This window comes from Lactuca sativa, chromosome 2 (assembly GCF_002870075.4).
Source record: "Lactuca sativa cultivar Salinas chromosome 2, Lsat_Salinas_v11, whole genome shotgun sequence".
In the NCBI taxonomy this organism is placed as follows: Eukaryota; Viridiplantae; Streptophyta; class Magnoliopsida; order Asterales; family Asteraceae; genus Lactuca; species Lactuca sativa.
The window spans coordinates 173,068,497-173,140,585 of record NC_056624.2 but is presented as its reverse complement, the minus strand read 5'-3'; the positions used below and the strand labels follow the sequence as shown (position 1 = coordinate 173,140,585).

The 72,089-nt window shown below is 38.3% G+C and overlaps 1 protein-coding gene across 1 annotated transcript; it reads left to right on the top strand.

The window, feature by feature from the left end:
- Window positions 1-33,858: 33,858 nt before the first annotated feature.
- LOC111900308 (1-aminocyclopropane-1-carboxylate synthase 3) lies at window positions 33,859-35,864 on the top strand. Its single transcript, XM_023896191.3, has 3 exons — window positions 33,859-34,190; window positions 34,309-34,469; window positions 34,561-35,864. The coding sequence occupies exons 1-3, from the start codon at window positions 33,918-33,920 to the stop codon at window positions 35,546-35,548; spliced, it is 1,422 nt and encodes a 473-aa protein (XP_023751959.1). The 5' UTR covers window positions 33,859-33,917; the 3' UTR covers window positions 35,549-35,864.
- Window positions 35,865-72,089: the final 36,225 nt, after the last annotated feature.

Sequence of the window (72,089 nt, the reverse complement as noted above, 5' to 3'; positions counted from 1 at the left end):
CCCGGTAACTCCTCGGGGAAAACATCCGGGAACTCGCACACTATCGGTACCTCATCAACTGACCTCAGTCTGTCTGAATAAACTCTCGTATCCATCACGTAAGCCACAAACCCACTACAGCCTCGTCGTAGAGTTTGCCTCGCTCTAGCAGCCGAACAAAACGTTGAACCAGTACGGGTACCCTCGCCGTACACCGTAAGAACTCCCCCACTAGGGTCTCGTATGGTCACCAGCTGTCGCTCGCAGTCAATAACCACCCCGAATCTGCTCAACCAATCCATACCCACGATAACACAGACACAATCGAGACCAAATCAATAGGAAACGCAACGCCGAAGATCTCGAGTACACATCCTCGAATAACCTCAGTAGCATACACTTCTCTCTCGTTAGCTATGGAAACTCTCAGAGGTCAACTCAACGCCTCTCGACTAATACTGATGTGCTGACTAAAGGCTAAAGATACAAAAGACCGACTCGCACCCGAGTCAAATAACACCAAAGCAGGCACATAACATACAAGAAATGTACCTACGTATATCATAATATAAGCATATCATCATAAACTTAAAATAAATATGAGAAAGAATACATACCAGCCACAACATCGGGCGCAACGCGGACCTCCTCCACGGTCAACTGGAAGGCTCTCCCCCGTGCCTTCGGTGCCTCAACCATCACCGACTGGCTCTTTGTAGCTCTGATAGCAGTAGGGGTAGATCCCTAAGATGCTCCCTGCGCCGACCCTCGCAACTGCGAACACTCTGCCTTCCGGTGTCCGGTTTGGTTGCAGTGGAAACAGATTGCAAACCCCTTGGGGCAATCCTTGGCCATATGCCCCTCCTTGCCACATTTGTAGCAAGTCCCTGCTCTGCACACCCCGTCATGACTCTTGTCGCACTTGCCACAAGTGCGACCCTTCTAATTCCCTGTCCTCGAATCGGTGGACTTGGCCCGCTTGGCTGCCGGCTGGGACTGTGCCGGTCGCCTGTCCCTCCCCTGAGACTCCACCTCCTCCCTAGCCTGAGTCTCTAGCTCTATCTCCCTCTTCCGAGCATTTTCCTGAAGCTCGGCAAATGTACGGTACGAGGAGTTCGCCACTAACTCCTATATATTCCTCCTCAAAATACTCAGATACTAACTCATACGTGCCAGTTCGGAAGACACGTGCTCAGGGCAGAACATCGCCCTCTCGTGGAACATCCTGGTGATCACTGTAACAGACTCAGTACCCTGCTTGAGGGTCAGAAACTCCTTTGCCAAACGCTCCCTCTCCACTGGGGGAACGTACTCATCACGGAACATAGTGGTGAACCTCTCCCAGGTCACCGCGGCAAGCTCAATAAGCGAATAGTGCGCCGTCACAAACTTCCACCAGTCCTTCGCTCCCAAGCGAAGCTGGTTCAGCGCAAACCGAACCCTCAAATCCTCTGGACATGAGCATGTGAAGAAACACCCCTCAATGTCCGAAATCCACCTCATCGCCGTGATCGGATCCTGCGTCCCATCAAACTCTAGTGGTTTTGTGTTGCTGAACTCCCGAAGCAGCAACGCATCACCACCCTGCGGTCTTGCCGCAGCTACAGCTGTAGTGGCTGCAACAACAGCAGCCTCAGAAAGAGCAGCATATCTCTCATCAAAAGTCTCTATCAACATGGTCTTGATAGACCCAAACATCTTTGGTATCTCTGCCCTGATGGCCGCAGCCACCTCCTCGTGAATGATCCTACGAATCTCCTCATCACTAGCACCACTGCTCTCTGGAGTAAGGCGTGTCCTGACCATGATGTCTCTGAAATACAACATAAGAAAATATCAGGGACTCGTTCGAGTATACTCGCACTCGATAATTCTACCTTACTTGATCTCCGATGCTCCATGGATTCTTACTTGGACTGTGCACCGCTCTAGTGTCTTCAGTAGTACGGGCCCAATACTACTGTCCACACTGCATCAGTTTACACCTCAAGTCCTCCTCCAAGGAACCTCGATTCCAAGTACTCTATTCTCACTAAGCATGGTCTACTCTCCAGCAGATCTCTCATAAGCCTCTCGCTGCTATCTACCTCCTCTCAAGCATCTCCTAGCAGCAACGCCTAGGCTAAGGCATCACAAATCAGGCCACTCTAGTACTAATAGAATACCTAGCCTGCTCTAGCATGCAAAACATATCATATTGTCTCATAACATATAACATAAGGGTATTTTGGGAAATCACCGTTCGGGCGCTGGCTGAACATACACACGGCTCTGCTATGCTCTTTTTCAAATTCTTTTACTCTTTTAGAAAACTTTGTTTCACTTTTTTGAAAAATATCTCTCAAATCCTCAGTTTGAGTTCAGATACGCCCGAAGGTGTACCCGAATCCCTCAAACCAAGGCTCTGATACCAACTTGTAACGCCGTAAAATTCAAACAAAATTTCACATTTTAAAAACAATTTAATTCACAATATTGTAAAACACATTGTTCTTATATTCCACATAAGTCAAAATCCCAAGATCATAACATATCAATAAAATCTCCGCGCATGTGTGTGTACTGATCATGCTGGCGCCTTCCCGCGATCCTCACTAGTACCTGAAACACATAACACCAAACACTGTAAGCACGAAGCTTAGTGAGTTCCCCAAAATACCACACATAACACATACTAGCCACTCGAGGCTATAACTTTGCGGGCCCTTGGGCCCTAACTCTGTGGACCCTCTGGTCCTAGCTCTCTGAACCTTCCGGTTCTAACTCAGATATACTCTAATATACACACGGCATAGATCACATAGAAATAATGAAATGCAACACATCACATAAATAGCATACAATAACTCTGTCACATACTCCAAGTACCACTCATGGTAAAGTATAGTGATAAGACTCACCTAGGATGTCTCGGTAATATCTTGCTCGCGTAACACTAATCTAGCCTCTGCCTAAACACATAAACGGTCATCTTAATTAATAACGGCTCTCCAGGCTAGACTAAATCCTTACATGTCCTCTAAGAAGGATAAAAGACCATTTTACCCTTCCAACAGTCCACAAGTCCAATTGTTGACCAAACACTAAAAGTCAACAAAAGTCAACGGTCAACCCTTTGACCAGACTCACCGAGTGCACAATTGTGACTCGGCGAGTTCAATCATGAACTCAAGTCCTTAAGATCCCCAATGGTTCACCGAGTCACTTCCCCAACTCAGCGAGTCACCAACTGAGTGATTCTGAGGGAAAAACTATCCTACTCGCTGAGTTTGTTCTTGGACTCGGCGAGTTCATGCCATGCTCAAACTCAAATAACCTCCTGAGGTCAGATCCGTTCCTCTAACCCATAGATTTGGCCTCCTTAAGCAATAAAAACACATAAAGTCTGGATCTTGATGCCCATGCAAAGACCTAATGGCTCTATTTGAAGAAATGGCCTCAAAATGCCACCCCAAGCTCATAACTCCCAATGACACCCATAAAGATCAAGGAGTTAAGGTCTCTGGACCTCTTTGGATCCAGATCCAAAGTCTCAACACAAGAAGGGACCAATTGCTCCACAATCCATACTCTAAAGGGGCTAGAAACCCTAACTCTCAAAGACTAACATCAAAACTGAAGAAGGATCGAATATATACCTTAATATGAAGTCCCTAGACTCTGAAATCCACATAATAGCACCCTCTTCAGTTCCCTCTTGCCTTGGCCCCCTTCTTCTTGAAAAAACACCCACACAAGGATAAAAAATGGCCTCTTCTTCCTCACAAACGCTCTATATCTCTTAGGGTTTCACTCAGGGGTCTGGTAGCCGCAAATGGTGGCTATAAGCCCCTTTAGATAGGTCCCAAACCCCGGGAATTAGGGTTTCATTAAACAGCATGGACTCGCCGAGTCCATGAATGGACTCGCCGAGTCCGCCATTAAATCAGCCCGACCATGCACGATCCTACTCGACGAGTCTGAGCGCCTACTCGCCGAGTCCCTCTCCAAAACTTAATATAAATGCATAAAATAAGATACCTGGGAATCCCGATGTTACATTTGTACTTGATTTTGAACAAACAATGTTTGTAAACAATGTAAACTTGTAATCTCAATGTATGATGTTTTGGGTTGCTATGATTCATTTATACTCAATTGTTATGATACTGTACAATGACGTCATCCGCCCCTGGACGTTACCGTCGCTCCGGTTCGTGGGTGTGATAGCGGATATACCAATCCCCAACTCACCCCAGCTTTGATGAAAATATATATGTATGCTTAGCGTACATGGGCGAATGTGATCGTAGACTTGAACCACGTACGTGGGGCGCACGAGCTTGTACGTGGGGCATACATGGCCATAAGCAAAACCCTAATTTTAGGGCATGAGCCCCATTTAAGCTCACTTATGACTCTTGGACCCTCATCCTTATTAGCCTCCACTTCTTGTTATCGTCCCTCAAACCCTAGTTTGCTAGTGAGTGTGATTTTTAAGCTTGAAAATGACTTTGGTGGCCTTTTTAGTGTGTTTACAATAAGAAGAACTTGGTGTGCAAGCCTTGGACGTGGTTGGGCTTCAACCTGCATCTACTTCATCTTAGGAAGCTTTTGAAGGTATAAAGTTCATACATTGCCTATGTTTTGCTTAGATATACTTCTTTAGCTTGTTATGGTCCTTTTGGTCCTTTTTTATTGGTCTTGAAGAGTTAAGACCATTTGAGATGCTAAATCTTGTAGATCTGAATGTTTGATGGGTCTCTTAAGCTTAAAGGTGAAAATTTTTTGGTGTTTGTGACCCCCATGCAAGTATTAAGTCATTCATTAAGCTCTTTTGATCTCTAGGACCTCATTAAGCCATGCATGCACATAAAGTTGGTAACTTTACATGATAAACCACTTCAAGGAGGCCAAATCTGAGTTTTGGGCTAATGTCTTAGTCAATTAAGAGCGAAGAAGTGATGTTGGCCAATCAGGGGGAGTACGTTGGGCGTACAAGCTCGTACACACCACGCAGGGGGTCACGCATCCCTGGATTGCTCTCGCCCGGGCACGCTTAACTGCAGAGTTCTTATGGGATCTGTCGCCCTCACGGATTTTAAACACGTTGTGATAGAGAAGGTATCCACCCCCTTATAAGGAATGCTTAGTTCTCCTTCCCAGCTGAGGTGGGATCAGGTGCAACCCACCTTCACCCCCATTATAGGGTTCGACGTCCCCGTCGAACACATCGACCCGTGCCCCAGCTCTAATACCATTTGTAACATTCCCATCTAGCACGTATCACAATATTGGCCGCTTTGGGCTCCCGACGCAAAAACTTCCCAGGGGGTCATCCATCCCTAGATTGCTCTCGCTCGGGCATGCTTAACTGCAAAGTTCTTATGGGATCTGCTGCCCTTATGACTTTAAAACGCATTGTGATAGGGAGGGTATCCACATCCCTTATAAGGAATGCTTAGTCCTCTTTCCCAGCCGATGTGGGATCAGGTGCAACCCACCTTGATTGGTATCAGAGCTAAACAACTATAGCGAATAGTACTTTCATTAGGAGAGAACAACTATAGTCTAAGGGCTTAATCTTGTAGGTCTAGTCATTCTTAAATCTAAAATCCTTAGGTTTATCCCCATAGATCTATAACACTTAATAGTTAGGTTCTTAATGATAAAGACCCTATGCTTAGATTTATTCCAATAAATCTATGAATAATAAGTATTATTAATTATACCTCCCGAAGTAAACAAATGACAATTTATAATACACACACAAATACAAGATATAGAGTTGTATAAAAACTCAATTCCTCGATGAGAAAACACTAATCCAAGATAAGATAAATACAAGGAATTAAAAATCAAATATTCAACTAGGTTCCTTAGTACATGCTTCGTACCACAACTAAACCTAGTTGCACGCCTAAGTTTTATTATGGTAAGATTTATGCACTGCCTAACCTAAGAGAAATAGTTGATTTGTTAAAAATCTTGTAAAAATCTCGGTTAAAACTTTCCTTAAAAACAAATACTATCAAACCTTAAATCCCAATAACCCCAGTAACTAAAAACCAAATGAATGATGCTCCACCACCTCCACCTCTGACGACAGGACTTCCCCAAACAACATCTGAATTGGAGCAATTAATCTCAGACCGCCTTATAGCTCTAACAAATGCTAGGAGCACAAACCATGAAACCCCCATCATAGAAATCGATGGAACAGGAACAAGACCAGAGAGTAGTACAAACATAAAATACAATGAAAACCGAAGGACTTGTTTGTACAAGGATTTCATGAACTGTAAGCCTAAGAGCTTCTACGGAAACGCAGGAGACATTGGTTTAATGAGGTGGTTCAATAAAATGGAATATGTATTCCAAAGCAATTATTGTGCTGAGGATAGCAAGGTACGATTTGCTACTTGCACTCTCCTCAACTCAGCCCTGTCATGGTGGAACGAGCAGGTGAAAACAATGGGCATCATTCCTGCCAACTCCTTATCTTGGGGAGATCTGAAGGCAATGATGGTAGAAGAATACTGCCCTAGGGATGAGATCCAGAACCTGTAAAATGAACTCTGGAACCTAAGAATGAAAGGTTAGGACATTAAAGCTTAAACTACGAGGTTTAATGACCTATTCCTACTATGCTCGACACTTGTAACGCCAGAGCAAAAAATGATTGAACGCTATATTTGGGGGTTGGCACCTAAAATCAAGGGAATGGTCATCTCATCAAGGGTTACAAGCTACGAAAGTGTTAAGAACCTAACTAAACGTTTGACCAACAATGAAGTTAGTCGAGGGTCCCTAGAGGAAAAGGTTGAAACTCCTAGGGTTGAACCCAACAAACGAAAAGCGGGCGGAGGAGATTCACGCACGAAAAAGAGAAAGAAGGTCTACGTTGCAACAACAACAACTCCAGCTCCAACACCCATACCCCCCCCCCCCCCCGAAAAACTATGCAGGAAAACACCCCTTGCGTGTCACCTGCAACCGACACCACATCGGGGAATGTTTTCAATGCACCAACTGCAAACGAAAGGGACATACCGTCCCTTTCTGTAAAATCCCGACAAGAGCAGTGGGAAGTCAGAACATTGGCATTATGGTAGGAGGAGGAGGAGAAAGGACATGTTATGAGTGTGGTGAAAAGGGACACTTCAAACGAGATTGCCCAAAGCTGAAGGGCAAGAGAGGAAATGCCCGTGGAAGATCAGTCCTGATCGGAAACAAAGATGCCATCCAAGACCCATCGGTGGTCACTGGTACGTTTCTCGTCAATAACTTTTATGTTATAACTTGACGCCATCCAAGACCCATCGGTGGTCACTGGTCTGACGAATGCCCCCGCAGTGTTCATGGACCTCATGAACCGTGTTTGTAAGCCTTATTTAGATAAGTTCGTGATTGTATTCATTGATGACATCCTAATATACTTACAAACAAAAGAAGAACACGGCCAACATCTACGATTAATATTGGAACTGCTAAGAAAAGAGAAATTGTACACAAAATTCTCCAAGTGTGAATTTTGGATCAGATAAGTACACTTCTTAGGGCACGTCGTAAGCAACAAAGGGATACATGTAGATCCCACAAAAATCGAAGCAATCAAGAACTGGGAAGCACCAAGATCACCGACTGAAGTGCGCCAATTTTTAGGCCTTGCTAGCTACTACCGGAGATTTATTGAGAACTTCTCTAAGATGGCCAAACCTCTAACTGCAATGTCACAGAAGGATGTAAAATTTACCTGGGAAGAAAAGCAAGAGACTGCTTTCCAGAAATTAAAACAAATGTTGTGTAGCGCACCAATCCTATCACTTCTAGAAGGAACTGAAGACTTCGTCGTCTACTGCGACGCGTCTCATCAAGGATTAGGTTGCGTATTAATGCAAAGAGATAGAGTGATTTCTTACACCTCCAGACAACTCAAAGTGCATGAGGTCAATTACACAACTCATGAACTTGAATTAGGAGCCGTGATTTTTGCACTCACAATATTTACTGACCACAAGAGTCTCCAACATATCTTCGATCAAAAGGAACTAAATATGAGGCAACGAAGATGGGTCGAACTACTAAATGATTACGACTGTGAAATTCGCTATCATCCCGGGAAAGCAAACATTGTGGCAAATGCACTGAGTCGTAAGGAACACGTCAAACCCAGACGCGTACGAGCCCTAACCATGACTATCCTTTCCAACCTCAGTGCACAGTTAAGAGAAGCTCATCTCGAAGCTATAAAGGAAGAAAATATAACAGACGAAGCTTCACGAGGAATGTTCAAGCAATTCGATCTTAGAAACGATGGAACACGATACTTCTTGAACAAAATCTGTACGCCCAAATTTGGAAACGTCAGGAGTTTAATCATGGACGAAGCTCATAAGATGAGATATTCCGTTCACCCAGGCTCCGATAAGATGTATCACGACTTAAAGATGTTGTACTGGTGGTCAAACATGAAAGATGAGATTGCTACTTACTTAAGCAGGTGTCTAACATGTTCTAAAGTTAAGGAAGAACATCAAAAGCCTTCGGGTTTGCTACAACAACCAGAGATACCCGAATGGAAGTCGGAACTAATCACTATGGACTTCATTACCAAGTTACCCAGAACACCATGTGGTTACGACACAATCTGGGTGGTAGTGGATAGGTTAACAAAGTCCGCCCATTTCCTTCCAATTAAGGAGACCGACAAGATGGAAAAGTTGACCAGAACATACCTAAAATAGATTATTAGACTACACGGAGTGCCAATCTCTATTATCTCTGACCGAGACAGTAGATTCACTTCTCGATGTTCGCAGTCGTTGCAAAAGTCCTTAGGTACCCGTCTAGACATGAGCACGACTTACCATCCTCAGACAGATGGTCGGAGTGAACGAACCATCCAAATCCTAGAAGATATGCTCCGCGCCTGTGTGATAGACTTCAGGAATTCATAGGATACTCACTTGCCTTTGATTGAGTTTTCTTACAACAACAGCTATCACACCAACATAAAGGCCACACCATTTGAAGCATTGTATGGAAGGAAATGTTGGTCACCACGATGTTGGGAAGAGGTTGGTGACACCCAATTGGCCAAGGTACATTCAGGGGATACTCTACGAACTGGACCCGAGATAATTCACGTGACAACTGAAAAGGTAGTACAAATCAGGGACAGACTGAAGACCGCACGTGATCTTCAGAAGGGCTATGCTGACGTAAGGCGTAGACCCTTAGAATTTCAAGTAGGGGACAGAGTCATGTTAAGGGTATCACCTTGGAAGGGCGTGATCAGGTTTGGAAAGAGAGGTAAACTGAACCCGCGATATATAGGGCCATTTAAAATCCTGGAAAGGATTGGTCATGTTACGTATCGACTTGAACTACCTCAACGGTTAGAAAGGTACATAATGTTTTCCATGTATCAAACTTGAAAAAGTGTCTATCTGACGACACACTCAAAATCCCTCTTGAAGAAATCCAATTAAACACAAAACTCCATTTCATTGGAGAGCCCGTAGAGATAATGGACCGAGAAATAAAACGATTGAGACAAAGCCGCATACCTATATTGAAAGTACGCTGAAACTCTCAGAGAGGACCAGAGTTCACTTGGGAACTGGAAGATCAGATGATGCAGAAATATCCCCAATTGTTCAAGGATGTCCCGACCACAAGTTAAATTTCGGGACGAAATTCTTTTAACGGGTTGAGAATGTAGCAATTGGTAATTTTAGGTCCATATGCGTCGACCAAACCACCGCAATAAAATTATTATATTATGAACCAATGAATAAAATGATGGAATGATAAAATATATGTGAGACATTTTAAATTTATAACCACTTTACAAATATCTCAACTTGTTAAAAAGCTTTCCTAACAATGCAAAATTTTGGAATTTTTTTACTATTATATATATATATATATATATATATATATATATATATATATATATATATATATATATATATATATATATATATATATATATATATATATATATATATATATATATATACACACGGTTTGAGAAGACTAATGTGTGATAAATTAAACATCACAAATACAATGCCAAGTAATTTAATGTTAAAGTAAACCATTAATAGTGTCTAAAAATAAATAAACATCATTTGTTTAAAAAGAGGAGACATTTTTATTTTATTGCAAATTATATAAATTTACGCCAGCTTAAATAAGCCATCTCACTACATATATACTAGTTATGGATTAAAAGACCCATGCTCACCTACTTTATAAAAAGTAAATCCTACGATATACCAATTCTATATAATTGGAGAAAAGCAATCATCAAATAAATTTTGGCTGCATATAAATTCCTAGAATCTCTCTATGGAGTCCTTTCCTACCTTTAAAGCAATCACATGGAACCCATAAGTCCAGTACTAGTATATTTGAGATAATAATATTTTTATGACAATTCAAATAGTGTTGGTAGAGTCTTGTCTCCAGATAATCAACAATGTTGGGAATAGCCTAAATTATGACATTACTATTTGAATCATTGCAAAAAAATAATAATAATAATAAGAGGAGTTATTCTCTAATATGGTAGCCACTATGAGTAATAGTTGAATGTGTGTTCTTTTACTATTCGTTGTACATTTCATTCATTACCTCTGTACACTCCCTCCTACAACACACAATGGAACCACTTGGGGGATCAAAAAGTTTATAAATACCAAGCTTGTTCCCGATTTAAGACACCCACAAAACCCACGTAAAACCCCCTCACTCATTGCATAACTTTTATTTCAAACTCAACCCAAGAATACCGCTCTTGGAGGTGTGGAACTTACAATTTCCAGCAAACAAAGAAGAGACAAGAGCCTCGGTTTCCTTTTTTGTTATCGGTTTGTGGTATGTCACGAGAAGCTTTCCAATAACAAACTAAATCTCGAGCTTAGATCACGCAACAAAAGTGAGTCTTTATGGCCCCATTTTCTTTAAGTTTTATAAACATTTGGGGGGAGATACATGCATGTCTTGCATGCTAAATATGAAATTTTATTATCATTATATGATACATACTTAACATTATTTATAATGGGTTAGCACACGACAATTTAGTTATATTGAACTACCATGTAAATGAATATATGAAATTGTTACATGCATTATAAACTAATTTTCATATTATATTATGAAGTAATAAAACATTCGTATAAAATTATTATTCGTAGATATAAATATATGTTCTTGGGTATTATCCTTGTGCCATAAGTCTATACATGGGATATTTAAAGCTAAACATTAGTCTTAGAATGGTCTCTAGTAGGATAATACAAGAAAAATATGGAATTAAGACCTAATTTGTTAATATAATTACAAGGTAAAAAATGTAAATATAATAAGACATAACTAGATTTACATATATATATAAGGTTTTAACTAGATTAATGTTATGTATATATGAAAATAATGAATTGTATATGATTATTTTTATAAAAAAATGATATTTTTATATAAAAAGGAGTTTATAAAAAGGTCTTGTAACATTTTATAAAAATAAGTAGTTTTTTATAAAACATGATTATTTTTATATAAAATTGCTATTTTATATAAAAATGGAGTTTATAAAAAGATCTCGTAACATCTTATAAAATAAATAGTTTTTATAAAATATGATTATTTTTATATAAAATTATTATTTTATATAAAAATGGAGTTTTATAAAAAGACCTTGTAACATCTTATAAAATAAGTAGTTTTTATAAAATATGATTATTTTTATTTAAAATTGTTATTTTATATAAAAATGGAGTTTATAAAAAGGTCTTGTAACATCTTATAAAATAAGTAGTTTTTATAAAATATGATTATTTGTAACACCCCTAAAAATCAAGCCAATTTACAACTTTTAAAAACATTTCAAATCCATTAACTATTACAAACTTGTTTTTAAAAATGTATCATATCAGAGTATCCTAGAAACAAAGTCATAAAAAGTGGGGAGCTTTACGATCACGTCTTTGCCTTGCCACCATCCCCTGATGTACCTGAAACAATAAACTGAAACTGTAAGCCCGAAAGCTTAGTGAGTTACCCCCAAAATACCGATACACATACAGTCCACATAACCATGGCAGCAATATCATAATATAACCAACTGAAATAGCATGTAATGGGCCCACAACTTTACAGATTGGATTACCCCTGGGCCCACAGTGTGAGTCTGAATTGCCTACCAGGCCCACAACTCACATCTGGATTGCCACCGAACCCACAATACGAGTCTGGATTGCCTAGCGGGCACACATCTCGTATCTGGAATGTTCCCGAGCCAACAGTACGAGTCTGGATTACCTACTGCGCGCACAGCTCGTATCTGGAATGCTCTTAGGGTTTGTTGGCTACTGTACGGAATAGTAAAACCTCAGCCCATCCCACATAACATGTCGACATGTAACAGATAAATGCACATACCAATAACCAATAATATTACAGGTAGTCCTACAAGCCTACCAAACTCGCATATCTAACTAGCATGCACATCTAACACCTACTTACCATAACAACTACTAGGATACCAATCCAATGGGCCGGCCCTGGTGCCTTAGACCCCTTAGTATTGTGAGGATAACTTACCTGGCACTGCTGAAGCCCCGCCGATAAAACTCTCGCTACTGGTTGACAGGTCCCGAACTGTCAACATCAAACAATACCCAATTAATAATTGGGTTCCAGGCCTAACGTCCAACTCACGCTACAAAGGCCCAAAAGTCAAGTAATGAGCCAAACCTCTACATGATCTTTCCTTAAGGCCCATCCAATTAATCCAATCCAATTCCCATGGCCTAATATCACATAATCATAAAGGCCCAATTATGGCCCATCTATGGCCCGATTTTCCATTTTGGGCCAAAGTCCTCACATGGGCCTTATCCTAAAGCCCATCTAATTACTTTGGTCCATTAACTTGTTCTTGGATGGCCGGCCAATAGTCCAATCACCAAAGCCCACTAAGAAGGCCCGATTCATGGCCCGAGTGAGGTTAGCGCTTTCACATGAAATGATGATTAGGGTTAAGTGTTTCTTACTTAACCTCTTAAGGACTTAGTCCATTAAGGACTTAATCTATTAAGCCCATTATTGCCTGAAGTTAGTTTGCCAATGATTATTAATTATTCTTTTAAGTTTAATAATTAATTCTCGTGTGTGTCCCAAACAATTCCCGTATTTAGGGTTTTATGCTCTTAGGGTTTTCCAAACCCTAATAAGGGTTTTCCAACCTAATACTAGCCCATTAGTCCATTGTTTAGGCTTTTAGGTCACATTGGGCCTTATTAGCCCCATAGGGTTCCATTGGGCCCACTAGAGTTTCTTTGGGCCCATTAGGGTTTCTTTGGTCCCATATTGTCCAAACATCCCCCAAACAAGGTCCATACGCAAACAAAGCACACCACCACCCGACACGGTGGTCGGAGGCGGCAACCACAACCCTACGGTGGTGGTTTGAGCTTTTCTTTTCATTATTCCTACTCTATTACAACTTACATAAATACTCAACACACACACTCACATAAAACCATGGTTGCAGAAATCGGGATTAATCGGCGATTAATCGTGGATTAATCGTTTGGCGTTCTCCAACTGTCGAGGATTAGGGCATTAATCGGAAATTTACGATTAATCGTGTTTGGCGGGATTAATCGGCCTTGGCGGGATTAATTGGTCAACAAAAATCAAAAAAAGTAAGAAAAAGTCAAAAAAAGGTCAAAAATTTTTTAAATTTTTTAAAAAAAATTCAAAAAACCAACTTTCTTTTTTTACTCCAAAATTTTCAAATTTTCAAAATTTCAAATATTATACGAAAATGTTCATATTTTCGTATTTCTAAATTTCCAAATTATAATTTTTCTTATTTTCTGATTTTGAAGCACTTGTTTTTCTTAAGATATATTAATATTTAATTAATTTTAATATTTTATTAATAATTTATGGTCCCCGATTAATCCTCGATTAATATTCGCCAAGACAGATTGATCCCTTAACACCAGTCCACCGTTGAGCTACCGTCAAACGATTTTTACAACCTTGCATAAAACTAACACACACAATCGCACCGTGGCGGCAGGTGGTGGTAGAGGGTGGCAGCCACCATAGCTGGCGGCCATGGTGGGTTTCTCCTCCGTTTTCCAGCTATCAAACAACACCCACGACACACTAGTTTATACAAAGGATTCTAGCCAGCTACCTAGTGGTGGCAGGAAAGCAGGCAGCAGCGCTAGCGGCACCCATGACGGTTAATGGTGAGAAAAGAAGGAAGAAGGTGCCAACGATCCAGTCACGTCGTCGGTCTTTAGTACCTTGGCTTCGTCAACAGTAATCTCGGCGGAAGTAGCAGCTTCTTGATGGAATGGCAATGGGGCCGTCGGGAAACGTCGGCGACTACCGTGTGCGTCAACTGATGGCATCGAAAGAGCATATGTGTTGGAAAAACGATGGCGACAGCTACCCATGGTCTTCATGGTCCTAGAAGCTCCTCCCTAACGGTGTTAGCACATGTCCGATCGTAGATTAACAGCGGTGGTTGGTTACGTTGTTGACGGTGGCGCTTCAGCGTTCTCCGGCCATTCACGACGTCACAGCTGGCATGGCTGTGGTGGTGGTGCTCAACAACTCCAACGACGATGGTTTCGACTCAACGGAAAGAGGAGTAGCGCTGTCGGAAATTGGGGAAATATGGGGGTAGCGGTGGCGGGAGGGAGGTTGGAGACGGAGGGTGAAAGAGATGGCGGCTGCACGTTGCTAGGGTTAGGGTCTATGGGCATTGGAATAGTTATATACCCTCTCCATACAAACTATGGTCCATATTGACGGAAATAGTCCCTCCTCCTCCATTTTCTTTCAAAACAAATCCTCAATTTACCTTTTAGACCCTTGCTCCTATAATTCTTTTCAATATAAGTCCCATAGTTACAAAACAACCCCTCCTCTACAAGTTATTCTCAATTAAGATCCATAAATTATCATTTAACCCCTGTTTCTGGAAATCCTTACAATTCAAGTCCAAAATGTTATCAATCAGCCCTTGACTTATGAAAATCTTTACAAATTAAGTCCCACAATCACACTTTAACCCCTAGAGATTCAAATCTTGTCATTTGGCTCCCCGAAACCAACACCCCACTAATTATTATTTAATTTTGAGCTCTAATAATATAAAATAATCATAATAATTACTTCCCGAGGTTCCTGATTTATTATTTAATTACTCTTCTTAAAACGGGATGTTACATTATTTTTATATAAAATTAATATTTTATATAAAAGTGGATTTTATAAAAGGATCTTGTAACATTTTATAAAAATAAGTAGTTTTTATAAAATATGATAATTTTTGTATAAAAATGATATTTTATATAAAAATGGAGCTTATAAGGAGATCTTGTAATATTTTATAAAAATAAGTAGTTTTATAGAATATGATTGTTTATATAAAATAAGATATTTTATATAAAAGAAAACTTATAAAAAGGCTATTAACACTTTAAGGAAACACAGAGTAGAAGTAATATTTTTATGCCTTCAATGATATATGCATACATATTTACATATTCTTAAAAGTATATGTATAATAGTGTATTGACAAGTACATATATTGGAATGTGGCGAAAGAAATGCAAATATTGTTAAGGCTTGGAATACAAATGACGAAAAAATCCTAGACTTAACAATTTATGGATATTCTGTATGAGAAACACTTCATCGCTAAGAAGTCAAAAACTTAGTACAAAGCCCTCTGTGCTATAACCTTTAATCCGAATGGAACGTGGAACATTGGTATAGATCTATACGGGTTGACAGCCCCGCCTGCGGTTGCTAGCTACAACCATCGTCTGACGAGTCAGAATGGGCGTAATCATTTAGTCACTTATATATTTCACGACGTCGATGAAGTGTCATGATGGTCACAGTACATCTGCTCACCGTACTGCTTTACAGAAGCTTGCGCGTCCATAGTTCGGTTATAGGCTCATATTAGAACCCATAAATTTTAATCTAGAAGTTTTATCGTTAAAAAGGAACTTTTGAACAAAATGGATAAGCGTTGAAAACTTTATTATATAAACTCCGTTTTTATAACATTTTCAACACGACACTCACGAATTATGATTTCTTGGTTATAGACAATGAACCAAACAATTTTACTTGTATGCGATTACAAGCACGGACTAAGTACATATTTATAATCTTAAAAGGTTACAAATGTATTTTCGATTATAAACTATTGGAGTCTAAACCTATAAAGTTCACCAACATTTTTGTTGACGTATTTTTAAAACGTATGTATCTTCAGAATCTTACAAGTTGGAGGAATGCCTACAGGGTAAGGAGGATATTTCTCCTTAAATAAACTATTGACCGAGTAACCGGTCCTCTTATAGAAATCAGATTATGTATTAGTCGTCATTTGGGATTTACTAAACAATATATTTCTTTTTTTTTTTTTCATAATTTGGAAGAATGTAATGTTATTTGAATCTTGTAATATTCAATGTATGTTGTTAACTATGAACCAACGTTTCATGTTGCAACCCCGGTGATTCCGCCATCGGTCGGGGTGTGACATTGTAGCACATTCCTAATCAGGGTAATTTGTTATATTCAGTGTGGGATTTCCCAGATCAGCAGCCGAGTAGTTAGTGTTTATCAGCAGACCGAGGTGATTCTCTTCCCTGTATCCATGGGTCAAAGTCATAAGGTCGGACCACTATCTGGTTATGTAGTATGCTAGTTGTTGTGTGATATATGTTATGTTTGCATGATCGGGTTGAAATATACCCCAGGACGGGGTCCAATATGGCATGACGGGTTGAAATATACCCCAGGGCGAGGGCCATTATGATATGTTCGATTTGAAATATACCCTAGGGAGGGGCCCATTATGATATGTTCGAGTTGAAATATACCCCAGGGGGTCCCATACATTCTTTTTGGGTTAGAATATAACCCATGGCTTGACCCAGTTGTATGTTTGATATGTGGTATTTTTGGGAAAACTCACTAAGTTTTTTCTTACAGTTTTTAATGTGGTTTCAGGTACTTCCGATACTAAGGGGAAATGTCTGGCTTGATGGCGCACCATTCACTCCCACCATTTTTCGCAGTTACTGTTATTGTTACTCTAATTTTTATATGATGATCATTATGTAATGGATTCTGGAATCAAACTTATTATTGTAAACCTTAATTAAAAATGAAAATTTTCTCCTAGTTTTTGGGTTGGTACAATATATATATATATATATATATATATATATATATATATATATATATATATATATATATATATATATATATGGTAAATAGCACAAAAGACACTAAGTTTACAACTAAATGCTAATTTGATACAATGTTTTTTTGTCTCAAATTTGACACTGTGTTTTCCAATATTTTACAATTCTTACTACTTGACCGATCAACCCAGTTACCTGCTGACGTGGCATGCTGACGTGTCGAAATTGAATTTTTTTCCCACAAAACACATTAAGTTTTCACTTTTTTCGATTTTGATACTATGTTTAATTTTTTCTTTCAGTTTTGATACTCTGTTTTTCGTTCCAAATCAAAAATCATTTTTTCTAATTTTGTTCAAGATTTACTAGTTTCAATTTGAAACCGTATAAATATATTTTTTATTATATTTTAAACCGTATAAATACAATTTTTCATTTAAAGACCACATTTTTATATAATTACAAGGTTAATGTTATGCATAAATATGTGTTAGTTATATTATGAGAACCAAACTAACCATCAGCTTAAAATAAATAAATATTGTTTTATATTACAAACAATTTATGTTCTAAGCATAAATAATAAACTAAACTTCGAGAGTGTAGTTCCAACATGCTTGTGCTTAGCCAGTTACTCTTCTATAAATATTTGCAATCAAGTTACAAATATTAGATTAACATTTAAGTACCAAGTACTTGAGTGTTACACTAAAAGATCCATCTATGTAGGCCTTATTGAGTTTCTTGGGCTTAAAGGTGTTTATTCCATAAAACATGGGCCTTTTATATCACATAAGGTGACTCTTTTAGCCTTGCATTATTCCAATGTTTAAACTAGCTTTAAATAAAATATCACTGTATTTATTGGAATATTGTTTGACCTTTTATATCATCAGATATATGTTTAAATTATCCAAGTCTTCCTAGAAGTCATTAATAATTATTCCTAGCTTGATGCTAGAAGCATCTTGAGCATCATAGTGATGTCTTTACTAGGTAACATATGTAGGTATATTACTCAAAGTAATTTGTTTAGGATTAGGACCTTTAAGTGTATACAATTTCACATCTCTCACGAGATTGTCTCTTAAGACATGAACCCATTCATTGAAGTTGTATCTATTGAATGTTATTGTTTCATTAAGTTATTTAAAGAGAAATGACATTTCATGGTTATGAGAGTTGATTATATATCTACAAAATTTTAACAAAATTCATTTAACATTTTCAATATTTAATCTTTAATAATTAATACTCTTTCAGTTTCTAAAAACATTAATTATCAAAGTCTAGGATCCAAGTTGCAAAACAAATAAATGGTTAGGTATCCTTTATCTCATTCATCTGAATTCAACCCGATAGATATCGATTATCAATTATATCTTACCATATAATTCCTGGATTTATGGGATTGCTAATAACAAATTTAATTAAACATGTTTGATCTCATCTATGCCTCAGAACTCTCTTGCTTATGTATCTTTTATCACAAGAGAACTCCGATCAAATCATCCAATTCGAAAAACTTGTGTAATCGGCCTATAACTTGGTTATAGAAGTCGCGAAAACACCTCGTCCATTAAAAGATAACACCAAGTGGTTAGGTATCCTTTATCCCACTAGTGAATACCAAAGACATGCGAGCGTTCTTTAAAAAGGATTGCATAGATTTGAGATTTGTAAGGGGTCTTTGATGTTTATATAATTCTAGTTTAAAAAATATGTTATATCATGGTTATTTCATGCATTCAATAAACAATGGTATACTTTAAAAATCTTATTTCATGTTAAAATCATATTTTTAACAATGTTCTATATATAAAGCCCGGTTTTATATAATTGACGCGATCAAAGTTTTAAATTAATAAATAGTATTAAATTATATAGTTTAAGCGTTTTAGAACACTTGGAAACCTTTTAATAAAACTTCCTTTTATAAAATAAGGTATGGGGTTTGATAAGTTTACAAATCTCTATTTTAAACATAGACAATTTTAATCCCGAAATTTTACCGGTTACTAGTTTTAACGATAAAGTTTGTTTTATTTTCAAACTAGTTTTAGCATCTTATGTTAAAAGGTAAATTTCATTAAAACCAAACTCCTAGTGCTTTTTATTTATATTGAAAATATTATTTATCATTTGAAAACTATTTTATCAACCATAACATAATAATAACATAAATATAAAACAACACAAGCATGCATAACAATTATAACATATGTGCATAAACCAAGCCATAAACTAATAATAATTTTGTGAGCCATCACAAATTATCTGTAACATCCCGTTTATTAAATAAACAAATAGATAAAGATTAATAAATAAATAGTAGTCCTAAAGTCCATAAGATTTAGCAGGGTGCTGGTTTTGGGGAGCCAAATAATATAACTTGGATTTTTGGGGGTTAAAATGTAATTCTATGAGTATTTTGTAAAGATTTTCAGAAGTCAGGGGGTGTTTAGTAAAATAATGGACTTGTATGAAAGGATTTTTGGAGGCTAGGACTACAAGGTAAAATCCGGATTCAGTTTGTAAATATTTATGAAGACAGGGGCTACATAGTAATTATTGGGACTTGAATTGTAAGGAATTATTAAAGATAGGGGTTATTTGGTAAATATTAGATTTGTTTTGAAAAATCTTTATGGAGGAAGGATCAAAAGTGTAAAAAAAGGACTAAAGTTTGAAAAGAGCACGAGACTTAAACCCGTCACTCCTTCCCTCCCGTTTTGGACACATATAACCCTAACCCTAACGTATTCTCTACAGCCGCCACTACCTTGAATTGACATCAGCTGCCGCCCCCTGTCGTAACCGATCACTACCGCGACTATTCCTTTACCGGCGATGACCAACACTGCAAGGGAATTCCTTGAGGCCGGAGCGACTGTGAGCAATCACTGCCATCACTCCTTCGCCACCTTTCTTCTCATTTGTTCTTTCCGTCGTTGCTATTGTTCGCAAGTCGGAGTCGCGACTTCTTCTTCTTCGTTTTTCGGTGCAACGTCTCAGCCACCGCCGTAACTCCGAGCGGCTGCCTTTGTGCTCTGGTTCCTGCCTGCCACCCGAAGTGGCTGAGGTGGGTGCGTGCTTCGCGATGAATTCGTGTGTTTGTGTGTGTATGCTGCAGCTTCATTGTGAAGTGTTTATGGATGCGCGTTTGGCCAAAAAACCTGAGAAAACCACTATGGCTACCAACCATGGTGGCTGTCGCCACTATTTTCTTTTCTGCTACCATGTATGGGTGGCTGTGTGTGTTATAGTGTTTGTGTGTTTTCTTAGTAAGGGGTTGTAGGAGCGTTTCTTGGCCGGAGATCCAAAGAAAAACCCCACGAGCACCACCGTAAGGTGGTGGCTGCCACCTCACGCCACCATTCTACCGCCACCAGCCGCCACCTTGGGTGGATGTGTGCGATTGGGTGTGAATTGGACTCTTATTCGGGATATTTTGATGTCTTTTGGCCTAATATGATAACCACCACCACTATGTGGTGGTGACTGCTGTCGTAAGCCGTAGTCGACCACCACCGCCCGAGGTGGTTGTGGGTGGTGCTCGACATAGTGAAACCCTAATCGGCCCAATAGCTTAATCTTGGACTTAATGGACTTGTGTTTGGGGTTGGAACCCCTAATTAGGGTTTAGAAAACCCAAATTTTTGGAGATGCTAGTTTTGGATTATCGGGACCCGCTTTGAAGTCGTTAATTACATTTCTAAATCATACACAATAATGCCCCTATAATTATCGTAACACAATTTTAGAATTTATGGGTTAAGTCCTTAATGGGTTAAGTAAGAACACTTAACCCTAATCGTCATTTCATGTGAGAAACCCTAATTGTGTTTAAGCTTCAAGTTGGGCCTTCTTATGGGCTTTGGTGATTGGGCTATTGATGGACCATCCAAGAACAAGTTTATGTACTATGGAAATTATTTGGCTTTAGGATAAGGCCCATTGGAAGTGCTTGGGCCCAATTTGAAAAATTGGGCCATAATTGGACCTTGATGATTATGAAATATTGGACCATTAGAATGCCAATTGTTTGGACTAGAATAAATGGTTGGGCCTGCAAATAAGTCCATGTAGAGGTTTGGGCCCAATTTGGAAGATTGGGCCATATATTGGACCTTGCTTGATTATTTAGCTTTTAGGCCTCCATAGTTTAATTTTAGGCCTTGGCTTTGGACCAAGCTAGGTTAGGGGTAAAATGGTCTTTTTACCCTAAGTATGGACTTATGGTTATGCATTGGAACCCAATTATTAATTGGGTGTTGTTTTGATGATTGACAGTTTGGGGATCTGTTAGCCAGCAACTAGAGATTTATTCGCCGGACTTCAGCAGTGCGAGGTGAGTCTCCTCACGGTTTGTATAGGTCTAAGGCACCAATTCTGTCCCATTTAGTTTATGTATGGTAGGAAGACCCGGGGGTTAGCTCTAGGCATTATGTATGAAAGACCAGGACATGGCTCCTAACACACTGTAAGCTATTATGTATGGTAGGAAGACCCGGGGGTTAGCCCTAGGCAATATGTATGAAGACCAGGAGGTGGCTCCTAGTAGACTGTATGCTGATTAGCTAAGTAGAACATTATGTATTCTAGTTGTCTTTGTGATACTTACATGGAAGACCAGGAGGTGGCTCTTGGCACTTGTCTGTAAGATCGAAGGGGGTGGCCCCCGACTTGGTAAGAAAGACCACGTGGCGGCCCGTGGCATAATGTCAAGACTATGTTTTGGCACATAGCATTTTATTTGATTATGATATATGATTGTTTTGTGTGGCTCACAGTTATGTATGGTAGTATCCGGTTGAAAGAGACCGAAGGGGTAGGCTAGCACCCAGACATGTTAGGCAACATGTTGATACGTATGGTATGTGGTATTTGGGGAACTCACTAAGCTTCGTGCTGACAGTTTTCAGTTTTGGTTTCAGGTCCTTCGTTTTCAAAGGAAAGGAGCCGGCGATCGCAGCGCATCACACTATGTTTTCCGCAAATGAGATCTTTGGGATTACACTCTGATATTGTTTTATGATAACATGTTTTGATTATTGACACTTTGGTTTTGACATAGGATGTTATTATGGATGTTTTTATAATGTTGGTTTTATAATAACTTAATTATAACTAAAAAAAATTTGCCTTAAATTTTGGGATGTTACATTATCAAGTGCATTCCTAAAGGGACATAAGGGACCTTATCTTGTAACGTCTTCATGTGCTCCCACTTGCTTCAACACCTTGTAGCAAGTTTATAAAAGTAATTTTATAAAGTTTAAGAAAATTTAATAAAATCAACTTTACAAACTTTTGATCTTTAAAATGGCCACCATCTTCTTTCTTGTTACAATTTTGTAAAAATAAACTATTTCAAAAATTGATCTATTACTTACAAAAATTAACAAATGAAAACTATCTATTTAATTATTACATACCATACGAATAAATAATAATTACAATCATTTTAAATAAATCAACACATGCAACAACACAAAGGTCCATGGCTAGTTTATGCACATTATACATATTTATATACTAAAAAATATATAAAACAACTCTTTGTTTTTCTAAAAGAACTTTTATGACCAAAAAGATGCATGTAAACTTTTATTCAAAAAATAACAATTATAATATTTTAAAGTTGTCATAGAAAATATGTATGAATTTTTCTTGAAAAGAGAAAACCATCCATGTTTTCCAAAAACAAAGATTTAATCAACTAAATAAATAATCTAACTAATCTTGCAAAAATGGCTCTGATACCAATTGTTGACTTTTTTTTATTCAAAAATCCTTTTTCACAACCGGTAAAATTGACAACAAAAGCTTTAAAATTGTTGAATAAAACTAAAACTATTTTACCCACCAAGGATCATTCTGCAAGAGTTAGAAAGATTAAAACAACCATAGAAGAGAAAGGATAACAACCTTTGAAGATTTTGATCCTCATGGGAGGTTGGAAGTTGATGAAGTGTGGCATGAAACTCTAAAACAAGAGTTCTCTACAAGTATCCACCAAGCAAGAGTAGAACCATCAAAACATGTTAGTATTCACTTGTAATTTATTGTTCATAAGCCTTTGAAATATATACCAAATATATGTTCAAAGGTGAAGCAACAAAGGGACATTCTTTGATATCAAAATGCAAGAGAATGGAGGAGAAGTAAGGACTTAAATTTCGAAAATATGGTAGCCCTTTGGGAGCACTTTGCTCTCGGTTATGGGTCTCCAAAGAAGAAGAATACAAGCTCATAAGAACCCCTTCTAACCTTCCATGCCCTTCCTTATATAATGACAAAAAAGGTGTAAGGAGACCATAAAGTATAAGGAGAGACAACTTTGTCTCAAACATGGCAAAAGAAGACCATTCTTGGTCTCTTTTAGAATTTTCGAGAAAAGCATACACAAAAGAAGACAAAAGTTGCCTCATGGTTAGTTTATATACACATATATGTTATCTTGATAAAAATCAATCATTTTTTATAAAGAATTCCCAACATATATATATATATATATATATATATATATATATATATATATATATATATATATATATATATATATATATAGTCATATATAAATATCTTATTTTATATAAAACTATCTTTAATATAAATTGTAACTAGCTTATTTTATATCAAACTATCTTTTATATAAATTGAACTAGTTGATTAAGATATAAATATAACTTACAAATAATCATACTTTATTATATATATTTCATAAGTTATTATTTCCACAAATAATAAATTCCCAATTAGTAAAATGTTATTTCCATGAAATAATAATTTTTCAATTAAATACAAATGCTGATATATTTATTAATAATCAAATTATACTAATAAATTATCAATTAATGATAACTTGCTACATGGTGTGACCCTATAGGATCATATATTATTAGCAATATCACTCTATAATGACTCTTGGGCATTATAGATCTTTCATGGCTTTCAGGGAAGGAAAATAACAGTGATGGGTAGGTTCAACCCCCATGAAATCGATCCAGACTCGCTACCTTTCTCCTATCTGAATGACCTCATAAAATCGACTAAATGTACAGCATCGTTCTCATAACCCCCAGATTCTTGGGTAAAACCACATCTTCGAGTCTTATATGATTCTTCTGCTAGTTTACACCCGTTTGTTATGATTTTTTTTTATTTAGGGCACAAAACCTCTCTGCTTCCAAGCTTCTTCAGGTTCAATACTTTCCATTTCACTTGCTGATATTTTGCATCGCGATTGAAATTGAAAGTAATCTCTTCTCTTCCTCTTTTTGATATGTAGAAATAATTATGAGAAATACACCATGTATTTTATCGTTCTTAAGTTAAAACCTAATTTCATAATATATTTTATTTTAGTTTTCTTTTTCATTTGGATTATTTTGGAGTTTTTTTTTTATCATTAGAGTCAAAAATATACTCAAACTTTGTTACTTTTCTACTTTACAGCCTAATTTCATATTAATTTTGATTCTAATATGTGTTTTCTTAGATTATGTTGGTAATGTACGATAGTCACAACCATATATGCTAACAAATTCATCAAAATTGACATCACCTGTATTAAGAGTGATATGTAGGAGATTGGATTTTTACAATTAAGTAAACCGCACTTTTTCTCAACCTCTCAATAGTAAGTACTAGTGATTTATATATTGAATCTCAGTTCTGAGTTACATTGTAAGGAGGGTAAAATAGGAAGCAATTTTGTCCTTAGTATGTGATCATTAAGAGTGTTGTATACTTTAAGAGTGATAATACTGAAGTTTCCACTAATATTAATGATTGGAAAGTTTATGTTTTCTCTGAAGTTGAGAAACTAGGGTAGGCAATTCTAGCTCTTGCTAGACTTCCTATCAAGAAATATATTGCAGTCATCATATATACAAGTGGCAACACAGGTTTACCACATGTTAAATTTTTCCCTTATTCTCCTATGTTGCATTTGTATTATTTATAAACAAAGGGTAACATGGTCAATTTAGTATAAAAAAGCAACAAACTTTAGGTATACAACACTTTATCCGGATATACATCATTATCCATTCAACCACTTCGCCCTTATATGACTTATATGAGAATGGAATTTATGTCTTTTCTATATACAAGAGATCATGATGCTGACATGGAAATGATGTTTTTCAAGAAGTGATGATGACTCATGGGAATGTAGTGGCAACCGCAGCTACATTTATGACTATAGTTCTAGGACTTACACCAAGTGATGGCTAATTGGCATACTTACCATTGGCTCATATATTCGAATTGGTTGCTGTGGTAAACATCATTCATATATAAAGTCAAAAACTACCTCCCATTTCTATGATCTTTTTACATGATGTTTTTATGCAGACTGTGATGATGACAGTCGGCGTATCAATTAGCTATGGCTCATCCCTGACATTAACAAGCACATCTAATAAAATCAAGAAAGGAACCAAAGGAGATGCATCTATTTTGAAGCCAACTTTAATGGAATCTGTTCCACCTATTCTAGCATGTGTCTTTGATGGAGTATTAAAAAATATCCATATTATACTAGTTAATATGGAAGTATACAATATCTTTCTTTTTAACTTATTTTAATATTATTATTGTTTATACTGTAGGTTTTAGGTAAGGAGGTTTGACTACAAAACTTTTAACTCAGCTTACAAAAGACGGTTGACATCAATAGAAGGAAGCTGGCTAGGTGCATGGGGGTAGAAAAGATATTTTGGGATGCTATTGTTTTTAAGAAGATATGATCTGTACTTGGAGGAGAAATTCGTTTCATGCTATGTGGTGGTGCTCCTTTAGCTTAAGATACACAACGCTTTATCAATGTCTGCATTGGGTAAGTATTATTACTTTATTAATAATATGTTAATATACACATTGTGTGTAAATGATATTTTTATTTATTTATTTATTTATTTAATTTTAGGACTCCAATTGGGCAAGGATTTTTTATTTCAGGACTCCAATTGGGCAAGGATATGGGCTGACAGAAACATGTGTTGGGCAAGGAATTTTGAACTTGTAGCATCTTGTCACATGTCGAAATTATGTGCTTGTATTTTTTCGGTTGGCTAAGGTTGCTATGATCTTCGTAATTAGGTTTTCTTTTTGTAGTTGGTAGTGTCTCCTAAACTTTTCTTCAAGCTTTCCTTTTTTATACAGGCCACTAAGTTAAGTCTTGTAAGGGAACTACATTCTGGATGACACTTGAGGTTTTTCTCACTTATGCTCTTTTTTATTTCCTACAATTGAGGAGAATATTCATAATAATCATATATGCTATTACAATTGATAGATGATATATGATAAAGATTTAAGCTTTGTATTGTTTGTTTTCTGTTATTCTAGTTAGATCCTATATTTTGTGAACATCATATCTATGGAGTATTAGGTGTTAGTTCTTTATTGCGGTAAATGTAAGAAATGACAACCTACTTTTATTTAAAAGTGCATTCTAAGCCAATCAATATGAATCCCTCGTCAATAATCTATTTCCATGTAGGATCATATTCTCCATAAAACCTTCAATGCAACAGTAACATTATTTTCACGCAATAGACATACTTAAAATGGTGTTAATATTTTTAACTTATTTTATTCAAGTATAATATCATATGTATGAATTTAAGCTACTAATAAGCACATGGAACAGACCCTAAATAATAGTCACATAGGCTAGATTTCAATATCTTTGACATTGTGTTGTTGAAGTATACTATGAGTTTAAGCACCAAAAACAACCAACTGAAAGTAGGTGGGGCATGAATATGTTGTCTTGTGTCTCGATGTATATTTGAAAGGCACAGACGTGAATGCCCTGAAAACTTGTTTAGTCGATAATAAATGTAGCCTTCAGTTTAAACTCAAAACCAATTGCTGAGGCTGTGGGTTGAGCGCTAAGATAATGATATAACATCATCACAATCACATTCACATTGATTGAATTTGAATTTTCTTCATGTGGGATCTTAATTCACATATTAATCACACCAAAAAACGCCATGCCTTCCTATATGTATGTATCTACAACTTGTTTTTTGGTGACAACTACGAATGGATAACACTAGGTTGGTTCATCCAATGTTGTGAAAAAAATTTCATCATAAACTTTGACTTAGTAAAGGCTATTTCATTCATTGTTTGTAGGTCCTAAATCAAGAAATGAAGGGGTTTAGACTTGCAACAGACATATGGAGCCTTGGTTGCACAATTTTGGAGATGTTGACACATCAGATATCAATGAAATCCATAAAGAATGGTCATCTTTTGTTACAGGCTTCATTTATCTATGATATTTTGTATCCACAAACAATATTTTTGTTAACAGTTAAATGCGAGGTAGCATCGTCTTTTGACATGTGGTGTATAATGTTTTTGTTAACTTTATGAAATTTTAGGTAGCATCCTCTTTTGACATGTAGTGTTGTACAATATTTTTGTTAACTTTTTTGACATTTAGATGAAACTGAATGTTTTGCTATATATATGTTTCTGCATTATCTGTAAATGCACGTTGTAAATGTGTATTCTACAGGCACTTTGTAAACGCATATCGTAAATGGTTGTTGAAGTTTATGGCACGTAAATGTGTGTCATCTTCATTTATGATAGGGGTTTAACGATACGCAATGCGAGTCGTAAATGTGTGTCATAAGGTTACGACATATAAATGTGTGTCGTCTTCCTTTATGACAGGGGCTTCAATGACATGCAATGTGTGTCGAAAATGAGTGTCGTAAATGCATGCCGTAAGTTTACGACGTGCAAAAGCATATTTTCTTCATTTATGACAGGGTCTTCCTTGACACGCATTTGTGTGTCATTTGTGGCTTTTTACGACACACAATGTGTGTCATTAAAGAGTATTTTAGTAGTAGTGTTATAGATAAAATTATGGTTTGAATGTAAAAAAAAGAACCTTGTATTTATACCAAAATATGGTTTGTAAATAAAAAAATGTATCTATACAGTTTAAAATGTATTAAAAAAATATTTATACAGTTTCAAATGGAAAATGATCAACATTGAACAAAGTTGAAAAAAATGATGTTCGATATGGAACAAAAAAACAGAGTGTCAAAATTGAAAGAAAAAAAATTAAACTTAGTGTTAAAATTGAAAAAACTGAAAACTGCGTATCTTTTGTGGGAAAAAATTTCAGTTTTGACACGTCAGTATGTCATGTCAATATGTCACGTCCTCAAAACTGACATGTCATTATATCATGTCAGTAGGTAACCGGGTTGACCAATCAAGTGGTCAGAATTATACATAATTGAAAAACACGATGTCAAATTCGTGACAATAAAAACACAATGTCAAATTAGAATTTTGGTGTAAACTTAGTGTCTTTTGTGTTATATATATATATATATATATATATATATATATATATATATATATATATATATAATATTAGTATATTGATAAATTATTGAATATAAACTAAGTCCACTAAGCGTGAATTGATTTGTATTAGACTATCAAAAACAAAGTCCATTACCAAATTACGTTCACAATTCCAAGAGTTCGTCAATCGTCATTTTGTTCGATGGTCTTCATACAAAATCGTCACTTCTCGTTTGATGCTTGTTAAATTTTATGATTGATGTAAACGCAATCTAAATATAACCTCTAGTTTAGTCGCTTATTAAACTTGATATTACTTTTTCATATAAGTTGAGTTTATTATGTTGATTAATCGGGGATGAGACTGGAAAAAACCCAAAATGAAAAGGGGAGGGGATTTGGTTCCCCGCATTCGTCATGGATGAGGATGAGGTAAGCCACTCGGGGGTGGGGATAGGGATGGTAAACCCAACCCTATTTTGCATCCCTATCTATAAGTAATACACCCAACAAAGGAGTCAGATGAAAGAGAGGTAGGTCACACCAGGCATGCTTAACTACCAAATCTTCCCTAGCCACAACCATCACTGGACACATATTTACCCTTAGCTCGCATATAAATCTTTCGTATACATCACAATCAATAAAATGCTCATCTTTAATATGGAATATTAGACAAAGTAGCAAGCATATAACATATAATGAACCTTCAAAATATGAGACACCCTCCAATACAACCGGGAGGAATTTGTTTCTAATGTAGAAGATTAGATAAAGTTGTAACTACAACGCATACTACGAACCTAATATAGAAGATCGGACAAATTTGTAACTACAATACATACTACAAACCTAACGTAGAAGATCGGACAAATTTGTAACTACAATACATACTACAAACCTCTAAACTGAGACCTCTCTTAAATTTGGAGCTTTCATACCACTTGCTGGAAAAATGCTTTCAAAGACCCTTAACTACCCTCTAAGTGACATAATAGAGAAATAAGAACACAAGATTATACGTGCGGAGGACTACGGAATCAGAGAAAAAAACACATATCTCCCGAGTGAAAAACCACATATCTACCAATCTGGGCCTGAAAACCTTGTTTCATATTAGGTAATATTTCAATAGTTTTTTTGTGATTCATATGCACCAATTCATTAAACAAAAAAATCTAATCATGAGTGTTTTTCATAAACACACTAAATTGTTTTATAATATTTTATTGTATTTTTATTGATAATAATCACTTGTAAATCTATAATATTCACCATAATGTTTGAAAGAACTCCGATCAAGAGCTTGGAAAACATTGAAAACCTTTTGGATAAACAAACACCTACAATAAAAAGAACTTTTTATTTTTTTACGTTTGATAAAATTATAAAAACAATTTATTATAATTTACAAAGTAACATATAAAATAATTTATTGACGAACAGTTTGTGATAGCTTGTTTATTGTTTAGCTGGTTTATAAACTAAAAACTAATTTAGAAGCTAGTTTGACAAATATTGTCTAAGGTAGAACTTCATAACTCATAAACATATTACTTTAAAGTTCAATATAACATAAAAAGTATATAGTCCGTAAGAATCAAAATAAATTTATAAAAATAACAGTAAATTTATACAAAATTTTTTATTTTTTTTATTGGAACAACTTAAAAGGTATATAATTTATAGGGTTTTATTTTATGCACAACAACCCCCCCCCCCCCCCCCCCCCCCCCCCCAATTCTCATTTGTACCCTTTTTTTTTTTTTTTTTTTTTCTCTTTTTGTGTTTTTTTGTCATTTTTTTTCTTCTTCTTCTTTTTTTAATTTTTTTTTACCTTTTTTGTTTTTTTTTGTTATTTTTTGTTTTTAATATTTTTAATAAATACATGCTATTATTTTTTTTTTCGTTTGGACTATTTATATGTTATTTTTTTTTAATTCAAACCATCCATGTTTTTATTTTTTAAGTTTGAGCTATCTAGTGTTATTATTTTGTTGCGATTTTTGTAGTCATTAAATAAAACTCACACAAACCGACAAACATACATATGATTGTTTGTAATTTTTCTTATACATATGACGGTTTGTAATTTTTCTTTTAACATAGTGATAGACTCGACAAAAAAATAACGCAATGATAGCCCAAAAGAAAAAAAAATATAAAGTTAAAGTTAAAATTAAAGAGACATCACATTAAATCAATTGTTTTAAAATAATAATAATTAATATATATATATATATATATATATATATATATATATATATATATATATATATATATATATAAAATGACAAATCTGCAAAAATGGTCCCTGTGGTATGCATTTATTTGAGGTTTTAGTCTAAATCATGACTTTTTTGGATCAGCTGTCTTTTTAAGCTAGTTTCGTTATATTTTTGGTCCCTCCAAATAGTGAAATAACTGTAATATCATTGGGGTATTTGTTTTCCATTTTTCTTTTATTTATTTTTAAATCTAATACTAATTTATTTATTTTAATAGTTAAAAAATAATAAGGAGCCCACCCCTCCTTCTCTTTCTCTCTCTCTCTCTCTCTCTCTCTCTCTCTCTCTCTCTCTCTCTAGTCCTTGATTCATCGACGATCACAGTGACCGTCGACCCTCCTCCGCCTTTGCTCCGGTCATACTCCACCACCTTCCACTGCCCTACACCGCCTTCCTTTCCTTCTCCTTGCAACTATTGCTTGCGTCCTTGCGTCATTTGCAACTCCATCACAGTGACCGAAGACAAAATCTATCTCATCACTTCACCACCCTCCTCAACCTTCCTCTCGTCATTTGCAACTCGCTACAACCCCCTCGACGACACTATCGCCAACAACAACGAGCGAATACAGGAGAAAACGATCGAAACAAGAAAAACCTAGCAGTGGGGCTGCCACCCACTGCCGACGCAAACCACCACCACTCACCGCTGCTACTACCATCAAAAAATTTTCCTCCGACCATTTGCCACCTTCCTCATCCATATCTCGTCAATATCGCCGACCGAAATGCAAAAGAGGAGCATCGGAGCTGCCACTGTGTGCCACCCATCACCAGCCGCTACCATTGTTTTGGTTAATGCCACCGTGAGGACTTCGACTAGCCACCACATCCTGCCACTATGAATATTCGACCACTACCACCATCGTTTCCTTATATTTATTTTGTGGTTCTCGTATCTTGATCAGTCGACACAAGAGACCCAAATTATGGGTTGTGACTTTCCTGCGTGAAACCGAATCCAGGAAGAAGATGACTGACTTTCCAAAACTTTCGTTTGATTTAAATACATTCAGTACCTCACTTAATTTCCAAGCCTATATTAAGTACCCTATTTATTTAAAATAAATCATGAGGCCCCTCCATGGATAATTGTTTACAATATTAGTTTCATTGTAATCTGCAGATGTAAAACTGGATGGAAGGGGGAAAGGGAAAGAACAGAACGTGGGTGAGAGAGAGAGAGAGAGAAAGCCCTTCTTATTTTTTTTAATTATTAAAATTAATAAATTAGTATTAAATTTAAAAAGAAATGAAAGAAAAATGAAAAATAAATACCATAAGGGTATTACAGTCATTTCACTATTTGGAGGGACCAAAACCACAATAAAACCAACTCAAAAGGACTATCAATCCAAAAAAATCATGGTTTGGATTAAAATAATAAAATCCCAAAAAAAATGCATACCACAGGGGACCATTTTTACAATTTTGTCTATATTAAAGATATGAAAGTTAAGAATAGTAACTTTGTAAGTTTTTGGCAAGATTGGTCCCTAAGGTTATGTATGTTTTCTCTCCTTTTTTTTTGTCAATTTTTTTTCACTTTTGGTCCTTATGTTGCTTTTAAAAAACTACTTACAACACCAACCCTTCACCTTTATGTTTTTGTTCACAAACAACCTTTTCACTTTCGTTTGAATTTTTCATAACTCTCGCCTTTTATTACATATTTATTAGTATTTAGTCTTTTGGCAGAAAATGGTCCCTCATTATTATTATTATTATTATTATTATTATTATTATTATTATTATTATTATTAGACAAAATTACACGATTGGTCTCTGTGGTTTACCAGATTTAACACATTGAGGACAACGATGGAAATCGAAATCACTCTTTTACTCCTAATCCGATTTTTTTCATTAATTTATATTTCTCTTTTTGGTTTTAAATTAATGTTTTATTTATTAAAAAATACCCCACCCAATAGCATAAAGCCACCCACCAGCTGTCATTACCACCACCACCACTGCCAAAATTACATAAATGGTCCATATGGTTTAACCTGTCGTCACAAATTCAGTTCCTACTACCTCAAAAGACCAAATGAACCTCACATTAACGGACAAAAAAACAACGGTCTATATTTTCCGGATTGGTTTTCCGGCCGCTGCCATACATGGCAATTAAATTCAATTTGTGAGACCATTTCTTTATTTTCCTCATTTATTGTAAAAAATATGATTTAGATTTCTTTATTTATGTAATTAGATGACATTATTTATCTTCCTTTACTAGATTATCTCAATGCAATTCAACATGCTATTTTACTTTACAAAGCAGTACCTTCCGACCCCCGGTAACGGTGGAGAATCTTTTCTAGTTATTATTATAATTATAATTATAATTCAATAATAATAATAATAATTCATAAAAGACAAAACAAAAAACATAAAACAAAAAACATAAAACAAAAAAAAAAAAAAAAAAAAAAAAAAAACAAAAACAAAAATAAAATCAAAAAAAAAAAAATAACAAAATATATCAAATTAAAATGTAATTACAAACTATATAAATAAATTTTACAAAGACGGGGGCTCCCATAATTTATTCTTAAAAAATCATTTTTAAATAAATATGTTAAAATATTAAAATATTAATTATATTTATTATAGGGATAATAATACAAGTTACTTTGTCAGAGAACTGGATTTCTATGTGGGAAGCGTGTGAGCTGATTTCTTAAGATTTAAAATAAAAAACGAGGAAACTCTTGTCAAGTGTTTATTATCCACCTACAAAACCATGGTCAAATACATGAGGTGGCATTCTTTATTATGTCTTTACAGCTTGCACCCTCCAATTTTCTATATATATACCTTCTCGAACCCCCGTTCAAACCAAATCCATCTCCACTTTCAAGACACACCCCACCAAACATCTCTCTCTCTCTCTCTCTCCTCTCTCTCTCCTCTCTCTCTCTCTCTCTCTCTCTCTCTCTCTCTCTCTCTCTCTCTCCTCTCTCTCTCTCCTCTCTCTCTCTCTCTCTCTCTCTCTCTCTCTCTCTCTCTCTCTCTCTCTCACACAGGAATCGAGATGTTGTCTGCAAAAGCCACGTGCAACTCCCATGGCCAAGATTCATCCTACTTCCTGGGGTGGGAGGAGTACGAGAAAAATCCATACCACCAACTTAAAAATCCCAACGGTATCATTCAAATGGGCCTCGCCGAGAATCAACTCTCATTCGACCTTCTGGAATCATGGCTCAAGAACAATCCTGATTCAGCCGGATTCAAAAACGATAATCATTCACTCTTCAAGGAACTTGCCCTCTTCCAAGATTATCATGGCCTTCCTGCTTTCAAAAACGTAATTTAAACTAGCTACCTCATTGTTTCTCTATACTATTCTCATGATCATTGAATAGCCACCTCTTTCCTATTTTTATATATTACTTTATTAACATTACATGTTTCTTATTTTGCAGTCATTAGCCGATTTCATGTCAGAGATTAGATCAAATAAAGTAACATTTGATCCAAACAACCTCGTACTCACCGCCGGAGCAACCTCCGCCAATGAAACTTTAATGTTTTGTCTAGCTAATCCCGGCGATGCTTTCCTCCTTCCCACCCCATATTATCCAGGGTGAGTTCATGTTCACTAATTAAACTACCTCTTCAATCCGCCGTATTTCGACTTTAAGGAAGTTAAACTGATCAAATTTATTATATTATAGGTTTGATAGAGATCTCAAGTGGAGAACTGGAGCTGAGATAGTACCTATCCATTGCTCGAGCTCAAATGGTTTCAGAATCACCGAATCGGCCCTCGCAGAGGCATACGAAGAAGCGCAAAAGCAAAACCTGAAAGTGAAAGGTGTTTTAGTTACAAACCCATCAAACCCATTAGGGACATCACTGAGCTTGCATGAACTCAACCTTCTCGTTGACTTTGTCTCCTCCAAGAACATCCATCTCATTAGTGACGAAATCTACTCCGGCACTGTTTTCTGCTCTCCTGGCTTCGTTAGCATCATGGAGGTCTTAAAGAACAGGGACCTTATGAACACCGAAGTGTGGAAACGCGTTCATATTGTTTATAGCCTTTCAAAAGATCTCGGTCTACCAGGGTTTCGAGTTGGAGCTATTTACTCCAACGATAATATGGTGGTCTCAGCTGCAACGAAAATGTCGAGCTTTGGGTTAATTTCTTCTCAAACTCAATACTTACTATCAGAAATGCTGTCTGATAAGAAATTTACAAGAAATTATCTATCTGAGAATCGAAGAAGGTTGAAACAAAGGCATGAAATGATGGAAAAGGCCCTACAAAAAACCGGTATTAGATGCCTCAAAGGAAATGCTGGTTTATTTAGTTGGGTTGATATGAGACACCTATTGAGTTCACAAACGTTTGAAGGCGAAATGGAATTATGGAAGAAGATTGTGTATGAAGTGGGGTTGAATATATCACCAGGTTCATCATGCCATTGTAGTGAACCTGGTTGGTTTAGGGTTTGCTTTGCCAACATGTCAAAAGAAACTCTACTTATAGCCATGCAACGTCTAAGTTCTTTTGTGGACTCCATGGCCAAGAAAAATAACCAGAGTGGACGTCGCCGGCAGCCACTGAACGGAAATTTAAGAAGATCAAAGTCGTCACTGCCCAAGTGGGTTTTTTCACTGTCGTTCACCACCTCAAAATCAGGGAAGGAACGGTTTTAGATGTGATAATAAATTGACAACAAATAGCTAAAACTTTGTTCGTTTGTTTTTTTGTGATTGGATCGATTTTTTTCTCAATATACTTTGTATATATTGAGTTCTGAAGATCTTTTTTTTTTTTTTGTTTTTTTGTTTTTTTTTGTTTTTTGCCTTTTGGGGAATTATCTGGTGCAGAGAAAGTGCGTAATGTGTTGAAATATCATTGTCCAGATACTTAATTATAGGACTTTACAATTAATTAAGTGTTTTTATTACGATTAATATTGCTAATTTTGTGTTAAATAAGTCATTTATTCTGCATTTATTATAGTTACATCATTAAGTTTCTAAGATACCAAGTCGTGTTAAACTTTGAGTAGGTGAATTAAAATCACTTAATATCGATAACTATAAATAAGGTTTACTTTAAAGAAAAACTGAAATAATATATTAAATTGTAATTAAAGAAAGAATATATAAAATAAATCGAAGTCAATATGTTAGGTCCATTTTGACTTTGGGATTATAATCGAGTCTTTTAAAAAGATGATCAGTATATATAAAGTATATGCGGCTAAAAGCCAATGCGGCGTCCTACCAAGCACAGTCTTAGTTATGTATTTAAGTGTGATCGTAATAATTTTTTAATCAAAACAAAATATTTGATTTTTTTCATGTAATTTAAATTAATTACGTGACTATTAATTAAAAGACGCATAGGACGTAAGCAAAAATGTGAACGGTATTTTAGGACTTTGGCTTGATGAAGAATGGAGATTGCATAATTTACAATATTTTTATTAACTGTTTTCAGTCAAATTATAACTCTTATGATACTTATAATTAATTATAATTAATGGTTTGGTCAACTAATTTCAGTAAAGGATCAATGTGGATGAATATATAAAGAGAAATATATATGAACAATGTCAACCTCATACACGATAACAAAAAGACACAATAGATAGTCAAACATATTTTGGATCTGCTCTTGCTTGCGGATGAAGGCAGATGAGTCATGAATGCTCTCCCGACAACAAAGCAATTTTGGCCCAACACTCTTGTCAGCTTTCATTTTGTCAAACTTTCGAGTTGCATCCTTCTCTACAAAACAAATGGCAAAATTGTGTGATAAAAAATTAGGGTTTTCATGTGATTCAATTTCATTTTACTGGATATGGGTGTCAAAATTAAAGAAAAGAAAAAGAAGAATCAAACATATCTGTCATATAAAGTTTTAGGACTAACATCTTTTTAGATACCCCTGTTTAGTGCTCTAAAATATGATTTACTTGCATATATTGAAGTATTACAAGGGTAGTAAGTGTAGTGTATCAAATAGGTGATACCTTGGTAATTAAGGAATAAATTCTGAATAGGAAGAAGAAAAACAAAAAACCATAAAAGTGGAAAGAAAGAAAAGTGATGAAACTATGAATTGCTTGCTTTAACAATGATTTTTTATTTTTAAAAAACTTCAAATAAAACTCATGAACATGTCCTGTTTATATTAAAAGAATTAGGTTAAAATCCGGGAATCCACGGGTGTTAATTTTAAATAAAATTAAAAAATTGATTATGTAATAAAATAAAACATCATTAATTTAAAAAAACTTATGAATTGTAATATTATATTTTTTTTAATAACTTTTTAATTTGTAAGTATTTAGTTACACATATAAATTAAAAGTCATGAGTTTCTATAATGCAATATATTATCAGTTTTGGAGCTTTAATCTTATTAAATACATGGAAGTTATGACGTACTCACAAGACAAGCGCGTGAGTTGTAAAAAAATATTTATTCTCATTAAACCCTTATTTTTGGTGCATGATTATTGGGAAGAAAAAATGTTTTGTCGGCTAAAACGTCACTTGTCCCAATGTAACTTATCACATCAATAAATCTTCAACTCTACTATCACAATTACTCCTCAATAATTCAAAATCACAATGACTAATAAAATATTTGCAACAATTTTTTTATTAAATCACAAATATACTATTGGTATAGGGCAACAAATGAGCATAAAGGAACAAATGGGATAAAATGTAAATAAGGTTGAAATAATAAAATACATGTAAGAAATATAAAATGATGAATTTTGACAAATGAATCAAAGTATATTGCTATTTATTGCATGATTTGACTTGGAATTACTTTATTCTTACTTTTCTTATTTTTTTACTGTTGGTATAGAGGTAACAATTGCCATAATTTGTAAATAAGGCTGAAAATAAGAAAATATATGTAGGAAGTATAAAATAATGATTTTGATAAACCAACAAAAGTACATTACTATTTCGAGTTGGTACTTTTTTTCACTGTTGGTAGAGGAGCAACAAAATGGGATAAAAAGTAAATGGTTATAATGGGTAACATATAACTACACCTTCCAAACAAATAACAGATTATAGCATCATAATGTACTATATTAAAAAAAAAACATATTATAACATCATAACGTACTGTTGCGGACGTTGGTGTAGAATATTTGACTTGGCATTATTTATCTGCTACCACCTGCTTTCGTATTGTTGCAGACGTTGGTGTAGAATATCGTTTTCTTCTTTTTCTCTTAATCCGGCTTCTGCTTTGAGGATTCTTCTTTGTAACTCAGTAAGATATGATGACTTCACCACCACTTCATTTGATTCATTGCCCTGTTTCCAAAAATTAACCTCACTTTGTTATTTTCTCATGAAATTGAAATATGAGTTATAAGTTGTGACATGATTATATATTTTTTATATGTTATTAAACAGAATCTCATTAAGTGTACCTCTCCAGAACCAAATTGAAGTAGTGCAATATCCCATGAGCATCTTCTAACCATCCACCCTCATATAATTGAAAAAATATAGGTTTTAATAACATAAATTAACAGCATAATTAAAATTATAATATCATGATATAGAAAAAAATAATATACCGGCTTGTAACACAACAGTAGCCATGAATGTCTTCAAATCTTTTCTTGCTTACTTTTGATTTAATCTGTTTCTGTATTACAACATGTAAAGTCCCAAAATTCAAGTCCAAAAATTTTATTTTTAATTTAACTGTTCATAAAACATTCACTAGAAAATATTGAACCAACACGTCATCTCATAAAATCAAGTATCATGTTTCAAACCCACAACATAAGCAAATAACATATCAGAGTACAATCCCAGAAACCACCGTGCAGAAAATCAAATGTGTGTGTGATGTCATGCTACGCCGCCGGCTCCTTCCCCTCAGATGAAGAGGTACCTGAAACCAAAAAATGAAACCGTAAGCACAAAGCTTAGTGAGTTCCCCCATCATACCACATACCATACAATACCATCGGTATCTTTCAACCGGTAATCGTCATCGGTATCTTTCAACCGGAAACTGGGGACTATTCCACCCCATACCACTGGCATACAATAGCAAGATATAAGCACACAGTCAGGCATATCCGGGTACTGACCTACCCCTTGGTCCTAAGGACCATTATCAGGGAAACTATCCCTATCATGTAACATATCATACAAATATAACTCATAACCAAACGCATACCAAACCAAGATAAATTATCACAAAGTCAATTATCTTCTAGATACTCCTCATTGGTGGGCCGGCATTGTGGCCTTAGACCCACCCCTACTGGAAGGTTACTCACCTCATACAAGTAGTTGCTGATAATCAGTGCGGGAAACCTCCGTCCGCTGCTGCTCTGGAAATCCTCCAGCTACAAACCCCACAAACACTCAGTTAGAAACTGATCTCTATACTTAGGGTAAAATGACCATTTTACCCTCAACCAAGTCAAGTCAAAGTCAAAGTCAACTTCCAGTTGACCCGACTCGCCGAGTCCCTCACTCTTTACTCGTTACCATCCGCGACCCTATTCGTCGAGTTGGGCCGACAACTCGACGAGTTCTTCTCCCATTCGAAAGCCATAAGGACACTCATCCGACTCGCCGAGTCTGGGAACAACTCGCCGAGTCCCACGAGCAGATCCCCTACTTGCTTCCAAACCGTCACCAGAGCATCCATCTTGAGGATTTGGGTTTCTGGGGCTATCGATGCTCGATAAATTGCTAATTCCGCAAGTAGTGACGAAGGGTTGGACCTTCTACACTTAAACCCCTCTTAACTCAGTAACTTTTCATATGACTCGCCGAGTTTGAAGAACAACTCGTCGAGTTCTAGGCAATCTTCAAAGGACTCGCCGAGTGGTTCATCCAACTCGTCGAGTCTAAGACCATCTTCATAGAACTCGCCGAGTCCATTCAACTCTCCTCCCAAACAGACCAAATCTGAGAAATACAACGGTTCTAAACCATAGATCTAAGCTCCTAGGGCATGCTTATCACGTAAAGTTGCAAACTTTATGTGCATGCATGGCCCTATGAGCTCCAAAAGGCAAATCCAAGCTCTTTATGAGGTCAAACACTTAATAGGGACCTCAATCACTTTGACCACATAAACTTTACACTTCTAAGATGTCCATAAGGCCCAGATCTGAAGCCCTTTCAGAACATAGAGCATAAACACATAGAGTTTGAGGTTTTAGGGCTTAAAAACCACAAATTAGGGACAAAAGGGGATCTAATGAACTAGAGATCAAGGTAGGAACTTTTCTACCTAAATGGAAGCCTTTCACAGAGTAGATTTCGAATCTACTTCCCCTCTTTGCACCCTTCAACCTTCTCCTTCTTCTTCTAAGCTCCAAACTCCGTTCACAAAGCCAAAATCACTCACAAGAATAATATGGAGGCTAGGGTTTCAATTTACAGCTCTTCTGGAAGTGTTAGGGGCAAGGGAGGCTGAGTTAGAGTGTTTAAATAGGGTGCACACTCCTGGATTAGGGTTTTTGTCCACACAACAGCTTACTCGCCGAGTCCGGGACCCGACTCGGCGAGTCCACAACTTAAACCCCATGCCCCTTCCCGCTTCTACTCGGCGAGTCGATCCTTTGAATCGCCGAGTCCAAGGCCAAGATGCAAAATGTACAAAGAATTAAGCAAAAGAATACGTACCAAGAACCAGGTGCTACAAATCTCCCCCACTTATTTTAGACTTCGTCCTCGAAGTCTGCTGCTCAATCCTCAAACAGCTCGGGGTAATGCTCCATCATCTCGTCCACTGGATCCCAAGTCCACTCCGACTCCTTACGGTGCTACCATTGCACCTTCACGAGTTCCACTTTCTTGTTCCTCAGATCCTTCGACTTCCAGTCGAGGATCGCTACAGGCCGCTCGATGTAATTCAGGCTGTCATCAACTTGAATGTCCTCCAAAGGTACCACTGCTGAGTCGTCCACCAGGCACTTCCGCAGCTGATAGACATGGAAAGTGTTGTGGATCTGACTGAGTTCGGCTGGTAGATCCAGCCGGTACGCCACCTTGCCCACCTGGGCTACAACCCTGAAGGGTCCAATGTACCTAAGGCCCAACTTTCCCCGCTTCCTGAATCGGATGACGCCTTTCCATGGCGACACCTTCAGGAGAACCATATCCCCGACCTGGAATTCCAGGTCTGATCGGCGCTTGTCGGCATAACTTTTCTGCCGACTCTGAGTAGTCTGAAGCCTGCTCCGAACCTGCTGAATCTTTTATGTCGTCTTGAGCACTACTTCGGTGCTCCCCATTACCCTCTGGCCAACCTCGCCCCACATACCAGGGTCCTGCACCTCCTCCCATACCACATCTCGAATGGAGGTCGGTCGATACTCGCATGATAGCTATTATTATAAGAGAACTCCGCCAACGGGAGGTAGGTATCCCAACTACCTCCGAAATCTAAAACACATGCCTGCAACATATCCTCCAGAGTCTGGATGGTCCGCTCGCTCTGTCCATCCGTCTTCGGGTGAAAAGCGGTGCTAAAATGTAGACGAGTACACAGCTTGTCATGAAACTTTTTCCAAAACCTGGAAGTAAACCGCACATCTCTGTCTGAAATCACCGAAACTGACACTCTGTGTCGCGCCACCACTTCCCTGGTATAGATATCGGCCAATTTCTCGGCCAAGATGCTCTCCTGAATCGGGATAAAGTAGGCACTCTTGGTCAATCGATCAACAATGACCCAGATCGAATCCACTCCCCGCGTGGTCCTCGGAAACTTGGTGATAAAATCCATTGTGATGTCTTCCCATTTCCACAGCAGAATATCCAACGGCTGCATCTTGTCGTGTGGTCTCTGATGCTCGGCCTTGACCTTGCTGCAGGTCAAGCACCGCTCCACGTACCATGCCACATCCCGCTTCATGCAGGGCCACCAATAGTCCATACGAAGGTCCCTATACATCTTTGTCGCCCCGGGATGAATGGAGAATCGGGATTTGTGTGCATCCTCCATCAGGACCTGGCGCACGCCTCCATGATAAGGGACCCACACCCTACGGTGAAGAGTCAATAACCCTCGGCTATCATAGTTGAAAGAGGGAAACCTACCCCACAATCCGCTCACTCTTCCGATGTTCCTCCTTCATAGCCTCCTGTTAAGCCTCTCGGATCCGCTCCCGAAGCGGAGTCACCACTGTCATCCTCGGACAAATATCCCTGATTGGCGCTGCCTTGCGGCTAAGCGCATCGGTCACGACATTGGCCTTCCCCGGATGGTAAAGGATCTCATAATCATAATCCTTTACCACATTAAGCTACCGACGCTGTCTCATATTCAGATTTGGCTGGTCCATGAGATACCTCAAACTCTTGTGGTCCGTGTAAATCGTACAACGAACCCCATAGAGGTAGACGCCAAATCTTGAGGGCGAAAACAACAGTCCCCAACTCCAAATCATGTGTCGGGTAATTCGCCTCGTGAGGCTTCAGCTGCCTCAACGCATAGGCGATGACATGCCTTCTCTGCATCAATACCGCGCCCAAACTTGCGATGGATGCATCGCAGTACACAACAAAATTTTCCATGCCCTATGGCAGGGCTAAAATTGGCGCCTCGCACAATCTCTGTCTCAATGCCTTGAATGCGGCCTGCTGCTCAGGCCCCCAGCGATACACCACCGACTTCTTAGTCAGTCGGGTGAGCAGAGCTGCTATCTTGGAGAAGTCCTGAATGAATCTCCGATAGTAGCCTGCCAATCCTAGAAAGCTCCGAATCTCAGATTGAGACCTCGGAACCTCCCAACTCATCACAGCCTCCACTTTGGTCGGATCTACCGAAATCTCGTTCTGGTTGACAAGGTGCCCAAGAAACTGCACCCCGCGCAACCAAAACTCACACTTGGAGAACTTAGCATACAAGTTCTCCCTCTTCAAGGTCTCCATAACCTCCCGTAGATGCTCCTCATGCTGCTCTCGTGTCTTGGAGTAAACCAAGATATCGTCGATAAACACTATCACAGACCGGTCTAACATCGGTTTACATACGCGGTTCATGAGGTCCATGAACGCGGCAGGAGCATTGGTGAGCCTAAACGAAATCACCATGAACTCATAATGGCCGTAGTGCGTCCGAAATGCGGTCTTCTGCACATCCTCCTCTCTGACCCTTGTCTGATGATAACCTGAACGCAAATCGATCTTAGAGAACCAAGATGCTCCCTGTAACTGGTCAAAGAGATCATCAATCCTCGGGAGTCGGTAACGGTTCTTCACTGTTACCTTATTCAGCTCCTGATAATCTATACACATCCTATGCGACCCGTCCTTCTTCCTCACAAACAAACTCGGGGCTCCCCAGGGTGAATTGCTCGGTCTAATGAAACCCTTGTCTAACAGCTCATGCAGCTGTGTAGACAACTCCTGCATCTTAAGAGGAGACAACCGATACGGTGCCTTTCCTATCGGAGCTGCACCAGGGACTAGGTCGATCCTGAACTCCACCTGTCGCTCCGGAGATATCCCGGGCAACTCCTCGAGGAATACGTCCGCAAACTCCCGTACCACAGGTACATCGTCCACCATCGCCCTACCCGTCTCCCGGGTATCCATAACATACACGACATAACCTGCGCAACCCTGCTGGAGGTAACGCCTAGGTCTCGCTGCTGAACATAAAGCGGGTCCTCGTTGTGGCCTCTCGCCCTGAATCACCAGCTCTCCCCCACTTGGGGTCCTGACCCGCACCAACTGTTGCGCGCAGTCGATCACTGCCCCATTAGGGCTGAGCCAATCCATGCCTATAATCACCTTGTTCCCACGCAATGGAATGGGAAATAAGTCTACCAAGTAGCTCTCCTCCAATAACCTCAGCACACAATCCCGAAAGACCTCAGATGCTCGCACTGACCGGTCGTCCGCAATCTCGACCTCTAGAGGGCAATCCAGCATGCCCGAAGACTCGGAAAACTTCTTGCTAAGCGCAAGAGAAACAAATGATCGGGTAGCACCCAAATCAAACAATACCTGAACTGGGATGTCGTTCACGTGGAACGATCCTAAACAAAACACATATCAATATCACAAACATCATATACATAAATCAAAGGGAAAGAATCATACCCGTCACCACATCAGGTGCAGCGCGTGCCTCCTCGGCCGTCAACTGAAATGCTCGGCTCTGCACCACTGGAGCCTCTGTCTTGACCTTCCGGCCATCTGTAACCCGCGCCGCCCCTGAGGTCGGCGTCGCTGCTGGCACTGTTGCTGACACTGTTGTCAATCTCGGGCAATTGGCCCTTTTGTGGCCCCTCTGATTGCAATGGAAGCAAATCAGGTCTATCATCCGTACCGCAGGGACGGGGGCAGTACAATCCCTGCTTAAATGCCCCACCTTGTCGCACTTATAGCAGCCCGAACCCGGCCCAGTGCGACAAGATCCCTCATGTGACCGACCGCACTTCCCACAGCGGTCCCGTCCTGCCTAGCCTTTCGGCCTACCATCAGATCCCCTGGGCTTCTTCCCTGAAGCCCCAGTCGTTAACCCCTCCACTGCTTTCCTCTTCTGGACGTGCTCCAGATCAATCTCCCTCTCCCTAGCCCTGGCAATCATGGAATCCAAGGTAGGGCAAGCTGAAAAACTAACATGCTCCTGAATGTCAGCTCGTAGCATGTCATGGTAGCGGGTCCTCCTCATATCCTCATCACCCGCATACTGGGGCACCAGCAATGCCCTCTCCCGGAACTTGGCGGTGATCTCCGCCACAGTCTCCGTAGTCTGCTTCATATCCAAAAACTCTTTGGCCAGCCGCTGAAGCTCCACAGCTGGCGCAAACTCCACCCTGAATCTGGTCACAAAGTCCGTCCAAGTCATAGCCTCAACAGCCGAGGCTCCCAATGAGTCACCAACAGACTCCCACCAATCTCTAGCCTTGTCTCGCAAGCATCCTGTTGCATATCTCACCTTCGACCCCTCGAGGCAGAAGCTGGTCAGCTGTGCAGACTCAATGTCCGCAATCCATCGTTTGGCAGCAATGGGGTCCTTTGCCCCATGGAAATCCGGCGCACCACTGCCCCTGAAGTCCTTAAAGGACAGTGTGCGAGATCCTGACTGGCCAGATGCCAAGTCACTCCTGAATGATCGGAGGCGATCCTCCATCAGCTCAGCAATCCCCTCCTTGATCGACCCGAAGATGATAGGGGTCGACTCAAATATGCCTCTCGTGATCTCAGACGCGATGAAGTCGCGCAGCCCATCATCAACCTGCTCGGATCCCTCACCCGAGCCTGATCCCGATCCTGATCCGGAACCCCCTGTTCCATGACGTGTGGTCACCATGCTGAAAATACACGCATAAATGTTAAGATCATCCATATACTCGAGAGATCTAACACACTCTCCAAGGTCTCTGGTTCCATCTAGGTCCTCCTTGATTCGAGTACAGGTCCTCTGCTTTTAGTAGTACGGGCCCATACTACCTTCCACATCTACCTGTACAATCCTTAAGGATTGCTTCGACTTCACCAAGTCCCTTTTACCGATACCCTTTCCACTGACCTCATCCTAGGCTTCCCTAGGGCACTCTCCGACCTACCCTCCGCCATCAGCTGCACTAGGAGCCCCTACCATTTCCTCCTAACTAACTTGCAGGTACTGTTACATATCCGCTCCTTAGTTAGTTGGAAATAGCCAGAACCCCCATAGCACAAAGCAAGTAGCATTCGTGCATTGGGTAACCAAATAAGGCATAACCTATACAGTCTATCCTACTGCTGACTAAATAGCCCTAGCATACAACTCATACAACAGGCATATAAGGCATCCTCCTAGATCCTTAGCCCTAACTAGCATGCAATTATCAGAATCATATATCAGGCACACAAGGCATCTTCCTAGATCCTTAGTCCTATTCTAGCATGCAATTTTGAATCAAAGCCACATAGCATAACATAACATGTACGGGTATCTTAGGGAAAACTTACTTGAGCCCGGCCGGTCGCACGTATCACACACCTTGTCTTTCTTAAAATCCTTCCGTTTAGATTTTTAGAAAACCATTTTATTGTAAAAATATTTTAGCCCCTTAGTTTGAGTCCAGACACCCCCCCCCCCCCGGTCGAGGGTGTGTCCGAATCCCTCAAACCAGGGCTCTGATACCAACTTGTAACGTCCCAAAATTCAAGTCCAAAACTTTTATTTTTAATTTAACTGTTCATAAAACATTCACTAGAAAATATTGAACCAACACGTCATCTCATAAAATCAAGTATCATGTTTCAAACCCACAACATAAGCAAATAACATATCAGAGTACAATCCCAGAAACCACCGTGCAGAAAATCAAATGTGTGTGTGATGTCATGCTACGCCGCCGGCTCCTTCCCCTCAGATGAAGAGGTACCTGAAACCAAAAACTAAAACCGTAAGCACAAAGCTTAGTGAGTTCCCCCATCATACCACATACCATACAATACCATCGGTATCTTTCAACCGGTAATCGTCATCAGTATCTTTCAACCGGAAACTGGGGACTATTCCACCCCCTACCACTAGCATACAATAGCAAGATATAAGCACACAGTCAGGCATATCCGGGTACTGACCTACCCCTTGGTCCTAAGGGCCACTATCAGGGAAACTATCCCTATCATGTAACATATCATACAGATATAACTCATAACCAAACGCATACCAAACCAAGATAAATTATCACAAAGACAATTATCTTCTAGATACTCCTCATTGGTGGGCCGACATTGTGGCCTTAGACCCACCCCTACTGGAAGGTAACTCACCTCATACAAGTAGTTGCTGATAATCAGTGCGGGAAACCTCCGTCCGCTGCTGCTCCGGAAATCCTCCAGCTACAAACCCCACAAACACTCAGTTAGAAACTGATCTCTATACTTAGGGTAAAATGACCATTTTACCCTCAACCAATTCAAGTCAAACTCAAAGTCAACTTCCAGTTGACCCGACTCGCCGAGTTGGGCCATTAACTCGCCAACTCCCTCACTCACTACTCGTTCCCATCCGCGACCCTACTCGTCGAGTTGGACCGACAACTCGACGAGTTCTTCTCCCATTCGAAAGCCATAAGGAAACTCATCCGACTCGCCGAGTCCGGGAACAACTCGCCGAGTCCCACGAGCAGATCCCCTACTTGCTTCCAAACCGTCACCAGAGCATCCATCTTGAGGATTTGGGTTTATGGGGCTATCGACGCTCGATAAATTGCTAATTCCACGAGTAGTGACGAAGGGTTGGACCTTCTACACTTAAACCCTTCTTAACTCAGTAACTGTTCATATGACTCGCCGAGTTTGAAGAAGAACTCGTCGAGTTCCAAACAATCTTCAAAGGACTCGCCGAGTGGTTCATCCAACTCGTCGAGTCTAAGACCATCTTCATAGAACTCGCCGAGTGCACTTTGGCACTCACCGAGTCCATTCAACTCTCCTCCCAAACCATAGATCTAAGCTCCTAGGGCATGCTTATCACGTAAAGTTGCAAACTTTACGTGCATGCATGGCCCTATGAGCTCCAAAAGGCAAATCCAAGCTCTTTATGAGGTCAAACACTTAATAGGGACCTCAATCACTTCAACCACAGAAACTTTACACTTCTAAGATGTCCATAAGGCCCAGATCTGAAACCCTTTCAGAACATAGAGCATAAACACATAGATTTTGAGGTTTTAGGGCTTAAAAACCACAAATTAGGGACAAAAGGGGATCTAATGAACTAGAGATCATGGTAGGAACTTTTCTACCTGAATGGAAGCCTTTCACAGAGTAGATTTCAGATTTAATTCCCCTCTTTGCACCCTTCAACCTTCTCCTTCTTCTTCTAAGCTCCAAACTTCCTTCATAAAGCCAAAATCACTCACAAGAATAATATGGAGGCTAGGGTTTCACTTTACATCTCTTCTGGAAGTTTTAGGGGCAAGGGAGGCCGAGTTAGAGTGTTTAAATAGGGTGCACACTCCTGGATTAGGGTTTTTGTCCACACAACAGCTTACTCGCCGAGTCCGGGACTCGACTCGGCGATTCCACAACTTAAACCTCATGCCCCTTCCCGCTTCTACTCGGCGAGTCGATCCTTTGACTCGCCGAGTCCAAGTCCAAGATGCAAAATGTACAAAGAATAAAGCAAAAGAATATGTACCAAGAACCAAGTGCTACACAACAGCTGCCCTATGTCTTTGTAGCAATACCACAAACTCATTTCTGGTTTTTTCACCACGAACATCTGTAGAAAAATATTCTTGTTAATTAAATGATATCTTAATATTTCTTCTAAAAAAAGATTGAAAAGGCATATACATGACTAAAGAGTGAAAATTCCTCGTTTAAGTTCGTTCAAATATTGACAAGCTTTGTGACCTCTAAAGCAGCTTTGAACACGCAATATGCCATTAAGAGTTCGGTTCCTTGTATCCTCAAGCTTTCCAATCTGACATATAAAAGTATATATAATATAATATAACATCAATTTTTGTATAATTACTAAGATTTAATAAATTAACAAATAAAAATGTTCATCAGACCTGTCCAGTTCTAAAGAACAGCTTTGTATAACCAATTAGATACATTTCAGGAAGAATATCAAACTGGTGGAGAAGGGCAACTAATACACTTAGTGGATCTTGAAATGCAACATGCTCTAGAATAAGAAACTCGTATCTAATAATAACAAAAAAAGAAAGAAATGTTTGCAAAACATAAGATTCTTCTTTATTAAACATAATATTCTTCACTATGGCATTTTGTCGAGCATATAGTGTGCAACTCAAAATAATCTAGTTTGCAAAGCATCCACCTTGCATTTTTGTTCTATTAAACCGTAAAAAAGAACATAATTTTACAACCATTGACACATAAGATCATAAATTGAGTATATAGATGTTGTAAAAATAAAAGAATAATACTTACCCGATTGATGTAGAAGCATTTTGATTGGACTACATGTCAATTGGAGGATGTTGAATTGCTAATGAATTTGAGAAACAGAATGTACCCCAGATCGCTGCTCCCAATAGAAAATTGTCTAGTCATATCGATCATGGGGATGAAAATTTTGAACCACAAAAACTAAAATCGTTTCCTATAGAAGACGGTGAAGAAAATCGAAATCCATATAAGCAACATTGAATTATTTTGGAAAGGATATATGAGTAATCGGGCGACTAAATCAAATGGATGCGAGATATGAGTGATTTTGACCTTAAATGTAGGTGATTAGAAACGTCCAAAGGAAAGAAACACAGTTTCTTGAAACGCATTAAATCTGAAGATTAAACCTGAAGGGTATTTGGGGAAATTCACTTTGGTATTTTAAGCGGGAAAAAATCGATTTGGGGGGCTTGAAGAATGCCACGTGGCAAAAATCTACTTATTTATTAGGATAGGGGATTAGATACTTGATTAACCTCTGAAACAATAAAGTAAAAGAGTTTGACTCGTATTCTAAAACTTGAAAACAAAATTAATAAAATGCAACTTTCCTAAAATGCCCTTAGACTTAAATTCTCCGTTTAGATCAACCAATTAATCCCATAATCACCCCTTTAATCAGTTTGATCATACCACTCGTTCAAAAAAATGTCAGTTCCTCTTCGAGTAGATTTGCCTCTTCTTTCTCCCATTTAAGACACTCGTTTTTATAGTGACCAAACTCACCACATTTGAACATTTAACGTGATTTTTATCCCGGACACGTTCATTACCATCTCGACTTCTCCCGGACCCCCGACCTCTTCCCCGGCCACATCCAAAGTCATCCCAATTTGAACGTCCATTGTCACAATGCTTACAAATATGTGATTTTTCCTCACTAGCCAACAACAACCCACCTTGAGTGTCCTCCACTTTCTCAATTCCTTTTATACGTTCCTCGTATGCCTTTAATCTACCAACCGCTTCATCGAATAACATTGAATCCAACTCGAAACATTGCTCTATTGAAGCCACGATTTGAAGAAACGACTTAGGCATCGAATCAAGTAACCTTTTCACCAAATCAAATTCTTCAAGCTCGTAAACGAGACTCCTTGATTTTGAAGCTAAACTGGATAATTTTGTCACTAAACCGTCAACCGTTTCACCCCTTTTCATGCACAAACATTCAAGCTCCCTCTTTAAGGTGGTAAGCCGAGCCGTTCGCACCCGATCCACTCCCAAATACCGTGTTTTAGCCCATACCACACTTGCTTTGGGTCGGTGTAACTTGCCATTTCAACACCCTGTCTTCGGGTATCACTTGAAACAAAAAAGCAAGAGCTTGTTTTGACTTCTTTTGATCCGATGTTTCACATAATGCTTTCGGTTCAACCGTCTCCCATATGCCGTGTGCATCCATAATCGACTTGACTTTGACTGCCCACACCGGATAATTCGTTGGAGTCAAAACCGGAACTTGATGTGTCATCGAACCCCCTTCTTTATCCAACGACATCTTATTCTCCTTAACACCGACTTCTTTAATCAAGCTTGTTCCGAGAGCACTCTTCCACCGGACAACAAGACAAGGTCACGACCACCTTTATTGTCTTTCGTCGCCCGCAAAACGAACTAAATCAAAGCCACCCGTTTTGATGTGTTCTCATCTGTTTATTCTGCGCATCCGGTTAGTCTCTCATAAACCCGATTAAGAGAAACTAGGGTTGCTTGTAATCAACTTTGAATCACACCCCCTTCAACGAAACCGTTATAAACCGCTCTGATACCAAATGTGTATCAAATCGGTGATACCTTGGTGATTAAGGAATAAATTCTGAATAGATAGAAGAAAAACAAAAAACGATAAAAGTGGAAAGAAAGAAAAGTGACGAAACAATGAATTGCTTGCTTAACAAAGATTTTTTATTACTAAAAAAACTTTAAATAAAACTCACAAACATGCCCTATTTATATTAAAGGAATTACATACCTGATTAACCTCTAAAACAATAAAGTAAAAGAGTTTGACTTGTATTCTAAAACTTGAAAACAAAAATAATAAAATGCAACTTTCCTAAAATGTCCTTAGACTTAAATTCCCTATTTAGATCAACCGATTAATCCAACAGTAAGATTTGGGGGTATCTGGCATGAAAATGATTGAAGTTTCACCTATTGACTATACTATTTGTTGTTATGAAGGCCATCAGACTTGAAAGATTTGGTCGGATAATCAACTTTTCGATTATTAGTCATAATGTGATGGAGTTGACATGAAATTATCCATTTTTGAAGGAATATGAAAGTGAGAAGTCAAGTCAACAATCCTAATTTTCAAACATTTTGAAACTTTACTTCCTAAGCATAATTAGGAAGCCTAAAGGTGCAACATCATCATAGTATACTAAAAAAGTAGAAGAGGGAGTTGAAGTTCTGAAATGGGCTACATAACCAAAATTGAAAGAGAGAAGGTGTAAAGGTGAGAAAAACATAAGGAAGAGAGAGTGGAGTAGTGAAAAAGTGTAAACACGATGAACACAAGTGTACAAAAACATTAAAGAAAACGAATATTTTTTTTTACCTAGACAAGTGCTTCATGTGCGGAAGAAGAGCAGAGGAGCAGCAATTTTGAGTAGAGATGGGGAACTATGGTAGTTTTTGAAAGAAAAAAAGTCTTATTGACCAGGCAAGAGGCAACGATGGAGCATAGGTCACCGACTTCCCTTTCTAGTATAGATATAGTACGAGGGTTTAGGAGGTGATTGTATAAACCATGGTTGGTTTTGTGATTTTTGGCTCCAAAGAGCCTCATGACATTCATGCAATACAAGAAATATGATGAATAGATGTAACAACTATCGCGACAACACCAAGAAGGATGCACTTGGTGTCGCCGCTATAGTTGTCACAGCTATTGTCATATTTATCATTCGTGTGTTCTGGTTTATTATTCGTGTGCATTGGTTCAAGTTAATCCAAGTCGTCGATGTCTTTAATACAATCCAATGGTTGTTAACTTTTGATTGGTGCAATATAGGGTACATCAATATGAACGATGCCCTGTTGCCGCTAATGCTCCCTTCAAAGCAAGATCTGTGAGAATGTCTCACAACATATGTTTGTGTCACCACAATTGCCTCTTACATTTTCATTTCTATTGGTATTTTCAGTGATAAAGAAGCCATCGCTATTACTTCTAAAGTATAATATGTTATTTTGTCATCTATGCTTTTATGCACTAAATATTTATCCACTGTGATGAAATTTCGACGATTTAACGGACTTAGAAAATAAGGTTAAAAAAATAAGGAGATTGGTTGTTCATCACATCTTAGTTGAAATGTCCCATTTTCACAACCAAAATTTTTCATTTTTATTAAGGTAAAACTGCACAATTTATAAATCACTTATTAAGAAAACCGTTTATTCCAAATTACATTTATTAAAAATCAAAGTCTCATAGAAAATGTGAAATCCTCAATGCTACTGATGAGTGTGTAAAGTCCTGCCTTCGTCTTCCCATAGACACTGATGATACCTGAAATAATAAACAACTGGATAAGCATAAAGCTTAGTGAGTTACCCCCAAAATACCACCACACACACAGATAACATATACAATCAAACATGTCGGGTCCAGTCGACCATCTGGTTGGAATACCCCAGGCCCAGTCAACCTCCGGGTCCAGCCATCCTCGGGATGGAATACCCCAGGTTGGAATGCCAATACACAAAGGGTCCAATCAGTCATCGGACTGGAATACCCAGGGTTTGTTTGCCAACCGCCTCAACCCTACCGCTCTTCCCAATCATCTATGCTTATGGCTTACAGCCCGCCCACACTGAGTATCTTGGCCTACAACATAAAGCAGGACCGCCTCAACCTAAACCAAACAAAACATGTTGACATATAATAATCAGGATCAAGTAGGGACATAATACAAGCAAACAACAATCATACAACTCACTACTACCTACTATTCCTCTTAAAACATACAGTTATGCTACAAGCTAACATCCATAAAATGTGTAACCATAAGTAACCAGAGCTGAAATAGTCACCCGAACAGATGATCCTACTCTAGAGCCACAACCAAACAAGGAACAGGAAAGGGAACCAAGACCAAGAGTTCTCAGGCTATTCTATATGACCATAGACAGTCCCTAAGGGCACTCCATAGTTGACAATCAGTAAGCACAGATAACATACAATTCTATAGATTATAACAACAAAGTTGTTGGATTAGTGTCTAAGCCCGTAACTTTATTTGGTATGTACTTAACCCGGTTATGCATGGTCCTTTTGGGTTTCCTTCACCAAAACAACTTGACAAGGTAATTTAGGAGAGAGAAGATATTTTGATTTATTAATATATTATAAGAATGATATATTAAAGGAGAAATCATATTATTTAATTAACATTAATCATAAATTAATTTGGTGACTAAAAGAGATTAATTGAATAAAGGGGGTTAAACTGTCAAATGTATGATAGTTGAATTTTTGGGCTTGGAAACCTAATGGATAATAGGTTGAACGAAATTATGATGGGGATCCATCATATTTTCATCCATAGGCCCTATTCCAGAAGGTTCCATGGGCTGCTTGGTGATTAAGTTGTCCATTAGGGTTTTACCTGAAACCCTAGCAGCCTACAGTATAAATACCCTTGCTTGCAATTTTCGGCCACTTTATTCCAAGAGAAACCCGAGGGCCGATTTTAGCATCCTTCTTCCTCTCTCATAATCACCTTCTTGCTTGTGTGGTGTTTGTAAGACATTAGAGGAGTTACACTTGTGACTCTAAGCTCAAGAACAAGAAGATTTGAAGGATTTCAAGCCAATTGAAAGAGGTAATCACTTAGATATGTTCTTATAGTGTTAATTTCGAATTATGCATGCTATATCTAGGGTTGCAAGTCTTGGATTAATTGCATGTTCAATAGAGAAGCCTAGATCCAAGCTATAGGGTTTTGCATTGGCACGTAGGATGTTCTTTTGATTAAAACCTATTAGTGGTATCAGAGACATGATTGGTTTCTGTTGTATGTGATGTAATTGTCGTGTTTTTGCTGAAAATCGTTTTTCTGGCCTCTCCCCGACTCAACTCGGCGAGTCAGTATCTGGACTCGGCGAGTCTGCCCAACTCGGTGAGTCCAGGTAGTGACTCGGCGAGTCCGGGAGTCAGACAGAGGTTATCTCGAGATTTTATTGCTGTTTTGCTATAGGATAAATGCCAAAATCATTTTTAATAATAAGATCCGAATTTTATTGTATTTTTTATCCTTACCAAAAACAAAATATTTTTTCAAATCATTTGAAAAATAGTTTGTTTATATGATAAATATTGATTGTTTAAATTATTTGGTAATTATCTTGTGAATAAAATTGGATTAGGTCAAATATAGATAATCACAAAATTAATTGTTTAATTTTTATTATTTTTTATTTGATCCTTTGTGTTTTTGAAAAGTTCAAAACTTGGCCTCAAGTTTTGCTATTTAAATTTTTTGATTAAAAGTTTAATTATGAATGATTTAAATTTTAAACCCTTAGAATTTTATAAGTTTAAAATTCAACCCTATACTATTATATTATTACAAGATTAATTAATATATATGTATAACTTAAAGTGCTAGTCTTACCGTTAGTAGTCCTCATTCACGAAGCCAATCTATAAGGGGGGTATAAGGTTATGGCTTATAAAATGGCTGTTTAATGGGTATCCACTCTTACCCACCGCTTCATTTATTGGTGGAGGTTCGTTAGCCGAACGGGTAGGATAGGACAATCCTCTCCTCGTTAAAAGTATAATGAATGATACGCAGTAACTACAATGTTTTTACAAATTCCTAATCTTAGTTACTTTAGGGTAAAATGTGAAAAATGATGCTACTCCATGGAACTACACTTTGTACCCTTGTCAAACATTAGTGGAGCGTGTGTGGTTAACCGACACACTAATTTGGGATTGACATTGGTAGCGAAGGGTGGCTCGATGTTTGTCATAGATCAATGGAGAGTGTGTGGTTTACCGGCACATTGATTAGGTGATAGAGACATTGGGTGCACCATGTTGATTCGCATGGTTATTCACACCTTGTTTGTGATCCTTGGTATCCCAGTCACAAACTTGAAGGGCATATCGAGATTTAAACATGCCATTGAAAAGTTCAATGAATCTCAAAAGAATCTAGGAGTTTTCAAATACATTTAAAACCTAATTTCTTTCGTTTTTCATGGTGGAAATTAGTTAATCGTCATTCACTTACCTTAAAATTATTTATCTTTAGATTACGGCATCCCTTTTCTAAGTTGTGAATAATGTTGTTGGATCTTAGCCCTAATTTTTCATTTGGGTGTTTAATTGGGGATTCTTTCTAATCAAACTTGTCCATTTCTATTTTCAGATGCCGAACGCAAACAACCACGCTCCTGTAGCTACTGGTGGATTCTCACTCATGAATTTGTGTGGGAAAGTGATCTTTAATGGCAACAACTTCAACAAGTGGATCCGAAACATTCGAATGATCACTCGATACGAGGACAAAGAGTATGTCCTCAACGAGAAGCTTGAAAAGATCAATCCAGAAACTGCCACTGCTGAAGAAATCGCTGAGGCTCATGAACGTGATGCTATGAAGGTTCATTGCATCATGCTCGTGACTTTAAATGCAGAACTCTAGAAGTCCTATGAGGACATGTATCCATTCGAGATGCATCAAGATTTAATGGATATGTACCAACAAAGCGCGAGGAAAGCGCTATGAGATCATCACTAACATGATCACCGCTAAGATGGGGAGCGGAGAATCCTTAACCTCGCATCTGCAGAAGATGCAGAGGTATGTTGATCGTCTTTGAAAGTTGAATGTTAACTTTGATGAGGATTTGGCTATCAACATCATTCTCCACTCCTTGCCTCCACGCTACAACCAATTCAGAATGACCTACCATGTGAACAAAGAGGAGGTCACCTTGAGCAAGCTTCAAGGGTTGTTGAGAACTGCTGAGTGCAACCTAAAGGATAAATCTATTGCATCAACTCCTACTGATTCGGCCCCTATGTTGGCAACTGGGCAAGGAAGGGGTAAGAAGTGGAAGGCTCCTTTTAAGAGCCACCAAAAGGGAAAGGTCCAAGATGGTTCCTCTTCTAGTGGAACCAAAGTAGGTCCTGCTAAACCCTCCTTTGACCCTAAGCAAGCAGAGTGTTTTTATTGCCACGAGAAGGGCCAATGGAAACGAAGTTGCCCCAAATATCTGCAGGAAATTAGAGATGGGAAGATAAAGCCCACCTATGAAGGTATGTATTCTATTAAATCTAACAACTCATCACTTGCTACTTCATGGGTTCTTGATACAGGATGTGGTTTCCACATTTTTTCTGATTTGCAGGGCCTAAAAAGAAGTAAGGAGGTGGAACATGGGAAGATAAACTTGATTATGGGAAATAGAAGATCGTTACCTGTGACCAGAGTCGGAGTTTATTCTTTAGTGTTGAGTAATGGGTTAGGATTATATTTAAATAATTTTTGCTATTCGCTAGATATGGCAAGGAACATCATTTCTTTTCATGGATTATATAGACAAGGTTTCAGATATTCATTTGATAATAGTAATGGTTCTATTAATGTCTATCTGAATGGTGTTTTTTATTTCAATGTATTTCCTTGTAATGGAATATATAAATCTGTGTTGGTTGTATACAATTTAGGAAATGATGTGTTGAATGTTGATTTTTTTGATAATTTAGACAAAGCATGCTTGTGGCATTGTCACCTTGGCCATGTTAACAAGAAACGCGTAGCCCATCTCCAAAAGGATGGAGTGTAGGAGTCATTCGACCTTAGGGACGATGACGTGTGTGAGTCTTGTTTGCTTGGGAAGATAACCAAGTCACCCTTTACTGCCACTTGTGATAGGGGTGAGGGTCTATTGGATCTCATACACACCGATGTGTGTGGTCCCTTTAGATCAATCACAAGGGATGCTTTCCACTTGTACGTGACTTTTACAGATGATTATAGCAGATATGGATATATCTACTTAATCAAGCATAAGTCAGAAACCTTTGAAAAATTCAAAGAGTTTAAGAATGAAGTGGAAAATCAGATGGGCAGGAAAATCAAGATGCTTTGGTCAGACCGAGGAGGAGAGTACCTAAGTCTTGAGTTTCACGAATATCTTAAGGAATGCATAATTGTTTCCTAATTGACGCCTCCAAGAACGCCACAATTGAATGGTGTGGCGGAGAGACGTAATCGGATCTTGTTGGACATGGTTCGTTCCATGAAGAGTCGGACTTCGTTACCAATAGCTTTCTCGGGGTATGCCTTAGAGACTGCCGCCCATATCCTTAATCTAGTTCCCACCAAGAAGGTTGCCAAAACACCTAACGAGATGTGGACAGGGAAAGCTCCCTCATTGGCACACATCAAGGTTTGGGGTTGCGAGGCTTTCGTAAGACGAGAGACTCATGAGCTCGAACCTCGTAGTGAGAAGTGCTATTTCATTGGCTATCCACAAAAGTCTTTCGGCTATCTCTTCTATAGACCGAGTGACAATGTTGTATTCGTTGCGAGAAGAGGGTTTCCGATAAAGAGAACTCATAAGTCAAGGAGACAGTGGGAGGCAAATCGATCTTGAAGTGCTTCAAGAGTCGAGCGATGAAGGAACCTTTAACACTGGAAATCAACCTGAGGAGGAAACTCCTGTTAAACCTGTTGACGAGTCCTTACCTCTTAGACGTTATAGTAGAGCTAGTGTTCCACCCTAGTTGTATGGATTCCATATTACTACTGAATGGGATACGTTTATTAGTGATAGTACACTGGTAAATTTGGACGAACCTAACAGCAACAAGGAAGCCATGGAAGGTCCTGATTCTGCTAAATGGAAAGAGGCAATGGATAGCGAGATTCAGTCCATGTACGACAACCAAGTTTGGAATTTGGTTGACAATGTACCGAGTCGTAAGACAGTCGGGTGCAAGTGGATCTTCAAGAAGAAGACAAACATGGATGGAAATGTACACACTTATAAAGCGCGATTGGTTACGAAGGGCTTTACTCAAACTCCTGGAGTTGACTATGATGAGACCTTCTCGCCAGTTGCGAAGATAAAGTCTATTAGGGTAATGCTCGCAATAGCTGCGTTTCATAACTATGAAATATGGTAGATGGACGTTAAAATTGCTTTCCTTAATGGGAAGTTGGCTGAGGATGTTTACATGAATCAGCCAGAGAGTTTTGTCGATGCGAAGCATCTCAATAGAGTGTGCAAGCTTGAGAAATCCATTTATGAATTGAAGTAAGCGTCTCGCAGATGGAATGTTTGTTTCGACAAGAAGGTCAAAGAGTTTGGTTTTATGAAAAGCGAAGATGAGTCATGTGTATACATCAAAACCAGTGGGAGTATAGTAAGCTTCCTCGTATTTTATGTCGATGACATACTACTCATAGGAAATGACATCCCGACACTGCAGGAAGTTAAATCCTGGCTTGGGAAGTGTTTCGCTATGAAGGACCTCGGAGAGGCTGCCTATATTCTGGGAATAAGGATAGTGAGAAATAAAAGTAAGAGACTGATAGGACTCAGTCAGGATATATACTTGGATAAATTACTAAAGCATTTTAGTATGGAAAATTCCAAGAAAGGGGAGTTACCAATCCAAAGCAATACCAAGTTGATTAAGACTCAAAGCCCGAGTACAGAGGCAGAGATAGCTGATATGAGCCAAGTACTTTACGCTTCTGCAGTTGGCTTGATCATGTACGTTATGACTTGTACTCGCCCTGATGTGACCTTCGCTTTGAGCATAGTCAGCGGATATCAGGGAAACCCTGGTAGAGCCCATTGACTGCAGCTAAGAATATTCTTAAGTACCTTCGGAGGACCAAGGAATGGTTTTTAGTCCTCGGTGGGAGTGATAACTTAAGGGTATGAGGGTACAGTGACGCTAGTTTCCAGACAGACCGGGATAATTACCGTTCACAGTCAGGCTGGGTCTTTACCCTTAACGGAGGAGCAGTGACTTGGAAACGTTTCAAGCAGGAGACTATGGCTGATTCAACGTGTGAATCAGAGTACATTGCAGCAAGTGAAGCGTCGAAAGAGGCAATATGGTTGAAGAACTTCATTGGAGACCTTGGAGTTGTGCCATCCATAAAGGATCCCATGGATATTTTCTGTGATAATGAAGGAGCGGTTGCCTTAACCAAGGAACCAAGGGATCATGGCAGATCCATACATATCGATAGAAAATACCATTTCATTAGACATCGGGTAGAAGAGGGACTCCTCATAGTGAAGAGGGTATCGTCAGAAGATAACCTAGCAGATCCCCTTACGAAGGGACTGAGCAGGGATAAGCACTTGCAGCACGGTAGGAGCATTGGGCTGAAGGACGATATAAGTTTAGATTAGATAGGAAACGTGTAATGGATAAATTTGTAGTTGACATTTGATGAATAAATAAAGGTGTGTTATTTATAAGTAAAGATACTATCTTGTTTTGATCAATTTTTGCATGTTTTGACTTCCTGAATAATAAGATTATTCAAACAGTCCACAGTCGCTCATATGTTGGAAGTAGATATGAAAGAAGACTGTCATGAATTTGTTTGTGGATTGTCTAAAAGGTTTAGGCATGGCAAAGGTTTGCTGCGAAGTTCATGAGTGCTTATGAATTATGATTTGAGCATTGGAATAAACTTGCGCTTGCTTGTATCACTTCATGGAATTTATCACGAGTGATCGCAAGACGATAATATCATATAATCTTTAAACCTAGAGATATGGTTATTGTTTATTGGTTAGTTGTGCATTGATAATGCGTAAACGCATCAGTAACTTGATGTTATAAAACACATTGTTGTGTATGATTTAGCCAGTAAATAATAAAAGCATATAAGTCGAAGTTTATCTGTTCCTTTTATTCTAAGAGGATAAAAGCGATGTTTGGCCACTTAATGATTTGGTTTGACTTATGTGTTGGGCCCGGTCAGGACGAAGTTGATGTGTTCAAATAAGTTCTATGTCAAACAAATCAGAGATCGAGGAACAATATGCTGAACAATAAGTATGACTATGTTCCATGTGATTGTCAGCATGATATCTAGAACAGAGGATTAAATGATCCCTTATCTAAAGGATAAGATTTTGATCAGAGTTGACAGCAGCATATAAGGGCTATGATTGCTAAACTGGATTCTGAAGTCATATGTGAGATATAGTTACTAGACTTATCCAAGTGAGAGACTGTTGGATTAGTGTCTAAGTCCGTAACTATATTTGGTATGTACTTGACCCGGTTATGCATGATACTTTTGGGTTGCCTTCACCAAAACAACTTGACAAGGTAATTTAGGAGAGAGAAGATATTATGATTTATTAATATATTATAAGAATGATATACTAAAGGAGAAATCATATTATTTAATTAACATTAGTCAAATTAATTATGAATTAATTTGGTGACTAAAAGAGATTAATTGAATAAAGGGGGTTAAAATGTCAAATGTATGATAGTTGAATTTTTGGGCTTGGAAACCTAATGGATAATAGGGTGAACGAAATTATGATGGGGATGCATCATATTTTCGTCCATAGGCCCTATTCCAGAAAGTTCCATGGGCTGCTTGGTGATTAAGTTGTCCATTAGGGTTTTACCTGAAACCCTAACAGCCTACAGTATAAATAGAGACCTTTGCTTGCAATTTTCAGCCACTTGATTCCAAGAGAAACCCTAGGTCCGATTTTAGCATCCTTCCTCCTCTCTCATAATTGCCTTCTTGCTTGTGTGGTGTTTGTAAACCATTAGAGGAGTTACACTTGTCAATCTAAGCTCAAGAACAAGAAGATTTAAAGGATTTCAAGCCAATGGAAAGAGGTAATCACTTAGATCTGTTCTTATAGTGTTAATTTCGAATTATGCATGCTAGATATAGGGTTGCAAGTCTTGGATTAATTGCATGTTCAATAGAGAATCCTAGATCCAAGCTTTAGGGTTTTGCATGAGCACATAGGATGTTATTTTGATTAAAACCCATCAAAAACAACATACTCAATACAAAGAGACAGATCTAATAGATCACTACGGCGTAACAGGTCACTAAAACATAGCAACATACTCGATACCGAACACATATCTAGCAAATCACTACAACATAGTAACATACCAAACATCAACAATCCAAGGAATGCATGGTCGTATATACTCAAAGGTGAGATAGTCACCCGGACAGGTGATCCTCCTCTAGAACCACAACCAAATAAGGAACAGGTAAGAGAGCTTAGATCAAGAGTCCTCACTCTATCCTACATGACTATATACAGTCCCTAAGGCATACCTCTAATAATAGATAACAGAAATTAGTGCGCCGGCATTGGTGCCTTCGACCCACGGGTACAGGGAGGCGAAAATCACCTCGATATGCGTGCAGGTAACTACCGTGGCAATGAAGAACTCTACCAGCTTCAACTCACTTCCAATCACCTATAGGAAGATACTTGAGTCAATCCCTAATCACAGGTCATAGTCACTTGCAACAATGACTATTTCACATGAAATGACGATTAGGGTTCCACATAAAATGACAATTAGGGTTAAGTAAGAACACTTAGCCCATTAAGAACTTAATCAACTAAGGGTAGGACTGATTAAGGTTTAACTTAGTCATTCTTGAGTGAAATAATAATCCAATCAATAGCCCAAATACGCGCTCGACCACTGTCCAAAATAGAGCTCCCCAATTCTAGGGTTTCTACATGAAATCTTAACTAGGGTTAATGGTCCACACTAAACCCATTAAGGACTTAATTCATTAAGCCCAAATACAACATTAAGTTAACCGTTGGGCATTGTTGTGTATAATTTAAATTTCAGTTAACAGTTTTAACGTGGGTCCCAACAAAAATCCAAAACTAGGGTTTTTCTTGATGTTAGGGTTTCTTAAACCTTAATTAGGGATTCCAACCCCAAACTCATGCCACTCAGACTACAGTTAGAAGTTTAGGTAATTTTATGTTTAATAAGTCGGGCACCACCCACTGCCACTTCAGTCAGTGGTGGTCGGTGGTGATCCATGACAGCAGCCACCCACACACGACGTCGGTGGCGATTTCGGGATAAAATCCAACCAACAATTCCCACAAAAATAATCATGCAGAAAATACACACACATGCACCATATTACACACATAACCACCTCACATAGTGGCTGGTGGCGGCAGAAAGTGGCAGCCACCATGGTTGGCTTCCATGGTGGTTCTTTTCGATTTCCGGCCAACCAAAACGCACACACTCCTCACGACTTGCAGCAGTGACACACATACACATACATGAAATGTGAGTGCCTACTGAACACGCACACAAACCAGCCACCCTCATGGTGGCAGGCGATGGTCGAAGAGTAACGGCAAGACGGAACATACGCATGGTGGCGATGGCGATGCGGAGAAATGACAGAAGGAACGAAGAGGGTGGAATGAGGGTTGTGCCATTAACAGAGAGAGAGAGAGAGAGAGAGAGAGAGAGAGAGAGAGTGGCTACATGACTCATTCATCTAGTCTCCCCACAGTCACGGTGTCGCGCTCTCAACCCTCGTCTTCATCGGCAACGGGAGCAGCAGCAGTGGTGCTCGGCGGTCCATGTGTGACTAGGAGGTGGTGAAGACTGAAGAATGAGTTTAGGGTGAGGGTTTGGGTTTGGGTAAGAAAAACAGGTGACAAGGGAAGGGGATGTCTGGTTTTAGTCCCGCCTCCACCAATCAAACAATTTCCATTTTTACACTATTAGTCCCTCCTTCCCTATTCTTTTTTCAAATTAAGTCCATAATTTACTCTATAGCCCCCTGATTCCAAAATTCCATTCAATATAAGTCCAAACATTACAAAACAACCCCTAGCATCAGAAAATCTATTCATAACTAGTCCAAAAGTTACAATTTAACCCCCGGTATCTAGAATTTATAACATTTTACTCATTACGCTAATACTCTAATAAATTATTACAAATTTAGGGCTAACATAAAAATATAAAAAAAAAATTACATCTCGGGGTTTTAGGGCTTATTTATTTATTTATTTATTTATTTATTTTAAACATAATGTTACAATTCCACCCCCATTTAAATTAGATTTCGTCTTCGAAGTTAGCTCTCACTTCTACTTCATGATGCACTTGCCCCACAATAACCAATGATGAACGAAAATCCATGAAATTAATCGGTTCCAGAGCTTCTCGGCCGGATGTCAACATGCAATCCTGCATACAAGGGCACCCCTGCGATGAAAACTAATTGATCACAGACTGAACTAAAACCACACTCCTGCTCGGCTCCGAAAACCCAACTAAGCAATCCACTATCAACACTCGGGCTTACCCCGATCAAACGATAACAGACAAGTAAACCCTCACCCGGAGCTCCTAACACCCTAGGGTCTAAGCACAAGCATGCCCTACAAATGCTATCACCACTAAGACTAATACGAATCGAAGGGAAAATCCAACAGGTGACGATGATCTGATTGTGAAACCATAAGATTTAGCAGTTGCCCAGAAGTCTGGGACTTAGAGAAATCCGAATGAGAACCGAACATTGACACAAAGTCTTCCTTCTGCGTGGTTCCACTCTCCCCCACTAGATATATGCTAGAGACTGAGAAGCTCATAGTCCTTTAATACCCAGACTAACTTGAGCTCCACCACTTGATTCCAACCACTGATATCCTGTTACATCGAAGGATCTGAATCCACATAACATTCATACATTCCAATACACATATAAATGAGGATAAAGATAACTAATCCATACATAACAAGAGATCAATTTACACAAAGCTAAATAAGATAATTCCATTTAACTGATTATCCAAGATTACAACTGAACTCGAAACATAGACAGAAGTTACAGACGAATACTGATACTACCATAATTGCTAAATAGAAGAACTAACAACTCAAATCTTGGTCCCTGGGACCTCGGCGGTCCCATGACGATCATCAGGTAACTGTCAAGCTATGGGTGTAGGATCCAGTACCTCATTGAGAAAAGGACAACGAGCTCTGATGTGGCCTTCCTGACCGCAATGGAAACAAGCTCGCACACTCTGCCATCAATCTCTACCAAAATGTCCCTCCTCGCCATACCTGTGACATATAAATGATTTGTGCCTCCCTCCAACTGATCCTGAACTCTGGCCGACAGACTTGAACCGCATCGTTGCAGGTTGGGACTGATCCAGAGCAAGACATTGCTCCCTTGCCTGGGTCTTTATCTTAATTTCTCTCCTCCTCGCGGCATCCTGAAGCTCAATGAGAGAGCCATAGCTCTGGGTGGACACAAACTTCCAGATATCTGTCTTGAGAAAAATCAGGTGCCGAGTCATCTGGGCCTACTCTGATGCAGTGAACTGAGTACTAAATAAATACCTCTCGGTGAACATCTTGGTGTTATTTGTCACCAACTCGGTCGCCTGTCTCAGATCCAGGTACTCCTGGGCTAGTCTTTCCCTTTATACCAGGGGAACATACCTTGAACGGAACATCTCCGAGAATTGCTCCCAAGTCATTGCGACCCTCTGCTCAGGAGTATAAGAACGGGTCACCAGTTTCCATTAATCCCTTGCCCCCAACCTGAGAAGGTTCAGGGCACACTTTACCTTCTGGTCATCCGTACAAGTACACATGAAGAAACAACCCTCCATTTTAGACAACCATCTCATCACCACAATCGGGTTCGAGACCCCATCAAACTCTGGTGGATTCGTATTATCGAAGTCCTAATACTGGAAAACTCTCTCTTCTTGATCCCTAATGGCAGCAACAGCCGCGGTGGCTGCAACAACAGCAAGCTTCGAAAGTGTATCATAACGATCATCGAAAAACTTAATCTTGGCGGTCTTGACCATCCCGAGAAACTTCGGGAGAAACTTCAGAGTCACCTCCCTGACAAAAGAAACAAATTCCTCATGAATGATCTCCCTAACCCGATCCTCCATCAACCCTGGCCCATCCTTGCCACCAGTTCCGGCTCCTGCCCCTTAACCCCTAATAGCTGTCATACTGAAAATATATCAAGGAAAGATCAGACATCACAATAAAGTGCTCAACACACCTGATCCTACTCCTATTAGTTCCTTAGCAGCCTCAAAATTCGTCCTGAATCTCATACGGATCCTATGATTTCAATAGTACGGTGCCATACTACCTTCCGCACCTATCTGTAGTTGATTCAGAATTCATTGCAATGCCTTAAGTCACTATACTAAGCCATTCCCAGGTGTGCTAACACCCATTTCTACTACGAGCTGCAACTAACTTCCTAGGCACTCTTATTAGGATCATCCACGCTCTCGCACCACCGGTTGCTTTTATGCATGCTTGTTGTACACAGCCCGAGATCAAATAGATTGTCAAATAATTGACTCTGCCCTAAGTCCACAACCAAATAAGGAACAGGAAGAAAGGCCAAGTCGATCATTCTAGGGCTATCTAATCATGCCATATACAACTAATCAACATACACGCAACAATCACAATCAACTAATATACATCAAACAAGTAACTACCTATATTATAAGGCATCACAGAAATCAGACGTTTCTATCCAACAATTTCTAGAATAAATTTATCCACTAGCATGATTTTCTAACAATTCATATATCAGCAAAATCGAAACTCAACAAACATAACCAATATGGGTATTTTGGGAGCCACACTCCTGTTCGGGCTCTGGCTGACTGTACACACCGCATCCTCCTGAAAAACAATCAAAGTTAAGTCAAGGCCCACATTCCAGACCCCAAGCAAACAATCAAACAAGAACATGAAAAGAGAATGAGCCCATGTCCTGAGCCCAACCCTTTTATTATAAATTACTTCTTTCAAAAACATTTTAAAAAAATTCTTGGATCCTAGTTTGAGACTGGATTCACACAAGTATTCCTCCAATTCACTCAGACTGGTGCTCTGATACCAAATTGAAACGTCCCATTTCACAACTAAATTTGTTTCATTTTTATTAAGGTAAAACTTCCCGAACATTGTCCAAAATAAAGCTCCCCGATTCTAGGGTTTCCACATGAAATCATAACTAGGGTTAGTGGTCCACATTAAACCTCTTAGGACTTAATTCATCAAACCTAAATACAATATTAAGTTAACCGTAGGGCATTATCGAGTATAATTTAAAGTTCAGTTAACAATTTTAACGTGGGTCCCGATAAAACTCCAAAACTAGGGTTTTTCTTAATGTTCGAGTTTTCTAAACTCTAATTAGGGTTTCCAAACCCAAACCCATGCCACTCAGACTAAAGTTATATGTTTAGGTAATTTAATGTTTAATAAGTCGGACACCACCCACTTCCACCTCGGGCAATGGTGGTCGACGATGATTCGTGGCGGCAGCCACCCACACACGGCGACGGTGGCTGTTTCGGGATAAAATCCAACCAACAATTCCCACAACAACAATCATGCATAAAATACACACACACACACACACACACCATATTACACACACAGCCACCTCACACGGTGGCTGGTGGCGGCAGAAAGTGGCAGCCACCATGGTTGGCTGCGATGGTGGTTCTTTTTGATTTCCGGCCAACCAAAACGCACACACGCCTCATGACTTGCAGCAGTGACACACACGTATACATAAAACACGAGCACCCACTGAACACACACATAAATCAACCACCCTCATGGTGGCAGGCGGTGGTCGGGGAGCAACGACAAGACCGAACAGCCGTATGGTGGCACCGACGACGCGGAGAAACGATATAAGCAAGGAAGTGGGTAAAAGGGGGGTTGCTCCATTAACGGAGAAAGAGACACATCGTCCATAGGACTCGTTCATCCGGTCTCCCCATAGTCTTGGTTTTGGGTTCGAAACCCTCGTCTTCATTGGCAACGGGAGCAGTGACAGTGGTGCTCGACGGTCCATGTGCGACTAGGAGGTGGCGACGGCTGGAGGTATGGGGGTATAAGGTTGGCGGCTAAAGAATGAGTTTAGGGTTAGGATTTGAGGAAGAAAAACGAGAGGCAAGGGAAGGGGATTTCGGATTTTAGTCACCCCTCCACCAATCAAACAATTCCATTTTTACACTATTAGTCCCTCCTCCTTCATCCTTTTTCAAATTAACTCCATAATTTACTCTATAGCCCCCTGATTCCAAAAATCATTTCAATACAAGTCCAAAAATTACCAAACAACCCCCAACATCAAAAAATCTATTCACAACTAGTCCAGAAGTTACATTTTAACCCCCGATTTCCAGAATTTATAACATTTTACTCCTTATGCAAATACTCTAATAAATTATTACGGATTTAGGGCTAACATAAAAATATAAAAAAATTACATCTCGTGGGTTTAAGGATTATTATTTATTTATATACTTACTTATTTTATTTGATTTATTTTATTTTAAACGAAATGTTACAATAGTATGTGTTTCTTTAAGTATTTAGGGCTTCAAAAATCTGTATGTTCTTGCCTTACATTACTCTACATTTCCTTGAGCTAATTATGTTTTCTTGGTACTGATAGTTGTATATTTTGACTGTATATTTGATTTATAGAAGTCTTCTTTTGCGAGTCTCCTTAATATAGCTTATGAGTTCAAGTAAACTTTAAAAATTGAAGCTTCATATGATGTTTTATTGCCAGGTTTAGCCCTCTATAGTTAGTATGATTTAAAGTCGAGTTTAAAAATGAAATTCATTTTTGAGGGCTTAGACCAATTACTTGGATTAATATGTTGACTCATGAAATTTCTTTCAGTATTACTTTTAGACAAATGAAACAAAAGCAATATATGTATAACTAATAAAAGTGCTTATATTAGAAAGTGTTTGAGTCATGGAATACCTTTTAGTATTACTTGGATTAATGTTTTTGACTCATTAATATGTGTTTTATACTCTCACCGTCCCATATTTTTGTCCATTTTTTTTACTTTTGAAGTCTTTATTCTTCAACTTTGATCTTAAAAAATTTGGTTTTGATATATAATACTTGATGCAAAATATATGAATGGATTGTGGGTTAAATGTCTTTTCATTTTTATAAGTTTCATCAAGTAATATATAATACAAATAAAAATATTCAATGTCAAAGTTGAAGAATAAAGATTTCAAAAGTCAAAAGTTGACAATAAATATAGGACAGATGGAGTAATATAAAACTATCTTTATATTATATTTCTCTATCTTATATCTTTTATTCTTTTAGGATATATAATTCAATTAGATTGTTCATCTCTATTTGATGACATATTGATGTCATGGCATGCAACCATCACAGACATAGTCGTAACGATCAACCACCTCTAAGTGGTAGAGGTCGTGGTCAACATAAGATGCATTGTAAGTTTTATTATGATTTATTTATTTGCTATAGTTCACTTAGTTATTGTAATTTATCATGATTAATAATTCTTAGTTACATTTACAACTGCTCTGCCCCAAAAAATAAGAAATACATGTAAAAACATTAACCTTGTAGTCACGTGGTAGAAGAACGAGAAGTAGCCTTTATCTCTAGTATTTCACAAAGGCACTAGTGCTTCTACTTATAATATGATTGGGGACATCCATGCATCTTACTTATAATATGATTATGATCTTGTGTGTGCCAATTTGTTGCAAGATGAAGGATCCAAAAGTGAACCCTCTAATAGAATCAGACCCACACACGAAATAGCAAAAAGGAAGAACCCATAAATTAGGGTTTATATGAAAACACAAGAACCCTAGAGAGGGGTTGGGATTTGGGATTTGGAGACGGACATGAAAAGGTTGGATTATTTTAAGAGAGGGAATAACCAGCTCTAGGGTTTACCTCTAACTATCTATTTATAGGTAGTTGTTAGAATCCAAGATAGATACAAACTCTAGGGTTTATCCTTATCTGATTCAAACCAGCTCTATCCCTATCCTAGCGACACAAAAACCATGTACCTATGAGTCTCCAGAGACTTCTAGAATATTGTAATTAATTCTTATGATTAATAAATATTCAAGCCTTTTCAACTAATTAAATCCTTTTAATTAATTACCAAAATAATTTCTAATTAATTTATTAATTCCAAAAAAATTAACATGTTATTAAACTCCATTTCCTTATTGTAACACCATGATTTTCACCCAAATGTTTTTTTCTTTTCTTTTAACCAATTTTTAATGGAAAATGTAAGCAAAAGTCTTATAAAACGTCACCAATGGTTAATTAGAAAAATCTTTCAAAAATAACCCTTAAAAATCCAAAGTTGTAAAAACCAAACCAAACCAACATCAAAACCAAGTGTAAATGAAACATCACATCAAGTCTCAAACTACTATCATCACTACTAAACAAAAGACTATAACTACCCAAAAGATCCCAATCTAACCAGACCATCAATATCAAACTACTTGTACCAATGCACAAGCCACAACAACAGGCAAGAAACAAGTGTCAGCATCAGCACAGTGAGTTAATCCCAAACGTATAAGCATGGAAGAAAAACATACACATACATCATGTCAAGTCATGTAATCACATCAATCCATGCATCATACATCGATAAATATTAGCATATACGTATATACATTAATACGTACATTCTTTCATCACAGTGATTATTTATTTATTTGCTTCGCTATAATTATACTTTTAATGTCCCTCTCTAACTAGCGTCTATTTCATCGCTAGAACTCCCTAAATAAAGACCCTGTTCACTACTAACGTGACCTGGTGACCCAATGCACGAAATGGGGGGCGACTCCCACCCGTAACATTGTCCCTGGTTCTCTGCCTATGCTACTCTGACTTTGTATGTACGAGCATGATATGTTGTCATTCTAGGGTGGTATTCGGTACCTCCACGAGCATACATGCACCTAAACATGATATTTGTACATGACATCCAATATCACTGGCATCACTCCAATCCCAGTACACCAAATGCACCGGACGTCGACATTGGCTTAAGCACTTTTCCTTTAATGAGATCCTTCCACCGCTATATCCTATAAGGGTATGTACCTAAGTTAGATTGCTACCCTTTTTCCCTGCTATGTGTATTCCCATTTTAATTAATTAATTAATTAGTCAATTAATTCTCTCACATGGGCAAACATACACCTCAGCAATACCATTATGTAATCATGCCAGTGAATTCTTATTATATTTAATCCATGTCATATTACAACTCGAACCACATATCATAGTAATATCCACATAAGTATACATAGCATCAAGTACTGGCATGTAAAGAGATACATCTTTCATCCAAAAACCTCTAGAATGCATATCCTAGTTCGATTCAAGAAGTCTTGATCTGAACAAGGAATTATTTTCACTTGAAACCACCAAAATCACCACACCAACTTCTTGGATCTTCATCAAATCTTCAAGTATGCAAACCACACTTAAGAACTCATTTCAAACACACTTTAAGACTTCTAATTAGGGTTTGGTGGCTGCAAAATGATATGATTACCGGATTTTAGGTTTTAGCCTCCTTAAATACTTGATAACTTTCATTATAGGCCTCTAAAGTGTGAGAAAATGACCCCATGACCCATATATATGATCAAGTATCGTTTACTTTACATTTGGACCCTAAAATTCAAATTTAACCAACCAAATAGTAAAATTATTGGGGAAACATAACGAAACAAACCTTAATGAGAAAGTGAGAAAATTTGGGCCGTTACATATTTGGGTCATGAGGTCAACCTAAAAGGACTCTTCTATTATTAGAAATATTACCAAAACAATTAATGACCTTGGACATCATTTCCAATAGTCTCCCACTTGTATATGTTTAGGAGTAGGTCATCGATATGGAATGATTCTTCGGTCTTAATTGAAATTCAGGAACTTTGGGCAGGATCATCTAGTGGCGGAGGAACTAGTAAGGAATGATTTTGCGGACAAAATTTAATTTAAGTGGGGAAGAGTTTTCATTTCATAATTCGGGGTCGTGACCCGTAGACTGGGTATCATAAGGTTTAGGGCTTGTAGAAAAGGAACTTAGCCCCTATGATTGTGGATAATGTAGATTAGATGATTGGGGAGTTCGGTTTGTGTTTTGGAGCCCAAGGGTATATCGATAAAGTGTCAGTTCGGGCCTTTATGAAGTTTGGGTTTAAGTTTGGAAAGGTTTAAGGCAATGAAGATTTAATAGAAGTGTAGATCTTCTCATTACCTTTCCATGGATATAAGGAACATTGAAATCGGACTTAGAACGAAGACATTATGGCATTTAGAAGATTGACGGTTCTTGACCCTAGCCGAGTACATTGGGCGTATGCTAAGAGTACGTCGGCCATACTAGCTCGACATCTGGGTCGCAGAGACTTCAGCGTATGCTAGGCGTACACATGGTTATGCAGGGCATACAACCAGCAGGTGAAAAACCCTAAAATTTAGGGTTCATGCTCTATTTAACCACCTTAGATCACTCATGGATCTTCTTATGACCAGCCTCCACTTCTCTAAACCCTTAGAACGAAAACCTAGTGCCTTTTTGTGATCTTTGAAGCTTGGAAGTGAGTTTTGGTGGTATTTTTGAGGATTTGAAGAAAGTAGAACTCTTGGAGATTGTCTTGGGGAGCTTGAGGTTGTAGATCCAGATTCATTATCATATTTGCAAGTTACTTGAGGTATAAAGTTCCCTACTTGTTGATTCTTTATGATAGATCTAGTTTAGAGCCTTGTTTATGCATTTTTGGGTCTTTTGAGTTAAAGTTGAGCTTTTGATCTCCTCCAGAAGAAATGGATGTTATATCTTAGCTCCATGGAGGTTCCTTGTTTGTAACACCCGTAGATCTGGGCTAGTCAATTTAGAGATAATAGGGCTCGAAAACGACTTTTTGACAAAAGATTATTTAAAATAAATAATCTTAACCAAGTTGTATAATATGTCTCAAGGGTTCCGTACATATAAAGAGCGTTGAAATCCGAGTTATAACGAAGAAGTTATGACCCGTCGAAGTTTAGCGACGAAACCGAGACGGCACCGCGAAGACGTAAATAGTGAATTTATGATAGAGCGGCTTTTAGGCTTAGTAATCTAAATGAAAGTCGTAGAATATGTTAACCTGAGAACGTCCATAAAAAGAAAGCCCAAATCTGACTTCGTATGAGGAAGTTATGATTTTTCGAAGTTTCGGCTTAACGGTGTCCAGCCCGAAGTTCGACTATTAGATCGAGTGGTTTTTAGACGACACAACCTAAACGAGTGATGAGTTCGAAAACTCTTTGATCGATTAGATCTTTGTAACAGGTAAATAAATAAAACAGAA

Bases quoted from the DNA above. Each gene is read 5' to 3' on its own strand.
- LOC111900308 (XM_023896191.3), top strand. From the start codon at position 33,918: ATGTTGTCTGCAAAAGCCACGTGCAACTCCCATGGCCAAGATTCATCC. The intron at 34,191-34,308 runs GTAATTTAAACT...CTTATTTTGCAG, and splicing joins GCCTTCCTGCTTTCAAAAAC to TCATTAGCCGATTTCATGTC. The intron at 34,470-34,560 runs GTGAGTTCATGT...ATTATATTATAG, and splicing joins CCCACCCCATATTATCCAGG to GTTTGATAGAGATCTCAAGT.